The sequence below is a fragment of the Hippoglossus hippoglossus genome, chromosome 22 (assembly GCF_009819705.1).
Source record: "Hippoglossus hippoglossus isolate fHipHip1 chromosome 22, fHipHip1.pri, whole genome shotgun sequence".
In the NCBI taxonomy this organism is placed as follows: Eukaryota; Metazoa; Chordata; class Actinopteri; order Pleuronectiformes; family Pleuronectidae; genus Hippoglossus; species Hippoglossus hippoglossus.
Window position 1 is genome coordinate 11,711,023 of NC_047172.1, and position 72,089 is coordinate 11,783,111.

The window sequence follows — 72,089 nt, forward strand, 5'->3', positions numbered from 1 at the left end:
ACCAAGACTTTAAACTTTACCGCTTTTAGATTTACAGAGACTGGATTGGATGTTTTATTTAAAATTCTTATAGCTTTGTTTGTTGTGCATTTCCTCACAGTCTGTCATTTATTGGATGCATTACCTAGGGGTGCCGACCACTTGGCACCCATAACTAAAATAAATCCACTCTATCAAAGTCCCGCTGTTTAAATCTGCTCCGTGCCGATCATGTATACTTTCTGAGTGTGGGTCTTAAAGACCTAACAGCAGAGAGCACTGATCAAAGTTTGTTAACTAAGAAACTAACATAATTAAAAAGAGATCCTCTCTGATGAAGACAAGTGTGTCCATGTGTATTTTGGCACATGCAGAGTACATGTTTATCCAACAGTGTGAATTTGTTTAAAGAAATAGTTAAACTGCTGTGTCGGGGATATAAATGTCCCTGCAAAGTCATTATCACTTTTATTTGGGTGTGTGCACATTTGCAGGTGAGGTCACTTATATGCATGTACGTGTGTGTGTGTGTGTGTGTGTGTGTGTGTGTGTGTGTGTGTGTGTGTGTGTGTGTGTGTGTGTGTGTGTGTGTAGCAGACAGGCTGGACCTCTTAGCACACGGAGCGCAGTGAAATACGAGCTGCTGAGATGCTATGAGACTGCTAGCCTCTGGTTGAACCTCCAACGAGGCCCACCTCTGCCTCCACCGCCGCCAATTAGATAGCGCCCATAATGCAACCTGAAAGATGCACTGAGCCTGGCAGCTTTATAAACATCCTCCCTGTCTACGGCTCGCACCTCACGGCCTCATCTCTCCGGCTCAACTTTGTGAGTGGGTGTGTGGGTTTAAGTGTGTGCATCGGGCGTGACTGCCTGTGTGAGTTTGAGTGTTTAGGGAGATAGATCCTCCCTCACCGGGATGCACTCCCATCCTGACAGTGAGCGTTATAGTCATTGCTCTCTCTCTCGCTCTCTCTCTCTCTCTCTCTCTCCCCCTCTCTCTCTCTCTCTCTCTCTCTCTCTCTCTGCCTCTCTCTCTCGACTACATTATCTTATCTGATTACTCTCTCAGCCAGGATGTGCAGACATGCTGGAGACTGCAGTGTAATATAACATGCCTCTATATGACTTGTGGTTGCTACATGAGATATGCCACCACACACATCATACCACCGGTAACATCAGACCTGTCTGCTCGGCTCTGGGTTCTGACAGCTTCATTGTTATTAACCATACACAGGCAGCGAGGCACAGACAGCCAGGCATATCAATGCTGCAGAAAAACTCTGTAATTACGCCATAAATCAAAGCAATCTCTGGCCGAGCTTCGACCGATTTATCTGCAGACCCAGATTTAATGTGCACGGGGAGGTTGTCTTGCCCTGTGACTTGTGTACACCTCGCAACCGAATAAGGAACCGGCGATGGCACGTAAAGCACAGTGTTCGCCCCTATGAGTGATGCCTCCTCCTCTCACGTTCGCCATCTTTTCAGCTGAAAGATGGCTTTCCCAGCTCGGGATCATAAAGTGGCAGTGAAACTGTAGCCTGCCATCAGTATACTGCACTATTAAATAATCCACAGTGTAGTCAGTGGCCTGTGGGGACGGGGGGAGGCATGGTATAAACATTAGAGTCGGGTACAGCCCTCCAGTATAAGCCTCTTTTATGCCATGTGAACAGGTGTGATCTCTGCCTCTCTGCTTTCAAACAATAGTTAGAAGTAATAAGAGACATCGAGCTCAGAATTCTGCCACAGGGCGCAACAACACATTCCCCTTGAAGTTTATCCAAATGATGGTTTTTCCTAAACCTGTCTATAGCAACTTGTGAATATCGTCCAATAAATACCGGCTGAATTTTACATAAACCGAGCAGCTTTAAGTCTTGTTGTTCCCGAGTAGCTGGCACACTTGTATATACTCCAAGTCGCGCCGGGTTATTGCGTCAGACGTGCTGCAAAGTAGAGGAGTTAACTTTAAATGGGCCACCGTGTTGCACCAATCCATCATTCTCCGAGCGGCCCGGCTAGTTTGAGGTCAGGAGGAAGGGATCAGGCGTTTAGGAGGGCAGAAAATCGAGGTTACAGGGAAAGAGGAAAGGATGTGAGGGAGGATGGGAGTGAAAGTGATAGAAAGACACGTACCTATTCACGCATATGCAGAAGATGAATGTGAATTACGTGAATTGGTTTCAGATTTTGCAACTTTCGTCTCCTAAACCGGACTTTCCTGTCTTCATCTGTCGTCAGATATTACACAGTGAGACATCCTCAGGCCGAACCAGAAACACGTTCTATTTTGTGATGTGAATTATTTTCCATCTTGTTTACCACCACTTGATACTCACCTCTCCTTATTTCTGTTCCTCCCTTCTCCTCTCCCTCCCTCCAATCATGCCAAAATAAGCAGATCTATTGGTTTTTGGCTCCGTCTCCCTGTTGACAGTCTTGTGGAGCAAGTGCGGAAAGAAAGAAAGAAAGAAAGAAAGAAAGAAAGAAAGAAAGAAAGAAAGATGAGATGGAGTAAAGAGAGACAGAAAAAGGGTTTGGGAACAACTGGAGGGTGAAACAGGGAAAACACGTGAAGAGTCAGTGAGTGTTTTTTGGCCAAATCTATTTGGTGTCAGATTCTCCTGGGAAGCAGCAGCAGCGTGGGCGTCTCAGGGCTGACATGGCTGTAACGGAGAAACCCAACGGACCGGTGACTTTTCAAATTAAAATGTTTCACTGTGCATATTAATCACAATGAGACAGAGGACGATTACGGCCTATAAGGATGTTTCAGTGAGACGCCTTTTGGCAAGAATCCATCAACAACCTCAGTGTGGGAGTGTTGGTGTAGAATTGGTTTTGCTTATTAAGAGCAGTTTGATGGTCAGCGGTCTTACGCAGCTTTGTTTTGCTCTGTTTTCCATCCCTGCTGCAGAGTAGACTGGCTGTCAGAGGCATTTCCTCCCCCGTTATGAATGTGCGCCTGTGTTCAGGTAGGTGCGTCTGTGTGTGAACGCGGAGCGAAAAGCGGTGCACGCATCTGTGAGATAATCCTAACCTCGTAAGAGTATCTCTGCCTTTTGTTGTCGGACTTCCTTCGGGGTAACCCAGAGGTCAGCCTTTGTCAGGTGATTTTGAGATTTGCCAGAAGCATTTGCCTCTAACTCCTGTGAAAGATGACTCGGTTGCTTTTGAACTCGCACCGTTCTTTCTTCTGGAACGTCGGACCATTGTGATGGGCCACGTAACAGCTTAATTTGCCCTGCAGGTTCACTTTCAACCTGACAAGTTTAAAACTATCACAACTGTTGCCGCTAACGTGAAAAACAAACACAATTCAAGCTCAAGCAAAGTTACTTTCTTGCGAAAAAGCAAAAACCAACCAATGTGATAATTACAGTACAAATGCCTCTAAGACACACGAATTTGGAGAAGAAATCCCAACCTAAATATTTCACTTCTGCAAGCGCTTCTATACAGTGTGAGCATATGGAGCAGAATGCGTTGAAAAATGCATACATGCAAATACATAATATATTTTTTGTCTTCGGGCAAAATCGACACTATTTTAAATGAGCTGACTCCTCCGCGGATCCCCTGAAAACATTCAGTAAAAGATTTTTTTTTAAAGGCAACAACAAGTCATTAAAATGAAAGATGACTTTAAATTCGCAGTTTATTCTTCTCCGTGGCTTTGCTTTGCTTTAAGAGCTCTTTAAATTAGGTGGAGAAGTGAGTACCTTCAGGGGGGCTAGTGTGTGTGTGTGTGTTTGTGTGTGTGTGTGTGTGTGTGTGTGTGTGTTCCTTCAAATCAGTGATAATGATGCACCTCCTACACAACTATTCCATTTTTATTTGTAATCTAAGTGTATATTGATGCCACTGTACTTTGCATCATTAGCGCTAATGACTTTGTATGGTTTATAGAAGCAGGTTAAATATAATACAAAATTGATGGAATGCACAAACTTGACAAAACATGCCAGAATATTTTACTGTAGGTGTAAAATATAACCCTGTAATTTGAATTGCTCATATGTTCACATATTTATTGTATTATGAACCATATTGTTAGGTTAATGAAAATACCATTTGTACAGTTATGTTGTGTTTGTGGGTGTTAATGTCCTCATTGACAAAGTATCATAAACTTAAATGTACTGTATAATATATGCTTGATGAATGATGATGATGACAAATCAATTATTTTAAAAAACTGAGCGTAAAAATGTTTGCCTGAGCACCAGGTGACAGTTTATTCTCTCCATACAGTATTTGTAAGAACACAACTTCTTGCAGGAGGTGAGACACCCACCTCAGTCAGATACAAAAACACTCTACTCTACCTCAAACATGATGCTGCATCCAATCGGCAGGATTAATCATCTCCCTGCTACACGGCTACAGTGGGCTGCTCCATCTTGGCCCGGAGGAGACATCAAACGCACTCTCCCTGCCCGCCTGCCTACTGTTGCCCCTGGAGAGACAGAGATGGGTTAGAGAGTGGAGACTGGCCTCTGGTAGTGCAACTCTCTGTGGAGTCCGTATTGATTACACCTGCCACCGGCGGCTAGCTGGAGCTGTGTACTCTGACAGCTGGCAGCACAGGGCGAGATGGATAACTGCTCCAGCCAGGCTCGAGCCAGCTACATCATCACTTGGCTCTGCCGAGGCTGTTTGGAAGGAAGGGAAAGATGTTTTTTTTTGTGTCACTGGTGCAGTTTTAGTTTACTTCTTCACAGTGTGACTTACCTGGGTGGAAGTGTTTTTAAAATAAATGTGAGGTTTCTTGGCTCACTGCTGCCATGGCACACTGCATCATGTGACTCTTAAATACTTGACATTATCTCATCTATTAACTCATCTGATTCCACAAACGTCTTTTTACATGTGGCTCACTCCGATCATTTTATTGGCGGAACTAAATTGGCATGTTGATTCTTAAAGGTAGGTTGACCCAAAAACCCATTATCTACTCACCACTATGCATATGGAGGAGTGGGTGAAGTGTTTGAATCCACAAAACACTTTGGGAGTTTCAGGGGTAAACAGTGTAGTAGCCAAATCCAATACAATTGAAGTAAGACTCAAACACTTCTCCATCAGCATAGTGGTGAGTAGATGAATGAGTGAATCCAATTTTTGGGGGTGAACTGTCCCTTTAAAGGCCCCAAAGGAAGTCCTGTGTACAATTTGGTGCATTTCGGATACACAATACATTCAATATTAACAAATTGTGAATAAACACGTGATCAGCACTCTGTTGCAGCCAGTGAGGGCCGGGTCATGAACCTTCAGTCTGTGGACTGAGTTGAACCGTCTTCATCTCCGACCTCTGATAAGCTACAGTGGTCATCGCCAGCTAGCATCACTTGGCTAAAAAGGCCAAAAACCATCATCAGATCACGTTGATGATGTGATTTATCATATTTCACGATATTGAACTGACACAGACATTCACAGGTGTCCCAGGTGCTGATCTCTGTCATTGAAACAATCATAGAATCACTTCCTCTGTAACAAGTTGACCTAAAAGTAAAATTTATGATTTGTCACTGCGATGCTTTATGTCGAGCTGAACTACTGAGCTGAAATGCATGTGCCCACATGCAATGTATGAAACAGAACACAAGTTAAGTCAATCAAACACATATATGAGCCTCACAGGAACAATAATGAAGAAAATTCAGTTTCACTTTATGAAAAACATTGACTTTACTCTGCAGCCTACACTGTTTATAAAAAGCTCTGCACACAGCATCCAGCACACAAACAATGAAAAGTGACAGTATATTGTGGAGCTGTTTGAGGACACCTCACTAATGATAAGGAATAATTCAGAAGTAGCTCCAGAGCATTAACACAGGCCAAGCAAACAGCCACTAGTACTTTTTAATGGCTGAAAATAACGATATAGAAAACACTAAGGATCAGGTGCTACTTTTACAACGTTTCTCCATATCGTATTCAACACATGGTTGACCACAGGCTTTCTTAGCAAAGTTTTCTTATCAGAGATGGGCAGCATTGGAGGCGCTTCAAAGTGAGTAAGACTGAGACTTACGAAAACATTTCGTCTCTTATATATCGGCCCCCCGAGGACGGCTCGCTAAACTCTGCTGAAAAAGGCTGCAGCACATGACTTGTGGGAAGAGTTGGGGGGTAAAGCCAGTGTGAATCTTCCTCCCCTGTTAGCTCGCAGTCCCCCCTGTAGGCTGCTGGCTATATGGTGTTGATTATGGAGATGAGTGGCTATGAACTCAATATTTTCCAAGGTGCAGTGAGAAGAATGTAAAGCAGGCAGACGTCTCAGCTCTCTCACAGGAGAGCCATAGAGTGAGCAAGCTAAATGGGTGTAGGGGGATTCACGTGGCTTAGTCGGGATAAGGAATTGGGATGGAGTGGTGTGTTTCTCTCATTTCTCCAGCTCTCTGCGCTCCTCTCTCCCTCTCTATCACTATCTGCTTTTACACCCCAAAGGTCTTATTTACAGCCGTTTATTTCTCACACGGCGTCAGAAACCCAAACACACACCTCACAGAGTCCCCGGTCACCTGTTTTTAATAATGCACTCGTGAATTCGCATTGCAACTTAAGCAAGCATTTGGTACATTGAGTTAACAGCGGTGTAATTAAAAAGTAATTTGATATATGACGGTGCGCGGTGCACTTTTACGGAGTTGTCCCCGTGAAGTTGAGCAAACATTTGCTCTGCTTAATGATTCATATTCCTCAGTATTATTCTCACTTTCTTTGTCAGCCTGTGCATTGTAATTTTCTTCTTTTCCCTGCAAGTGCACAGCTTCCCCCCCCCTCACAACCACTGTGCATCTGTCTTTGGTAGTGTTCATCAAAGACCAGCGGCTCCCCCGACACTGCTACAAGAATCCAGGATCAAGTTGCTCTACTTTTATTTATGTGTAGTGCCGGGTGTTTAAATATCTTCTTGCGATCTGAGAGCTTAGTCTGTTTTGACCGAGCCATTATTTCTGTGGTAGGGACCACGGATAAACCAGACCTCTGCGTCTCGTGAGAGATGGAATCAAAGAGTAAGACCAGAGATAGAGAGAGAGGGAGAGCGAGAGGAAAAGAAGGAGAGAGAATAAGTCGGTTTAGGTATTTTGAGAGTCAGTCAGCCACTTGCCTGTCAGGCAAGTAGTTTCTCAGCTGTCTGCTGATGCCTGATGAAGTAGGAGACATGCCTAAGCATTAATGGAACTGAAACAAAAATAAACCGTTTTCAAGTATAAAAACAGATGCACACACACAGCTGCGTAGAAACTTGGCTGTGTTGCCTTTGATTTATTCCTCTGGGGGAAGAAGGACGGCATTTGTGTGTTTGGAAGGGGGGGGGAAACATGGCACACAAGGAACATTCCAAGTTTGCCACAGGAAATCAATTTATTTGAGAGGGCAGCCGGGCTAAAAATAGGGAAGCCCCAAACAATAGCGTTGGAATTAATTGCCCAGATTTTGTGAGAAGGCAAGACGACTCCACAGAGACAAAGTTTGTTCTCCGTCTTGTTTTCATATGTGTGTTATGGAAATATTGGCCTGGTCTAGTTGTCGTGTTATTTTGTTTTTGGCGTATTTCTGCTTGTCTGCAGCTGTCAAAACACAACTGACTCTCAATCATTTTCCTCCCTGATACGACGACTTACCCACTTGTCAACACCACTGCCAGCTGCCTTATTTGACAGGATATGATGATTTATCACAAGTTCTCTACGGTAAATAGACAATAACTGTTTTGTCACACACCACTGAGTTCTAACTGGGTTTTGGGGAGTGTGCGAGGGAGTGCTGTAGGGGCCTTATGGGGGCTGATGTGTTGTTTTTAATGAGATCTCACAGCAGTGTTTAAATATTTAACCGTTCCTGGTGAAGCCTCCCCAACAGCCGCCAGGCAAAAACTGGTGAGGTTTCATGCAATCATCACAGACTATACAGCACCTATACCCTGAAAACATCAGAAAATAAGCACAACCTGAATATATAATGGCGTTCTGAATACACAGCCCGCTGTGTCTAATACCCGCACTTATCGACAGAAATGCTGCCTTTCCCCCCCCTGCAAATAACTATTCAGACACGGTGACAAAGAGGCAGCGTGATGATGAAAAGATGTTGTGAATTATACTGTACATCCGCTTTTTGATGGGATATTTTTCAAAACTTTTTTTTTTCCTCCCAACAAAGTAATACCTCTCCCCATCTCTGCCTCGTTTTCACCTTTTCCACCTCGTTCTGAGCTTTGGAGAAACATTTCACCTCTGATCAGTTCAGCTCCTGCACCCGTCATGTTTTTACATCCTACCACCCGTCATTCACAGACAATGGCGCTGGGGTGTCTGCCACCACCTGCTGTGTTCAGAGGGAAGCGGTAGTGGGGTGTGTGCATGTGGTGTGCAGCTATGAAAGTGTGTGTGTGTGTGTGTGTGTGTGTGTGTTAGTGTGCATGTGTTTGTGGGGCATGTCCTGAAATGATGAGTGTACATGAGAATGGGCTGGTTTGACAAAATGCTTAGTACTGAGAGGAGGCAGAGTATTTAGAACTGTGAGTCATGCATTTGGAATTATGTCTCGGCTAGCTTGTTGTTATTGTCTGCATTTGTTTGATGGTTAGAAGGATTATGCAAAAAACACCAACATTTTGTGGACGGGTGGGGCACGACTTCAGAGAAAGGATCAGGCAGCAACACGAAGAATGTTTTTTTCACTTTCTTCAACATCGCAGATTGGGTGTTTTTAAACACTTTGTTGATTTCTCAGACAATTAATGGATCTTCACATTAAGGAGGTATTCCCTCCCGTGAGTGTCATTCTGGTTTGGGATTTTCAAATAATCTCATAAATCAGTGTTTCCAATTAATTATCTCAACTGTGGCGGCCCGCCATATTATAACTTGCCTCGTGCTTGCTCGCGCTATCATCCATGACGTTTTTACTGTCCTCGCAGACAGTCAGACCTCGTAGTTTCAGCTGCACCCGTAAGTGGCATGCAATGGAATTCTCTCCCTCATGTGAGACATGATCTTTCGCGCTGTCTGTGTACCTGTCATTAAAACAAAATCTGTCGCCATAGTTTGAATTGAACTGAATTCTGTGGAAAGGGTTAGACACTGTAAACATGGAATTTAGTTTTTGTAGTCACATTGTTTTAATCACATTCTCTGTATTTGTTGGCTGGTGAATATTTAGACCTGTGATGGTATTTTAAGCTACTTGGGGAACTCTATGCTCTATTTGGTTGTGGGGGATAGTATTTGGGAAATACACCGTACCTGCCAGCGGCAGGAATCTGGAGGGACTTGAGTCCTGAGATGACAACCCCCTCTACCCCCGCATCCTCCATCCCAATCCCTCACCTCCCCCACCGCTGCCTCTCCCCAACAACTCTTCCCTCTTTCATCCCTCCTAACCCCACATCATAGACAGCCACATCCCCTTCCTCTGTCTCCTCAGCGCACTCAAATCCGCCATCATATCCAGCCGCGCTGCTCCGAGGGCCCCACTGATTGAAAGGAGCTTTATTAGCCGCTGCTAACCTGCCCATCGCAGTGTAAAATGTTGTTTATTTGACAAGCGATGTATATAGACATTGCTGTCGGGTCTTTAGAGTTTGGCAGACACTTGGTGCCAAATCATATGCATGACTCCTCTTGCCATGCTGCTTCATGTGGCTGCCAAGTGAGGTCCACTGGGGTCTCTGCCAAGGGACCCAGACTACCATTCAAACCCCCCCCACCACACACACACACACACACACACACACACACACACACACACACACACACACACACACACATATAAAAACACCTTGTGCTTCCTCGATGCCCACTCTCCCTCCCCCAACCTGTACCAGCCCTATGCCCTCCCATTCCCCTCCCACCCTTACCCCCTCAGTCTCCATACCACACTCATTATTAATGATCTGAGGGACAGCTTTCATTTGATCTATTACTTAGGATGGGACGGCGGCTGCTGTGCTGCTGCATCCCTGCTGGATCTTTAATTATTTCATGGAGGGCTTTTCTCCTCTCCGCTGCTCCGTCTCTGTTGTGCAGATGAAATATTGAAGTTGAGGAGTGTAGTGCAAAGTGGCCCCATACAGGGTGAGGTGTGTGCATGTGTGCACCTCTGCTACTTTGTGTCTGTGTAGTGTACAGTATATGAGTGTGCATTGACGTGTGTGAATGTGTGTGTGTGTAAGGCTGGGGCTCCTCCTGCAGCTCTCAGACGGATCCTACTTTTCCCTTGAATGTGTCTCGGACTTTAATCTTGAAACTTCAGGTCACAGATTGGAAGCAGGTTGCTTTAGTTATTAACTTTTTACTCAGACCGCAGTTCAACTTTGAAACACAGACGTTCTGTGTTTGTGTGTGTGTGTGTGTGTGTGTGAATGTGTGAGTAGTTGTTATCGTTAAAACCGCTGAGTGTATCCTGGCCGTCTGACAGAAACAACTAAAACAATCCCTAATGTCTCCAAAAAAAGAGGAAAAACACGAGAATTATTTTCAGTTCATGTGTAATGTCCTGTGATTATGGGCCATTAATGTCATAACACAGTCGTGTTGAGGGGCGGTAATGACATGAAATCACCCCTCACTTTTTTGTTGCCAAGAATAACAACGAATAACAACATCTGACATGGAAATATGGCTGACACCGCAGGCACACACAACTTTGCATTCAGGTATGATGTATGGCACGGTGCCTAATTGCTTCGCTTCCCTATTCCATAAATTTGGGAATCTCTGGAGACAGAGACTACTGTGTTAATAGCAATCAAAATTCCTCACCGGCCTGCGCTTCATTTATTTTGTGTCACGCCGCACATCCGTGGCGTCACCAGGCAGCTGAGGACCCATGAATCCAGGACGCCGCCCTCACATACTTACCTATGGAATCCATACTCCATAAAGATAATGACACCTTATTTTAGTTTATGTGATTACGTGTGATAGTGGGATTTGCATCCACAGCACCTCTCCACTCAGTAAAACATTGGATTGCTGTAATTGGTAGTAGGAGTAATCCATGCGCTGATGTGGGGGAGCGTTGGAATGACATTGATATACAGTGCTCCATTAATTGCCATATGAATAGGGTCTGCAGTGGTTGGCGCTCTGCTGATGCATCACAGTAAAAGAGATGGGTCACTCTGTCTTCTCCAGCCCGCAGCTTTGCCAAGCTCATAATTACTAAAACCCCCAATTAATCTTCCCATCACATAGGCCAAATATACACTTCCTCCCTATATAAATGAGTTACAGTCTACGCTCTTAGTAAATGTGCGTGTGCTTTTGCTTGTGTGTGCATATATGTGTTTGTGTGTTTACACAAGTAGGCATGTGTACCTGCATGTGTGCACACTTGGGCCCATGAGAACATCAAGTACAAACAGCAATGTATGTGCTATATGGTCTCAATGCACTCTGCAGCTCCACTGTGAGCCACACAGGATGTCAATGCATGTGGGATCAGTGTCAGTATCAAGGAGCTGGACTAAAGGGAATCACTATCACTTCACTCCGTATCATTTTGAATATTGGAAACAATGTGTTCACAGGTTCACTCATTCCGGTGCATGTAGGGTTAAATGACCAACGTATGCGGCTTATGAAAGACTTAAAGAAAGATGACAATCAGATTTAGTGTAATTTCCAGGTTGTGAGCAGGTTTACGCAACAATTACTGGAGGGATTACCACAGAACTGAGTGGAAGATTGGTGTATGTGTCAGGAGAGGACCCATTCCATTTTGGTGCGGATCCAGAAATATTTTTTCACTTTCTTTAACATTGCGAGTTTTTTTTCTTCACAATTTTGTTGATTTCTCAGAGAACCAGTCATGGATCTTGATGAAAAACTAAATCAGACATGTTAGGGGGACTGATATTTACTAGTGTGTAATTTGGTGCAGATCCAAATAAAAATCTGGTTCTAGTGAATTTAAATGTGGTTTCATACAGGGACTGTTGTGTCTTGGTATGCGCTCTACTCTGGTTATTTTTATGTTTTTATTTTTGTTAGTTTACTCCATATTGGATGTTGCTTGTTTGTGAACTTAAATATCTATGTGTTGTATTTTTGTTTCAATCCACTTCCTCAGTGTGAGTTCATGCACACCTCTTCTCGACAATACTTGTGTGTGTGTGTCTGTGTGTGTCTGTGTGAGTCTACATGAATATGTATTTCTGATTGTAGCATGCGTTTCTGGCCCCTGGCCATTCAACCTTTACTCATTCCAAACAGCATCCTCTCCTCCTCGCTCCCGTCCGTCTCACATTCACAACATCTTACTGGCACCCAGTGGGGAGAAGAGGTACCGCGTCCACTTGATGCTTGGCCGACAGCAGGGGAGATGGAGAACTGTTTACAAGTGGCATTTGCCCCTAATTAAAAACAGCACTTGTTGGAGCACTTTGTCTGCGGAAGGACTAGCATCCACAGTGAAGCAAGCTGGGCCGCTGATCCTCCGCTAAGCCTGTGCAATCACACACACACCCACACGTTTGTACTTCTATCTTAGTGAGGACACTCCCTGACAAAATACATTCCCGAGCCCCTTACCCTAACCTTAAACATTCAAACTAAATGCCTTACCCTAACCATAACCTAAACCTAATTCTAACCCTAGCCTTTAAACCAAGTCTTTACCCTCACACAGCCCATTGAAAAAGTGAGGACCGGTCAAAATGTCCTTACTGTCCTAAAATGTCCTCACTCTGTAGGGTCTATGCTTCAAATGGTCCTCACAAAGATATAAGTACAGGGACACACACACACACAAACAAACTCAGTGAATGACACTTTACATTACGCTGCATAATCTGTTTTCAGAACTTGTCTGAGTGCGTTGACAGTTCGGGTGAACTGAGAAATACAGTAGGAGAAACAACACAGATGGCTCCCAGTGCAGCCGCTCCCTCAGACAGATGAAGAATAGTCCTCGTGATAGTGATTGACCAAGTCTGCAGAATCTCTCGCTCTCTCAGCAGCAGACAGTCAACTCCCTGCATTTTGTAATTCTGCTGGCCCAACATCTGGCTGTCCCATGTGGAAAGGCCATTATGTCAGGCCAGAGGATGAATGAAAGTAGCCATCGACCCGTCTGCGTGCAGAGACTAACTGGGCCGGCAGTGCCTCCGAGTTTTGGCCAGCTTAATGGAGCACAACAGCTCAGCAACTAATCACCTGTTCTTTCTCATCAGCTGCTTCCCCCACGAGACAGTAATTGATTGTTAAGTGTGTGATGGATCAGACTAAGACGGAGCTGACCTGACTCAGTGAAACGTGCCGTACAGTTTGTACCCATCTGTGGTTTCATGTTTTCACACTCGCATGGAACTTGACTTCATTGCAGACTGTGAAACATTCAACCACACGTCACATAAACAAGTGTGTTTTCTCTCTCTCGCTTTTTCTGTGGGTATCATGTACTTTCATAACGGACCTCAGTTAGATAAATAGTATGTGGCCGTAAAGCAATCCGTCACTATCAGAACATTTATTCATACATTTTATATTTTTACAAATCGTCGTACTAGAAACTATTTTAGTCGTAAACATGGTGATTTTCATTCAAAACTTTATTTTTATGTAAACAGGTGGACATGTTTTGATGATTAAGATCTATTAACTGAAAATATAATGCAAACATTAATGCACCAATCATTTTAGAATGTAGGACTAGATGGTGAATATCCCAGGTACGTTTGAAGGTTTTCTGCACAATTTAAGTTACCAACTAACAGTAGATGTTAGCAGATGTTAGCAGATGTTAGCAGGTGTTAGCAGGTGTTAGCGGGTGTTAGCGGCCGCCAGCGGATGTTAGGGACATAACCTCATTTGTGCGTCTCATATCAGAATCGTATTTATTTGACAATATCCTACTAAAAAACCTGAGTGATTTTCATTCAAACATCTGGTAATGTTTTGATGAAACACGTTTTCCTTTGCAATTCCTCATTTTTCAGGATTCTTTACTCAGCTTGTATCAGGAACATCGTAGTTCATTAAAACTAGATTTTTTTCCAAAGGAATAAAAATAAGTAATCCCAGTATTAGTGCTAAATGGTCAATTAATAGATAAATGCTGGAAAATGAAGTAGAAATCATTTTAATTAGGATCAATTAATCACTTAAAATTCAAAGAAAAGTGATGTTAATCTCAAATCTGAGAATTTCTTGCTGTGCTTTGTAAATTTAATACGATTCTGAGTTTTGAACTGATGGAAGCACATAAGTAATTTGAAGACATCATGTTGGGTTTATGTGAAATTTTGATGGACATTTTATATCAGTTATTTATTACTTGATCAGTAAATTAATTAAAATCATTTGCCCTTGGCAGTACTTTAAATACCAAATTTAAAAAATGTCAACTTTAACTTTCAGGTATCCAAGAGATCATCATCCAACTATTCCACCTGACTCTGAGCAGCTGCTTGTGATCCAGCTCTCGTTCCTCTTCTGTATTTCTTTGGCCTCTGTTCCTCAGCCTCCTCTTCCTCCTCTTCCTCTCCGCATCATCCAGAGTGAGTAAGACCACCAGGTTGAGCTGGAAAAGCTCAACCCCCCCCCAGGTCCCAAGGTGCACGGTACACCTCCGAACACAGCTGGAAGACTGCACAGTGGATCGCTCGCTGCTGTGGCGATGGTGTACTCCGGGCTGCCGTGCTGTGCCATAATCTGGGGACAGACAGTGGATGGTGGATTGAAGGGTGAATGATTGATGGCTCTGTTATCGGGTGACAAGCTTCGTTGCTAGACTGGGACGAAATGTTAGATATTGAGTTGTAAGTCTAGATCCCTGTGGAGGGAGTTCTGTTGTCCCCTGTATCCTCCTCAACTTCCTACAGGAGAAAAAAAGGTCACGAAACTTAACTCCATACCTGCAACATCTCAGCTGCCTTTACCTGTCAGTGATGGCAGGTGTCTTCATGCCCCACTGGTCTGGTTCTTACGCCGCGATTAGGTTCACCCAGAGCGGGGACGGCCCTGTGGATGAGGGGCGGCCCCTGATGAAAGCGAGCCCACCAGGGGGACAGACACTGGGGAGGGGACACAGTAGAACAGGCCCCTAAATATCCCTCAGAATTGTCTTACCTGTGATGGGAATGTCACCTCCAAGACAAAGCAGCAACACAAAGGCAGATTTTCAGAGCATAAAAGATCAAATTTTAGATTTTTTTTTCTGTTTTAAATCTCATGAGAGCCGACTCATCTTCTTTCTTACCTATTCTCCTGAAGTTTGTAAAGCATATTGGATGAATGAGCTATCAAATCAACCATCTTTCACAGTGATGTAACTTTTCTGAGGTCATGATATGTGATATCCCATTAGACAAAGCTCGCTGGCAGATAATAGCTTTAACAGGGAACGGTCGGCCATCACTTTAGCGAGACGTCTATACATCAAAACTGATCTTGTATTTATTTACGAGGTAATGGCATTAACCTGTGGCGTCCAGGCCTCTCTCTCTCTCTATGACAATGACAGGGAAGTCTGGTTTACTTCTGGCCTCCGCTCTGCTGGGCAGCAGCTCTGGTGCAGCCTTCGCCTCTGGGATGATGTCACCACACTGCAGAACAGACAGAATCAGTTTGCTGCTGTGAGAGGAGGGAGGGAGGGAGAGAGGGAGGAAGTGAGGGAGGGAGAGAGAGAGAGAGAGAGAGTCACAGACTGTGATGCACACGAACACACACTTCTGTGGGCCACCTGGCACTGATACATTAACGGAAGGGCCACTTGGTTTACACTGCTATACCGTCCTCTAGCACATGAGTGCGCCAATTTTCTACATGATGCGAATGTTTATGTAACAGTTTTAATGGATGATGTGCCTCTAGAAAAATGTATAAAACATCGGAGCTAATGATGTTGAGAGCAGATGGGTGATATTCTGGCCCCTCTGAGGGAACATGCTTATCCTCAGATTTCTCCATCAACATTTCTGCAGGTGACCATCTGAGTAGAACACATCCCATCCACCTCCTGATCCAGATCTTCACCAAAATGTAATGGGTTCTTCTCGGACCCATACTGCATTCGTCCACCCAGTTGTGTAGTAATCCATTTGTAGTTTTTGTGTATTTAAAGGACGGATAGACAAACGCAGATTAAAACATAACCTCCTTGGCGGAGGTAAAAATGCTCCTTTAGGAGAGAACCCTTGACGTTTGGCAGAAATAAGGACAAATCACACAGGGAGGTCAAGTGTCTGGAGGACTGACACTACAAAACATTACTTAAGCTTCACATTTTATCACTTCACCATGTTGCACACTACACACAGTCGTTTGCTGGCCGTGCACCAGGCTGAGTTTCATTTTCTCATGTTTGGAGAGTGAAACCTCTGAGCGGCTCAGCCGATTGATCTTATTTCACTCTACTACTAAATGCACACTCTGCAGCTCTCTATTTAACATGCATCACATCCCCAGTACAAACAGAGCAGGTGTGATATGATCGGTTTGAAGACGGTCGTTTCTTCTGTGGTCGCGTCTGCAAAGCTGCTGCTGCTGCACTTCTACAACTCTGCATCTGCTGCCTGCTCTGCATTTATCTGATCGTCTTCCAGACACTGGACAGAAGGACAGTCCAAAATGTAATGGTTCCCTAAGTTTATTTCTAATAACACACACACACACACACACACGCACACGCACGCACACGCACACGCACACACATTATGCTGATTTACAGGTCAGTCTAATTGTACACAATAAAAAGCTATTTACCAAAGTGAGAAATTAAACACGTCTTTCCTGACATGTATCCAGTATAAAAGAGAAAAGTATAGTCACAATGACGTGTTTAAATGCTGTATAAAGAAGAATGAACAGATATAATGAAAGACTTTGACAAATGAAAGGTTTTGTACCCTCAGACTAATCAACAACTGATTGTATCTTATAATAACTTTGCATGGTTTATTGTTTGTGAAGCTCTATATGCTCAAGTTACCTCATTTTGTTTTAGCGAAGTGCCTTGAGTTGCATTTTTTTGTGCCATATAAATAACATATATTATTATATCATTATTTGAAGTACTCCCACAGGTGCAGTGTGTGGCCATTGCATCATGCAGTCACCTCAACAGGTGATAAGCCATGCTTTTAATTTGACATTGGAATTTTAGCTAAACTAAGTAGACTGGCCTCTTCGGTTATTTGTCTATGTTAGAATCTTTTCAATAAACCAAAGCAAAAAATCTGGCTCCAAACATTTTCATGTGAAGTTACACAACACATTTCTCTACCCTGCAACTGAGAAATTATTGGTATTTCATTGAAGTGAATGGATATTGAAACCAAACATTTCCCTTTATCTCACCTTCCTGTAGTTGTATTTACTGTATCCATGCAGATAGTTTGGGGTGTTGTGAACGTGCTCTCTGAGAGTCCTGCATCCATCCCAATTCAATGAAGGCAAATTAAATCAAGTTGAACTAGAATGGCGAGTACACACCTCCGCCAAGGCCCAACAGTCCCCTCATGAAACCACATTAAACTTCAATAGATCCAGATTTTCATTTGATCGGCACTAAATCCCACACACTCTTTAATATCAGTCCCCTGAATATGCCAGATTTTTTTCATTGAGATCCATAAATTACTCTCTGAAATCTGTGAAAATGTTTAAATCTCACAATGTGATAGAAAGTTTAAAAAAAAATCCCAGATCTGCACCAAAGGTTAATGGGTTTTTTCTTGGATCATGCCAATCCCCGCCACCAAACTTCATAGAAATCAGTTTTGTAGTTTTTGCACATTCCTGCGAAATAAATGCAGATAAAACATGAACTCCTTGGTGCTGGTAGACATTCAGTGACATGTAAAATATTCGACAGCAGCATTACCTTGGTGGAAAGTAGTTCTGATGTGTTTAACTGATGACTGTGTATTCTCCACAATAACACAGAGAGACATCTGTAGAGAAATGCTGGAATAATGAAGTGTTTTATACGCCTTCATGTTTTTATTGGCCCTAAAAATTAGAGTTCATCCATCTGCTTTGTATTGTGGGTTGAATGAATTGATCAATGATTTAAAAGCAGAAAATAACTACATGCAAACCGTCTGCACGGTGAGACACCACTAGAGGGAGGTAATAACACACTGTATGATCACTGTACTGTGAAGTAACCATTAGAAGTACACGTTACTGGGATGATAAAATAACTTCAATCCATTACCTACCTTTTTGTTAATTTCAGTTTTTTTATTATTGTGTACATATTTTTTATTGTGTTTTATGTTTCATTTTGACAGTATATGGTTGGATTTATCATAATTCCACTGTCCCACTGCTGTTTATTACGTCGTAATTAAGGAAAATGATTATAATTGCGGTCATGGTCAAGTTAAAGTTAAAAGTTTCTCTTTTCGTCCATGTTTGTAAACTATTCAATGTTGAGTAAACAGTAGAAAAAGGGCGTTTGCCTTGTTCTACCAGCAGGGCGCGCTGTCGAGTTGTGCAGTAGCGGCAGTGTCCTGTGGGCGGCAGCACAGAGCGGCCTCTCACGGACAAATGGCGTCTCTCCAGTGCGGAGCAGCTGATTTCCTCCGGAGCAGAGCGGCGGCGGCGGCGCGGAGGTAAACACACCGACCCCCGGATCCCTGCGCGTCAACAGGCCGCAGCTCTACGCACCGTGCGTGTGGCGGAGTGACGGCCGGACGCTGCGCACTGTTCACGGATCGACCCCCGAACCGATGTCCCGGTGCACGAACAACCGTGTGGGGCCGAGCAGATAGGAGGAGAGAGTCCCGCTGCGGCTCCCTCATCTGCGGGTGTGCTTGTGTTTTTCCACCGATGGTTGTCAGTGTCTCACCGGGGCCTGATCCGAGGCGCTGCAGGCGACAGTAGCAGGTCAAATGTTCCCACCCAGACAGTGGAGGAGCTCATCATGAACATGGGCATCACCCCTTCAGAGAAACCCTCCTGCTCCTCCTCCTCCTCCTCCTCCTGCTGCTCCTGCTGACTGCCTGGCCTCTCTCCGTTAATCCAATTCAGGAGATCATCTTTTCAACCCTCGCTGAGGTTACACCTTCAAGACGGCGTTATCCCAGAAAGCCAGGTACACGTTTCATTCTCTTCCTCTGTTCTTAGTCCCCGCGACACGGCGGGAGCTGTTCTGAGCACCTCGAGTTCTGAAGAGCTGTGTGTGCATGTTTCTTCGCCATTTCCTCGTTATTACAGCGACACATCCTGACTCTAACCTGGCTGTAAACCTGACTCTAACCTGGTTTTAAACCTGACTCTAACCCAGACTATATTCAGGCTCTAACCTGGCTGTAAACCTGACTCTAACCCAGACTATATTCAGGCTCTAACCTGGCTGTAAACCTGACTCGAACCCTGACTATATTCAGGCTCTAACCTGACTCTAACCTGGCTTTGAACCTGACTGTAACCCAGACTATATTCAGGCTCTAACCTGACTCCAATCCAGACTATATTCAGGCTCTAACCTGGCTGTAAACCTGACTCTAACCCAGACTATATTCAGGCTCTAACCTGGCTGTAAACCTGACTCTAACCCAGACTATATTCAGACTCTAAACCGAACTCTAACCCCGAATGTAGCCCTGACTCTAATCCAGACTCTAAACCAAACTCTGAATTGATAGAGCCGTTTCTAACCCGGCTCTATCCTGGCAATATCCTGACTCTAACCCTGACCATGAACCAGACTATAATCCGGATTTTAAACCAAATTCTAAATTGGACTCTAACCAGGCGATATCCTGTCTCTAAACCTGTCTCTAACCTGACTGTCAGCCTCACCCACACTCACTGGCTGCTGTGACTTCTTAAGTCTAACCGTGGAAACACTTAAACTCCTTGTTTGTCTTATTTTGGACTGATAATACGTGTAGTGGATATTTGACAAAGCACCGTCTTCAGCATAAAGGGTCTGCAGTGTGTTTGTTGGCTGCTGACACCTGATCTCGCTGTATTTGCTGTATTTGTCGATTACCCCTCGCAGCCTTGGTTCGTATTTGTCTCCTGCACGGCAGCTGCACAGCGTTGCATCTGAACTCGGAGCAGTACATGCTCAGAGGGGATGGCTCCACTGAGCTCTGAAAGGTCACTGTCTGTGCCCTGCTCGTTCCATTTTAAGCAGCAGGTCCCCCTCAGGGTACAGGCAGATTATAGATATAACTATAGAGCTGGGCTGGTGGAAAGACAGCGGGCCTGTAGTCTGTGACGGGGCCGAGACTCTGAGGTGTGTGTGCGTTGCATTGAAGTCTAAATTGCTAATACGCATCATACCTGCACATGGTGTTCTGATGTTTTCAGGGAGGATCGCATGTTCGCATCTTTCAGACGTACCGACAGTGAGGTGTTTTTTTTTTTCTCTCTGTCTTTCAGATAATGAATCCAAGCTATTGACAGCAACCTCACGTCTGTTAAATGTCAAGTGTCGAAACAGTTTCACTTCCACATGATGTGTCTAAAAGCCTGGTTTGTCTCTGTGCCAGGTTCATGAGATGCATTCAACACGTCGAGAGGCGTACATAGGGGCGCCATCCTGTCATAAACATTGGCTTTTAAGGTCCTCCCCATTGTGTGCTATTGATTCTCTCTCCAGTTTCATGCTTCCAGACATATATGGCAGCAGCTGCACATTGAAGCACCCTCGATCGAAAGCTGTTTACAGACATGTACACGATGATCGTTGGATGCGGACGTTATCAGGAGTTTGCCCTCGACATGTGAAGTACGCAAGTGCGAGCAAGCAGGAGGCCGGAGATGTGGCTTTAAATACCGCTTCAGAATGTGTGAAGGTGTTTTTGTTTAAAGCACCTGAAGAGCAGCGTCGGCCCTCGTCACCAAAAGCTCTCGAGTCTTCTTGTCTTTCCAAGTTGACATCTTCGTCGGCATCTTCTTCTTTTCCATTCTGAGATATTTGTATTCTTCCAGTTTAAAAAAACTTCAACAACACACCCACTCGTGAGCTTTACTTGCACATTTTACTTTGGGGCTGGCAGGAAACTAATTCGGGGAAACAGATTCAGGAATTTGCCTTCTCACTCACAGCCCCTCTGGAATATTTCAGGGAAATTTCCATTCAAATGTTGTGTGATTTCACATGGAATTTCACAGGCGATGTAGTGATTCACTTTTTCCATTTTTCTCAGAAAGAGTCTGCTGCCATATGGGACTAAATGTGTCAAGCTGCTGCCCCTCTCCCCTTTTTACAGATTTGCTGAAAACAAGAGAAAGACCTCGCGTACAAAACAGGAACGCATTCCTCTGAGTGACCGGCGGCAGTCGGCCGGCTCCCAGAGGAACGTGGAGATGTTGTTTACTTAGGAGTGAGAAGGAATGAGGTTATGATGCCCAGATCTCTCCGTGCCATTCCAGTCTACAGGGAGTGAACACATGGTCAGAAACACAGAAACATGTACATGCGTGTTACATATGAAGCTTTTTTTTTTTCTAGCGGGCTTTGATTTCCGATTTGAGTTAAAGACTTGATGTCAAAGTGGATTTGTTTAACATTGACTCAGCTATGGGTCGGCTCTTCTGCAAAACAAAGCACCTTGCAGATTTGTAGTTTTAGGACTTGATGATTGCCTGTTACCTCTATATGGATTATACTGTGGCCTTGTCTGCTCTAAATGCTCTAGAGCCCGACTGATGTATGGATTAGGCCTATATGAGCTTTTAACAGATGGCATTGGTGTTATATGAAAACTATATAAAAACTTTTAATTTACAGAACTAACAATGCAGAGAAGATGTTAGTTTATGTTTATATTTTATGTTCCAAAAATGACATTTTATTCTAGAAGGTCATGTTTTAGTCAAAATGTTTTGTTTGTTTTTCTGTTATTAGGCTGGATTACTTAAAAAATACTGCACGGATTTCCACAAAACTTGAAAGAAAGAACTGATTACATTTGGGTGCGGATATGGATCAGGGGTGGCTCCAGGAATTCCTTTTCACTTTTTTTAACATCGTGAGACATAGGGCGTTTTTCAACATTTTCGTTGATTCCTCAGAGAATAATGAGCTTGATGAAAAACAATCTGACCTATTTCGGGTATTGATATTTTCTCAGTGCATTTGGTGCCGACCAAAATATAAATCCAGATCTAGAGAATGTATGTGTGGTTTCATACGGGGACTGTTGGGCCTTGGCAGAGGTGTGTGCTAAACTGTAAAATATCAATTTACCTTTCTTTGTCAAATTTAATTTGTCACATCTTCAGGTCAGGCTCTTACCCTCTGGTCCTTCAGCCTCAGGGTGTTAGTTTACATTCTGGTCTAATCACAAAAAGTGTGTCTGTGACAATTACCTTGTTTTTCCAGACCTGAGTGAGTCTGAGGCAAATGTCCAGATCCTGATGTGGATCCTCTGTCTGTGCAGGAGGTGCAAGAACCCCGGTCAGCTCAAAACCACACAGTAGCACCTAATGTTAAGAAGATTAGCCCGAGACAGAGATGAGCTAGAAATGTGACACCCATTCAGTTTAAATACACTTACCCAGTAATTAGGACTCAATTACCGTCGGTTTCTCGTTACCTGTAACGCCTTGTTTGGGTGGCTTCACTTCAGGAGGGTCTTGAAGGAAAAAGACGACACTAAATTTAAAATCTCCAGCGTTAAGTAAGAGCAGTTTCTAAAGGCACTTGGCAGAGAACGTTACCACAGCGCGCTCGTGTTGAGTCGCTCCTTTATTCTGGTGACATTGACATGTCTAGGGAAGAAGTCATTTTGCTGTAATCTGATTTCGGGGGTTTTCGTCTGCCTGTGTGCAGTCAGGTTGCCAAGGATTATGCAACAGCTTAAATGCCATTTCGTGTGTGTGTGTGTGTGTGTGTGTGTGTGTGTGTGTGTGTGTGTGTGTGTGTGTGTGTGTGTGTGTGTGTGTGTGTGTGTGTGTGTGTGTGTGTGTGTGTGTGTGTGTGTGTGTGTGTGTGTGTGTGTGTGTGTGTGTGTTCAGGGTGGCCCCTTTATCCAGGTTGTTCTGTGTGTGAGTTTGGAAGTGTGTGTGAGGGTTGAAGGGAGGACAGTGGACTCACTACCCTGAAATAGCTCCTGAAAGTGATCATTGCTCAGATATTGCTCGTTATGGCGTGATGAGACAGGGATTGTTACCAGAGCATTATGGGATGCTCGTGCGTTCTGCGCTCCTTTCCAGATGGCTGCTTTGGCATTTTCCTCTTCATCCTTTCGGACAGGTAGGGCTCGTGAAGTGGGCCGTTGTTACGCAATAAGTGAGCCACGGATTCTGCTGACCCACCTGACGCTCTCCAAGATTTAAGCGTTTCAGGAATGTGCAAAGTGCAGCAAGTCGTCGGGGTCGAGTGAATCCCACACAAACAAAGCAATGAGGCCAAATCACTTCAGTTCAAGAAAAAAAAAAACCCCTCCAAATGAACACCCTTTTTTTTCTTCGGTTTGCCCTATGAGCTCACTATTATGTGTTCATCTTCTTCAGACACGGAAAACAAAGAGTCATTGTTGAGCTGCTTTCAAGCATCATCCAGCCGTACTCTGGCTCGTTTTTTTTAGAACAGCTGTAACTGTAATTCTGTTGTTTTTGTTTGGTGGTATGTTTGACAGATTCCTGCAAAGAATGGCCCCAATGCAGAAGATGTTACATCATCGTGTGGTGATTTCCAACACAGCTAGAATGTAGTTTTACAGGACAAAGAAAATTCAGCTTTCTAAAATGTGTCAATTTTAGATATTTGTGTGTATCCCACGGATTCACACTCCGTGGGTTTCCTTCTAAAGTTCCTAATTTGTACAAAATAAAGTCAGGGAGAACTATTTTGCAGAGGAGAGACATTCGTTTTTTTCCACCCACGGTCGCCCCAGTGGACTGCAGCCCAACAACAAATCGTGTTCCATGTTCATTAAACAGGCGCAACTCGCGCCTCAGCTCGACTGGGAATAAGCCAAACCCTTGTGCTCTTACTATGTCTGCCTCCACCGCTGACGCTCTCCACCTACACATGACAACAGCAGAATACGACACGTTCAGTTGCGTAATCTGCCGGGAGTTACCCTCTGAAATGCTGGAAATCTCTAACTGAAGTAACGGTAGATGAGTCAGGAGGTAGGCTGGGATCTGGGGAGTGCCGGTGGTGAGCCAAAAAAAAAGCTCCAGCAACCTGGCATGGAGTGAAGCACGAGCTAATGCCTGCGGGGGAAGAAGGCACAGATGAACGGCATGGTGGCTACATCAAGTCCCCATGTTCAGGAGAGATTCGGTCTTGTGACGTTGCAGCCTGCTGTCTTTGTTTGGGCATATGCTTGTATGTAATGATCGTGCTCGCACTTGGTCTCTGACTAATATTTGAAACGCAGTAACAATCTAAGTCCTGGAGACTCTCCTAACTCCTCAGTGAACCTGCAGCCTGCGGTTTTATCAAAACCAAGATTTCAGTCACGGTTGATTTGGAGACACACAACCATGACAATGCACAATGGAAGAAAGTACAATAAAACAATAAAATATTACGAGAAATTCAATATACGAATTTGAAAATGTTCTTGCATGAGGCCCCTTCACATAAAGAGTAACTGCTTAAATAAAAAACCGTCACGTGTTTGGTAAGTTGAAATGTTTTAATTTGAACCAATAGCAATAGGATGCTCTGTTTGCATGAGTGGTAACTTAATATAACCCTCATACTGTAAAGTAAACAGTAAACAGTGGCTGTTCTCAGTCGCTCTCTTGGGAGTCCCTGGTAATCTCAATCTAAATCCAGTGTCAGACTGTCACTACCAATAAAACCTACATTATTAAAGTAGGATAATATCTGAATGGAAATACATGGAGAAGTCATCTCAGTGTCAAAAGGCTGACCTTAGATATCATCACACGTGGGGTTTGATGATATTAAAATCTTTAAATTGTGTGAAAGTTTTTCGGTTTGGTCTGAAGTTTTCCAGCACAACTTTTAACAGAAAACATTGTCAGTGCAAAGTGATTCATCAGTTTATCTTGAGTCACTTCCTGCTATGTCAGGAAAAGGGAACAGGGCCTGAGAAAAGGGAACAAGGTTTTATCATTAATTCTAATAACAATTGTTTCTTATTGTGTGATAATCCATCATGGGCCAACCCTGACAGTGAGTGGTTTACTTATAGCAGCTCTACCTAGTCTCTTACAGTGCCTTGCATAAGTATTCACCCTCCTTGGACTTTTCTACATTTTGTCATGGTATAACCACAGATTCAAATTTATTTCATTGGGATTTTATGTAATTGACCAACACAAAATAGTCCATCATTTGGAAGTGGGGGGAAATATTACATGGATTTCAAAATGATTTACAAATAAAACTCTGAAAAGTGTTGAGTGCATATGTATTCACCCCCTTTATTGTGAAACCCCTAACAAAGATCTGGTGCGATCAATTGCCTTCACAAGTCACATTTGCAAGTCACAGAATTAGTAAATAGGGTCCACCTGTCTGCAATTTAATCCCAGTATAAATACATCTGTTCTGTGAAGGCCTCAGAGTTTGTTAGAGATCATTACTGAACAAACAGCATCATGAAGACCAAGGAGCTCACCAAACAGGTCAGGAATAAAGTTGTGGAGAAGTATGAAGCAGGGTTAGGTTATAAAGAAATATCCCAAGCTTTGAACATCTCACGGAGCACCATAAAATCCATCATCAGAAAATGGAAAGAATATGGCACAACCGCAAACCTACCAAGACAAGGCCGTCCACCCAAACTGACAAGCCGGACAAGGAGAAAATTAATCAGAGAAGCAACCAAGAGGCCCATGGTAACTCTGGAGGAGCTGCAAAGATCCACTGCTGAGGAGGGAGAATCTGTCCACAGGACAACTATTAGTCGTGTACTTCACACAAAGCCGTTGTTGAAAGTGAACCATAAGAAATCCCGTTTGGAGTTTGCCACAAGCCATGTGGTAGACACAGCATGTGGAAGAAGGTGCTCTGGTCAGATGAGACCAAAATTTAACTTTTTGGCCTCAATGCAAAACGCTATGTGTGGCGGAAACCCAACACTGCCCATCACCCTGAGCACACCATCCCAACAGTGAAACATGGTGGTGTAGCATCATGCTGTGGGGATGCTTCTCTTCAACAGGTACAGGGAAACTGGTCAGAATTGAGGGAAAGATGGATGGAGCCAAATACAGGGCAATCCTTGAAGAGAATCTGATGCAGTCTGCAAAAGACTTCAGACTGGGGCGGAGGTTCATCTTCCACCAGGACAATGACCCTAAACATGCAGCCAGAGCTACAATGGAATGGTTTAGATCAAAGCATGTTAATGTCTTAAAATGGCCCAGTCAAAGCCCAGACCTAAATCCAATAGAGAATCTATGGCAAGACTTGAAAATTGCTGTTCACAGACGGTCTCCATCCAATCTGACTGAGCTTCAGCTTTTTGCCAAGAAGAATGGACAAACATTTCCATCTCTAGACGTGCAAAGCTGGTAGAGACATACCCCAAAAGACTTGCAGCTGTAATTGCAGCGAAGTTGGGTTCTACCAAGTATTGACTCAGGGGGGGTGAATACTTGTGCATCCAACAGATGTCAACTTTTTTATTGTCATTATTGTTTGTGTTACAATAAAAGGTATTTTGCACCTTCAAAGTACTATGCATGTTGCGTTGATCAAATGGGAAAAAGTCTATTTAAGTCTATTTGAATTCCAGTTTGTAACAGTACAAAATGGGAAAAAGTCCAAGGGGGTGAATACTTATGCAAGGCACTGTATGTATTTGTGGCCCTGTGCCTGCAGCAGCCATGTCTGGAGCTTTCACGTTTCTGAGATCACCTCAAAGGGAATTTCCTTGTATTTGGCACAAGCGTTCACTTGGCTTCAAGGATGATCTCATTATGTTTTGTTGTTTACAGGTCAAGGTCACTGAGATCTCACGCCCAGCTTGTTCTCGTGAATGCATCGCTAACACCTGGAGGAGATTTTATTACATCTGGCACAAACATCCACTTGGGCTCCAGAGTGAACTGATTAGAATTTGCTGGTCAAAGATCGCCGTGACCTCGCAAAACACATATTTGGACATAAGTCAAGAACTCACAAATGTCTAAGATTAAATTACCCTTTTATATCCAAATTTTAAAAGGTCAAATGGCACCACGGCGAATCGTGAAAATAAATATGTACCCTTTTTATTTTCCCTCATCGTTCTCCTCTCTCAGTCTCGTCTGCTCCGAGCGTCTGTTTTCTGACCCTCGGGTCAAAGCTCAAGCTGTTCCACTCAGTGCTCCCCCTAGAGGCCCTGGAGAATTCCGTTCTGTCGAGTGGACGTGCATTTCTTGCTGCACGTTTCATATTTTTTTTAAATTGTCGTATGCGTTTGTGAATTGGCATCATTTTCTGAAGTTGCAGCACATTCCTCCTACAGGAAATATTTTGGGCCATTAAAGTGCGTTTGTCCTCGTCAGCCGCCATAGTTTACATCCTCAGTGCATCAGCAACAAACAACAGGACGTCAGCGCGTTTCCTCGGGTCACTTTTTGGCTTCCTCCCTCCCATTCCGCTTTAAAGGGACTAGGAGACTAGTGTTTCTCCTACAAGACAGTGGCTCACCCAGAGCGAGGGAGATAAGGGCTGCAGGGCAGAGCATGAAGTGAGAGACACAATGTGCCAAAAGTGCATGTGGTGTGAGCAATCCATTCTGTGGGAGATGATTTGTTGACATGTCTGCCATGGAGAGATTGCAAGGAACGAGGGGGGGGGGGGCAAAAGTGGGTGCATGAGATACTGGCACACGGGATTCTCCAGTCTGTGCCCTTTTGTTTTGACTGAATTGCCCGAACTCTGAGATTACGGAAATTGCTTGTGAATTGTTTATCCCACCGCCGGTGAGAGCGCCATCGTAACCCACAGATTAAGGCTCTGAGTGGCCCTCTGTTGCAGTGGCTCTCTCTCTCTCTCTCTCTCTCTCTCTCTCTCTCTCTCTCTCTCTCTCTGACCATGAGAACGTTTATTGTCCAGATGGGTGACTGCAGTCCTCACACTCATGAGTGCAGCACCAATAGTGTTCTCGTGAGAGATGATTAGAGAAGGAATGGATAATGCATGACTCCATTTACACTAAGTGTCTGTCAATCACTGTTAAAATGAAGTGCATCGGCACATACCTAAAACTTACTGCAGATGTGGCCGTGAGCTGCAAAGTTTCTTTTGCCTCAGTGTGTGTGCGTGTGTCTACTGATACAGTCTGATAAGATCAAACAGTCTGTACAAAAAATAGGAAGATATGTTAATCTCACATTAAAAAGTGTCATGTCATGTAAAAGAATAAAAGAAATGACATGTGTTAACAACCTGTTAAAAGAAGCTTCCACCGTCTGAGTGACATTCGAGTTCGGGATGGAAATTCACAAGGAAATCTTATGATGCTTAATAAAAACAGCCTTGCAGTGACACCACAATAAAACAATCCAAATGAAGTTAAACAACATTAACCAACAAAACTGGGTTAACTTTGAAACAACATTACTTTGAATTAGTTTTGTTGGAATTTGTTCTGGATGTAAACACAAAGAGAGCTTGCGGTTTAAGGGGATCAAGTGACGGCAACGACAAACCGAAGGTAAATTCCTGTCATGACACAAACAAGAGAGCGGTTGAGTCCAGACATGTGCGCAGGCAGATGAGTAGCATTGTGACATTATAAAAAATATTCCTCTCCTACAGCGTAAATACAGGTCACATTCAAGATTGTCAGCGCGTCCAATCGAGAGAGTTTAATCTGATTATTCACTTTAATCTGGTTATAGAGTGCATGTAAACATGGAGTCTGAAACTGTGGAGCAGTGAGTGACAACAGATTGCCAACCACGTGGACCCTTTGCCCGGGCTCTCTGCATCTGCCAATGGAAACGGGCTCAGCGTGGCGCGCCTGTCGTCTTCGCTCAGCTTCACCGAGAGCGAGTCCATTGTCGCCGCTCGGAGACTCGTTTTTAGCACTTGTGGAATTGGCAAGACGCCGTATGTGACGTCTTTTGCTGCTGTCTCAAATAAGGACGTTGTTGTTCTTGTTAGGTTCTTTATTACCTCAGACAACCTGTTTTTCTGTTTGCAGGATTACGCAAAAAAAAATTACCCAACCAATTTTTTGTTTTTAACTTGGGGGAAGGGCGAGGTCTGGGCCAGGGGTGAGAAGACTTTTGGAGCAGATTCGATTTAAGGGGGTGGATCCAGGATTTTTTTCCTTAGCATTGTGAGACAGGGCGTGATACGCTTTCCAAGTTCGAGTTGTTTGTTGTTAGTTGTGTTGTGGGAGCCTTTGTTGTCACTTGCTCGGTACAGTCTAGTCATGTTGATGAGATAAGATGAGAATTTCTTGCTTCAGACTGACTCGTTTGCTCTGTTGTTCATGTTGCTCACCAGTGTGTCATTAAGTGGGCGGGGGGGGGGGGGGTTGCGTTGCGTTCTCTCTTGTGAAATCCGAACAGCAGGGTGTGTTATTCGCTGTCTCATCTCTTCCAGGTGCTGAGAAGTTATTTGGGTTGTGGAACTAATTTAGGTTAAAAAATGAAAAGACTCAGGTGGCTCTACACCATATTGAAAAACAGCTTTGGAAAAATACAAAGTTCAATACAACAGGTGTCAAATATCTCCTCAGTGTAAACTTTAAATGAGCAAATGCAGAACATTAGAAAAAAAGGTTTTAAATCAGATGAACATTTACACCACTGCCAACGCCTCTACTCATTCTCCTATGGGTCTAATTCTGAGGCTTCTTTTAAACCCCGCTGCCGAAACAGATAACGCTGCGTCAGGGTGTGAGTTTTACATACCATGGCAGAGTTTTAGAATGGCGGCCTTCTGAAGACGTGTGACACAACAGCACGGCGTCTGTCCCGCCATGCCGGCTCTCCCTTTCTACAGAGACGTCGATAGGACTCTGTGACCCCGCTCATAGCTGTCGTGGGTGATGTGATCACAAGTGGACAGCTCTACATCGACAGCAATCCGGTTTGGTTTTGAAATCCGCCACTTCTGTCCCGTTTAACATCCGTGTAGGTTCCAGTGCTAATTTTTCTAGTGAGTTTGGTTTTGATTAGTTATTTGACGATATATAAAAACTGGGTGAAACCTGATGATTGACTCACGATTGGTTCGATTGCACGTATCGGGAGGACCTCGCTCCCACGGCTCCATCCCCCCCCCCGCTGCGCAACACCTGCCTCCAAATGCGCAACTTGGCAGTGTTCGTAGTTTGGCCTCATTTCTGGACAGTGGGAGGGAAGTGGAGATGTGTCGTCCATCTTTATATTCAGTGTATGGCTCACGCCTTGGTGTTAGAATGCATCTCCACAAACAGCAGAATGGGTTTGTTTTTCTATTTTACCTTATTATCATCCAACCCTGTCAGATTTCTCTTTCACTTTTTAATAAAGAAACAATTTCCCCCACAAACAGACAGAGAGATTTGTCAGATTAAAGGAAACAAATGTAGCATTACTCAGAAAAAACAATAGTATTGCGCCGTGTCATGTTCCGTCGTGTTCCCTCTGGTTATTACCATCAACCAACACTCAGTCCAGTATATACAAACCAGCCCGAGCAAACAAATCAGTCTTTGCAGTAGCAGCGCACTCTGATACTCTGAGGATCTTCAGCATTGCAGCAGAAAAATGGCAAAGGACCAAGTGGACATGAGACTACGGTGTTTTTGCCCCATATAACCAGACATAACCACTGTCACTGCCGGTCTGACCCGAACCCGCTAGACACACTTGCTAGACATCGTCACACACGCACACACACACACACGGCTTCTCCACGCCACTCACAATGCCAAAATACATCAGGGGTGATTGTGTAAGTCCTCAGGGCGGGATGGAAAAAACTAGGCCTATCACTCTTGGCTCTGCCCTCTTCCAGCTCCCCCTCCATGTCAAGGACAGACGGCGACTGTCCCCAACCGCTGTCCCTCCCTCCATGAAGCCATGCCACCTTTCACATTCAGCCATGGAGCTGTCCAAAAATAAAAGAAAAACCTCCCTTGTGTGTGTGTATGTGCTTTGGGGTGTAAATGTGGGTCAGTAGATAAATGATAGAGAATTAACTTTAGCTTTATCCTCCATACATGAGGCTCGGTTTGTCCAGTGTGACTGAAATGTTGTGTCATGATTGTGTGATCTATAGAAACCCATGGCCCATATATAGGATGACCTACATTCTGCCCTGGCAAACACACTCGATATATGATTTATCAATGTCATCTTTCATCGGTACACGTTAACAGTATCTCACAACAATCTTATTATAACACCACACGAACACAATTCATACAGCTTTATATCAGGGATATGAGTGAGGTGTATTTTGATGCACCTAGCCGCACTGTTTCTGGACATGTGCAGCTTCCTGTTCTCCGTGTACTGGCTGAAGAAGTTTTGGTTTGTTCCACTGCAACGACAGTAAACGTATCTCAAAATAACTTGCATGGTAATCATCCAAATATTTACCATTAACTGGCAATGACACACCCCAGTGATAATGTTTGTCCCTGCCTCCATATGCTGCCTCAAACTTTTCAGAATACACCCTCAAATAAAACATTCACTGATTTGAGATGATAAATCGGGGGAATTTAATCATTTACTTGCTACAGCTGCCTCTCCGCAGACGTATTTTCTTATTTCTCATTAGTTATTTTCTATTATGCAAGCGCTGTTTACACTCACATCTGTGCGTGTGTATAACAATGTGTGCGATTGCATAACAGTGGAGGTTAAGTCAAGGGCAGCTCACTTGTCTGTAATTTGCTGCGGCCAATCACTCGTCAGAGATCCCAGGATTATCCACAATATGAATATGCAAATGACCAAAAAATATTGCTCCTTCTCCACCAAACTAGGTGAAGGGACGGGGCCTGGACCTGGGACATGACATTTTGATATGGATGCAGATTATAATTCTTAAAGCCCCAACACAGGGCATCCTTTAAAATAATGTGCTTATCTTGAGTTTCCCCTTTTCAGGACTATGTTTTGTGACAATTCTGCATGTTACCAAACCACTTCATGTTTTTCTTTTATATTTCTACCATTAGAACTAGACAGTCATGTGTGGGACTGTTTTGCCATGGTGCAGGCATGAGCTCTATGAGTCCCAGTCTAGTTCTTTTCATCATTGACCCAGCTGTCGCCTTGAAATGGTGGTTGCATCATCTCTCACTGGGTGACTCATCCAGAAGATGTGGATTTCTATCCAGACAAGGACAGAGTTTGTCTCTCAAATACAGTTTTGACCATCAGTCACGTGCTGTACACTTTCACATGGGACTTCTTCTGTTTCCACATATATATATATATATATATGTATATATATATATATGTATATATATATATATGTATATATATATATATATATATGTATATATATATATATGTATATATATATATATATATGTATATATATATGTATATATATATATATATATTATATAGTTAGAGAGGTGAAGGTTGTAGTTACGGTACCTCTTGTTGGAAGCTGCTTGCAAGAGTGAGCATGCTCCTCTCCGCTCGCTGTAAGATGGAGAGAATTTAATAATAGTTTTGAACAGATGTCTGTGTCTGCAGTTGGTTTAATTTGTTCCCTTCAGTGGTCATGTTACCAACCATGCTCTGATGGTATTCTTTCATGTTGTCACCTGGGAGTGAACACAGCGGCCTTTAGAACAAAATGCGAGACGCATAGAAACAAGAGAATACATCAGCTAAAAATACGTAAACTGTCGTTGAAGAATGGACTAGAAATTCCTCCCTTTCTCTATTTGGATTGTCCTGCAACATCAGTCCATTGATATATCATTTGACTGAAGTTTTTAAAGACAAAAAAAATCTGATTTGTTTTTAAAGATCATTGGCAGATGATCATTTACGCACTGAAAAAAGAAAATTATTGAACCAGCCCATAAATTACCTCAATGGGTAACGCTTGAAGGAATTCAGTTTCTTCAAATTAAAATGAAACAAGTTATTATTTATGGTCAAGTTATATTAGCACAATTGATAACTTCTCTTTTTAACTCTTTTTTTTCTTTTTTCAAAGTGGGTAAACAATTCTCTTTTTAAGCTTTTAAGCCTCTTTCAGGTTCTCTCAGTCTACAGTATGTTTTCAATTACCATGTGCGTGTGTTTGTGTGTCTATTCTATAATGTTTGTTTGCTCTGCCTTCTGTTGGGACCTTTCACATTAAGGTGACAAGACGTATTTGCAGGCAGTTAAGGTGAGCCAAGGGAAACTGGCACATTGCCATCGTATCCTCGTCTCCACTATTTTTTCTCTCCCCCCTTTGTCTCTGCGGTGGGGGGACACTGACAGGATATGACATAAGTGAAACTTAAAGGCCCTCCTAATTGGCCATGACGAGCAGGACCGGGCTCTTGAGGGAGGGGAGGCAGGAAGGAACGGGGGAGGGAGGAGCAGACGGCAGGATCGCTAAGTGGTCATTACGGACCCCGAGGTCGCTCTGGTCCTGTGCAGACGGGCCGATTCTAGGTTTCTGTTTTTCTGTACTTAGCCACAAATTAGCTCTGCTGTAAATGTGCTGTGATTCCAGGCGAGTCAGCATACACGGACTTTGAGGTGAAAGAAATTGCATTTGATGTGAACATAACACACGTGTCAGTGGATTTCAGTTACATCAGCAAGTCCTGTGAGACAATGAGGGAATTCAATTGAAGCAGCGTGCCAGACAGAAGCGATGAGAAGAGTAAACCTGAAACGAGATTAGGTTTCGCTGATGAGACCGGTCAGAGCTAAGTTTGTTTGCGTCAGCTAGTATCAGATCATGCTTTTCACCACATTCATTTCCCTGCAGCAAATAATGACAGAGAGACTTCAGGTGGACTTTATCATTTTGGTCTCGACCCTCGTTCCTGCTCTGCTTTCGTGTCTAGAGACGTTTTCGGACATCAGCTCTGGAAGTTTGCCTTTAAGGTAAGAAGAACGCAGTATAGGAGATTCTCTGGATCAACAGGGAAATGTCTGGAACATTCAGGTGAGGGGCGGCACCTGGTTAGAGCAAGCAGGAGGCAGGACATGAGGACAAATTCTGCAGCAGAAATCTCGCATTTTTGTTTACAGCACATCGACACCCGCATCAGCTCTCGTCACAAAAAGCTCTTGAATCTTTTCAGTCTTTCCAAGTTGACATCTTCCTCTGCGTCTCCTGTCTCCTCTTTTTCATCCTGAGATATTTATAATCCAATCTGGGTTTTTCTTGTTAGAAACATCATCAACACGCTTACTTGCTAGCTGTGAATTCTCCGCACATTCCCTTGCTTGCTTTACCTGCTGTATTCTCACGTGGGCTCACCCTGCCATCTTTCTAGGGGGCTGGCAGGAAGAGTTTCGGGAAATGGTCAGGAATAACTGACTCCCAAATTTCCCCTCTGGACATTTTCTGGAAAATATCCGACTTCAACGCTAACTCAGTTCAAGTAGTTTAAATGAGCCCCATGCAGCCTTGTTGCACTCTTTTCGACTCGCCTAATTGGCCGACAGCTGATTTTAATAATTGAGCCGAAGGACAGCCCCGAGCATGTGTTGGAAGGACGTGCATACGTGCTGCAAGAGGAAAAAATAAACAAGTGAGCTGCTCTCACTCCCACAGTAGCCAACAGTTGTTAGCAGCTTTGTTTCACATCAGCCATAGGTGAGGCACAGTATATAAATAGACGCTTATGCAATGCTGTGATGGGCCGTTATATAATTACACGCAGTTATAACAGATGAAAAAAATCTCACATTCTTTCAGTGTTCTCTCGCTTCCATTGGAGCCAGCGGAATGACTGGTGCATTGAGACTTCACTGAGTTTAGCCCATGAATGTGAAACCTGCAGTGCTGTTGCTATGAGCGGCCCCGTGTTGTAGCATATGGAAATGTGCTCTCACCTTTCCTCTCTGCCCGAGTCAGTTCGGGTGAGAGATTACATTTTACTTTGTTCTTTAAAACATTAAACAGCTGCACCAGTCGTGCTGGTCTCATGTGAACATTGACCAGAATAACAGTGAAAACACTCAGGGTGCTGCTGTATTGTACTGTAATAATACTGTTCAAACACTTCACTGTTGTATTATAATCAGTATTATTACCGCTATAATAATATTAATCATCATTGGTAAAATAGTAATTCTCTAGGTTTTTACAAGTACCATTTTAGTTGCAGTCTCATTTGTATTGTATCTTACATTCAATTAAATTTTTTATTATTATTTTCAATATTAATAAATCTATTAGTTTAAAAAAATTTAAATAGTGATAAATGCCATTAAAAATATCTCGGAGTCCAACTGTGCATACATGCGTATATTTCGATATATTAGTATGCATTGTGCATAGTGACGAGGTAACACATAATTGTTTGACCTTAGATTTATAAAATCTTTTTGCTGTTTATCAAGCAATTTTCTGCCCATGAAGAAGAGTTCAAAACCACAACCTTAACTGAAATATATATATATATATATAATTATATAATTTAAGCTTTATTCTCATCAGACTACTTGTTTTGCCCTCCAACAGTTCAAAACTACAATATTCAATTTATAATATATTAAAAAGCACAAAAAGAAAAGCTGGAACCAGTCAATGTTTTTTTTTTTTGCTTGATTATTGATTCGTCTTCTATTTAGTGCCGTTAACCATTAACCAGAGTTTCTCTGCCCCCTCTCAGGCTCAGGGGTAAAAGTGATCGTGCAGTTTACCAATTGAAATAAAGTCTTTCCCTTCTGAAAACACTGAAGACCTTTTAGCCTTTTAGCCCTTTTTTATATTTAATGTTGTACTTTCACTTCTCTCCATGTATTTTTACTTTACAGCACTTTGGTCAACACTGTTTGTTTTAAATGTGCTTTATAGATTAATTTCACCATCTATTCATTAAGACATCAGAAACGATCATTACAGTGACCGGTACAAATGTTACAGTGACAGTGCAATGACCTGCCCTTTACTCATCGATGACATGTGCCCACAGGTTTTTGCCCTGGCTCTTCTCGGTGCCTCTCTTTTTATGGCATCTACAAATGTTGAAATCAGGATGTCTGAAGGCCACATGGTCCAGTTTCCCACAGTGTAATGTCACAAGACATGGTGATATACTGTGTGGTGATATACAAGTGTGTGTCTGGTCTTGTGATATGGTCGTGGTGCCAGATAACGGATGACATCACTGGAGTGAGATCATTTGCTGATCTGATTTAGTTGTGTGCTGCTTTTTAAGATTAGAGCTGACGGGAGGTTTAGTGTGTGTGTGTGTGTGTGTGTGTGTGTGTGTGTGTGTGTGTGTGTGTGTGTGTGTGTGTGTGTGTGTGTGTGTGTGTGTGTGTGTGTGTGTGTGTGTGTGTGTGTGTGTGTGTGTGTGTGTGTGTGTGTGTGTGTGTGTCTCTTTGTCTGTCTTGGTATAACCCTCCATCTCTTACCTCCACCAAGGACGTTTTGTTTTCACCACTTTCAAAGGTAGAAAATCATGGATCTGAAAGAAAACAAAATCTGTTATATTGAGGTAACTGATATCGATGAGTGTGTGGAATTTGGTGCAGCTTGATTGAATTTGAGGTGACAGTTGGGTCTTGGTGGAGGTTTGTGCTTTACTCAGAGTGCCATTGAGGATTGAAGATTTCCATTTCATTTCATAGACCTCTCAGGTTCTCCTCTGTCGCTCCTCAGTTAACATTCTGACCTCTTGTTACGCAATGGCTTGTTAGAGCGTGTGTGTGTGTGTGTGTGTGTGTGTGTGTGTGTCTGACTCTCTCTTGGAGGATATGAGTCTTTTACGGATGCTGCTGTACTCCGTTAAGCTGGAAGTGGAGCTCTTGCAGCCTGATGACGGACACATGCTGACCACTGCTCAGGATGGAGGTTTGACTCCTGACTCACTTCTGACTCCTGTTTAATGGATTTATTTCCTCACTGACTTGACCTTTTCACGCACACACTCCTCTGTAAGCCTGCGTTTGAGCCTACGTGCACAGTCCCACTGCCTGGACTTGTGCAGCGTGTGTGTGTGTTTCTCGGGGATAATGGGCCCATCTAGTTAATAATGCAGCAGCAGCATCGCACTGCACCACCTTTTCTCATGAAAACTCATTTTGCCTTTGTTGCCCTCTGCCTTCCTTCCTCTCTCTCACGTCTCTCACGTCTCTCACGTCTCTCTCTCTCTCTCTCTCTCTCTCTCTCTCTCTCTCTCTCTCTCATCCTCAGGCCATCCTTACAAAACTATTTCATTTGTCCTCATCAACCCGGCCTGTCACTGCGTTCACAGCCAATATAAAGTCTGGGAGGAGAGAAACTGATTCAAATGTAAAAGCACACAGTGTTATAGAGAGTCTTGTTCTGTACACTGAATTGCTTCTTACCGTCAGCTGTTTTTTTTTTTCTGTAGCCACAGGGCTAATGGTGTTGAGTAGCTCAGACCAAGAGACCTCTGAAGAAACGGACTCATTTCCATCCTCCGCCACAAACGTGTTGATTCAGCTCTCCACATCGTTTATTTTTACCCGTCCTGTGACATGTTCGATTGTACTGTACATCTTGGAGGGGTCTTGGAGGTGCAACCTCTTGGTCTGTGCCGGGGCGGTTGGTCCACGTCTGCGGAATAATGCTGTCGAGGTTTGTGAGACTGCTCCTGTTGCCACATTAAATCATTTTGAAGTGTTTCTGACAGATGCGTTACCTGCGATTTCGCCCTTTTCAAACTCCTTGTTAAATGATGCTTTGCACATTGATAAACTGTCAGACCAACATTTAAGCTTCCGTGACTTCCCACTCACTCCTCCTGCCGTCATGTTAGTAAGTCTTTGGCTCAATCCTAAATCATGCAATCTGCCATTTCAATTTTTCAATATTACACCAGTACCTTCGTAGCCAGGGGCAGATCTAGGGGCTGGGCCAGGGGGCACTAGCCCCAGCAGAAATATGAAGTATATCCCCCTGTCGTGATGGTAGTCCTTTTTTGCACTTTTTTTCAATAAACTACCCACTTACTTACACTACTAAGTAAATATGACAACTGGGAAATCATTTTTATTTTCTAAGCTTTTTTGAAGAACAGCTAACAGTAAACTTTGAATGACTTAAGTGTGCACCGCTCTTTATCAGGAACAGTGCACGGACGTTGGACATATAATTGGCCCCTCTTCGTTAATTGTGGCCCCTTCATGGCCCCTGACTTAGAAAAACCCATGATCCAGCAACATGACACCACAGGCCTCTGACACATGACTTTGTGCTGCCATGTCTTTAGCCTGTGCGTTCACAAAACAGCAGTGTGTGTCAGAGCATCTGCAGAATCCAATTACATTTCGATTTCCAATGGAGCTTCTTTCCAATAATAGACTTCTTCATAGGATACTCTCGTGCATCCTCATCCTTCCTCCTCTTGCATCACTGAGCAGCTTTAAGAGAATTGAGATGTTGATGCTGACGGCTGCCCAATCTCTTTTGTGTTTTCTGTAGGTTATGTATGGGGACAACGAAACAACGAGATACGAAATAAAAGAAATTGCTTGACACGCGTGTCCCTCCTCCATCCCATATTTTCCTCCTTAAAAGACTGAGTGTTTTTAGGAGTGGCGATGTGATGTGATAACATATCTCTGCTAAACCAGAAGACACACAGACTCTCTGTTTTCCTCTCCACTCCCCTCTTTGGGTGGCACATGTAGTCAGCACAAGAGTCCACACAGCGATCACGTGAACTGTTCAACCCCTCTCCTCCCACTCGCTGTGCTCTTCTTCAATGTCTGCAAACAAGCAGCTGCGCATTGAGGCAGACCCGGTGTGTGTGTGTGTATATGTATGTATGTGTGTGTGTGTGTGTGTGTGACCAGAGAAAGCAAACTGGGATCTCTGCCGTGATGCGCCCTCTTCCTCCCTCCACCTCCGAAATCCTCCTCCTGCCGGTTGCTAAGCAGCACAGGGAGAGTTTGACAGCGTGACGTGGCGTGTGCGCGGGACCACTTCCTGTAAACAGCCGAGTGGGAGCTCTTTGCTATCAGACACAGAAGGGAAGGAGAGAGAGCGAGATGAGACTGCCTAAAATAACCTCCCCTGACTTGCACAAAGGAGACGCGATGACGCGCGGTGGAGGAGAAAAAAAAAAGTGTTAGAAATCTCACAGGGAGCCGAGGTAGCGGATGGCTACAGGAGTTTTCTGAGCCTCTGAACTATCACTGCCAGAAAGCATGGGGCCTGGAATAAAAATGAACACAGCTGACAGGGGCCATTTAGGCGGAGAGCTGGTGTCATTCCGCATTCAGCTGGCCGGTTTGTGGGCGCACACACCCACTGGACACGACTCACAATGCATTTTCAGTGTGGGCTCATACCGTCATGCTGATTGTGTCACAACAAATACAGCTCTCCTTGGACTCTGGATTCCCTGTGGAGACAGACACAAACAAAACTGAGATTTCCCTCTTTTTTTTTCTTGTGTGTTTCAGCTCGGTGGCGGTGAAGATGACCACGGCACGGTACCGTCCCACCTGGGAGCTGGCCGTGGACCCCCTGGTCTCATGTAAGCTGTGCCTTGGAGAGTTCCCTCTGGAGCAGATGACCATCATCACACAGTGCCAATGTGTCTTCTGTACACTGGTGAGCGGGAGACGGCACAAGCAGCAACAGGATGATGATGATTGCATCAAAAAAACAGACACAATAACAAAAAGAATTATAAATAAGGTTTAGAGATGTGTTTTATTGAGTAATATATTCACAATGCACTTGAAAGGATACACGTCTCCAAAAAAAACAGGTATATGCAAGGCAAGCACTTCCAGAAGAGTTGGCTCGTCATCAGAGACAAAAGCACAAAATCCAGTTTAACCAGATAAAACCCACACAGGATTTTCACTGTGTGGATCTATCACAAATCTCACATCCCTCCTGTGTGACACTGAACCAGTGTGTCAAGACACAGGAACAGAAACAGCTGTCAGATCTTAAATCAAGTCCGGCAAAGATGAGACAATGTCATTAAAAATAGAAGCCACTTCTCAGAACCCAGTCTGGGTCGTGGAGGTTTCCAAAGTTCAGTTAGAGTTTACTCTAGAGGTCGACCACAGTGTAAATACACACAGGGGCAGATATCTCACTCACAGAATCAACATTTCCATCTGTGATATTCATTTAAAAAAGTACACTGAAGTAATTTAACAGTTTACTGGACCAACAAATAAACATAGAATCAAAGCCCATTATTTGCTTTTGCAGAATCAGAATGGTGTTTATTCCCGAGTATTTCCCTTTTGGTGCATTTTCATTTCTTAAATTCAAATTCTCATTATCTCACCCAGGTTTTCAGCTTTGTACAGGGGTTGGTGATGTTAATGTAAATCTGTAGTTAGAATCATCTCACTGGTTTTCCTGAGAGAGCCTGTATTCCAGGTTTCATGGGTCATGTGTTACTTTGATATAGAGCTGCATAATTGATTTTTTTTGACATGGAAAATGTGTTATAATAATTTATTTAAGCTGTGTTGTGTGCCAAATACAAATTTAATATTTATTCTTGATCTCTGTTTTGATTTACACCAGCTAAATGCTCACTTTTCTGTCCGTTTGTTGTTGTGGTTCTGGACAAGTCGTGTCCAGTGGGTTTATCTTCAGCTTTTTAGAAACAAAGTCCTGAAACTGACCTAAAACTGTGAAGCTGTGAAACCAAAACAATGAGCTGAAAGAAGCTGAAACTCTTTAAACCGGCTGGACTTTGTTATTGCTGGTGAACTCTCTCACTTTACACATTCGATCCATCGTTAATAAAACTATTGATCCGTGCAGGGGTAGTTTTTAAGCTCTATCACACACACCGATGACGATCGAAAGCGACTCTTTGGTCAGGGATTGTTGACCGACTGTGTCTGTGTTTGTTCTTTTCTTTTTTTTTTTCATTTAACTGGCTGACTGGATATTGAACTGGGTCTGTTCTTTCTTGTTCTCCCTCAGTGCCTGAAGCAGTATGTGGAGCTCCTGATTAAAGAAGGCCTTGAAACTGCAATTAGCTGTCCAGACTCTGCCTGTCCCAAAAGAGGACACTTGCAGGAAAATGAGGTATTGATCAAGATAAATTGTTTCTTACCTTGATGGATGTAAGATTAGTTTGTGATTTAGCTTTTGAATAATGTCGTAGCTCTGGATTGAGAATAGACTCTATATCAGTGCAGCAACGTATATAGTCGTTTCACACTATAATATACTGTTGTGCATGCAAGGAAGTTACACAACAAGCTGGTATTTGCATGTGCTGCACAATACATGCACATTTTTCTAATGCAGAACTGGAAATGCATTTAAAACATAGACTGTAAATAAGGATGGATGACATAACAGCTCCCTAAATGGCCGACAGCAGTAAAAGTCATAAAGCCTGCATCCTGCATGTTAGTAGACGGGACATGGACCAAACAAAAAAAATCTAAGTACATGGCAAATAAATGTTTCTCACAGATGGTGTCGAGTTTGGTTTGGTGCTTGTATCGGCAGGACCTCGATACTTTGGCTCCACCCCACAGTCATTACTGCGTCCCTCTCAGAGCCCATTGGCTATCATCTGATGACGAATTAGACTCTGGGGACAACGCCCAATATTTTTGGGCTTCAGCTAATGTCCAGGCGAAGACTTCCGCTTCCGTTTGCAGTGCACTGTTCTGTTTTCAGTCTGACTCGTTTCTTTTATCACACGAGTCGAATGTTTCGCGACACAAATCACAAACTGTGATACTTTTCATAGGTGTTTTAGATCCAGACGACATTTTGGCTAATCTCTATTAACAGCCATCTGCATATGAATGCAGATCCATTCAAAAGCGAAAGGCGATGCATTTCTGTCAATGTGCTCCTCCTTTTAAGCTCTTTGCAAAACTTGCTCAAACGTGATTGGTCAAACTAGAAACGGAGAGCAGAAGGCTTCCAGCCCCAAAATCTCTCTCCCTTACAGACTCTGAACATTCACATGCTGAATCTGTTTATAGAGATCACTACTCTACAGAATCTGGCACCAGATTACATCAAAAGCACAAGATGGCAGCTCCTGTAATTGGGATATTTTTTAGCTTCCTTTTTGTACAACCGGAGGAAGAGGAGACGCTTTATGGCTGAAACTAACCCATTTGCAGTTAGTTAAACACCTAAATTCTCGCTCAGAGCTCCTGTGTGACTCAAGATGATTGCTACCAAATTTGTTCCCGTAGCCCAGTGCGTTTATTTCATCTTAATGAGCGTTCCTGCAGGCATGTCTTCCCAGCATCGGGTCAATCCGAGGGCAGAACACTCTTCATCCTCCAGGAAGTTTGGTTGACGGAGTCACTCACGCAGTCTTTGATCTGCAGAGGCTCGGCACGGTTCAGCACACCACGGCCTCGTGGTTCTGATCAATCCGTGTCGCCAAACCCAAGATACACCTGCCCGTCAGGCAAAGCATGCACCTCCTTCGCGCTCTGACTGCCGTGCCATCACCTTATAATTGACTGCTCCTTAACAAAGCCCCAATATTTGTTCATCAGTAAACGAGTAAACCTTGGTTGAGCCTGTGTATGCACCTTGAATACATTCTGACGATTTAGTTCTCTCTCTACCTGAGAAGGGGATTAATGGCCTTATTGGTAAGCAAGGGGGCAATTTTATGATCGTGTAGAAATTAGAATTTGACATTGTCCTGGAAATAACTGAATGTATAGTTGTTGCCACGGCTTCTGTCTATAAATATGCTCAATAACCTGCCTCTGCCACCTCTCCCCCTCCCACCTCTCTCCCGCCTGTAGATTGAGTGCATGGTGGCCACGGAGATGATGCAGAGATACAAGAAGCTTCAGTTCGAGAGGGGTGAGTCAGTGCAGGAGCAGCCGCAGTGCATCAGTAATCGCTCCTCTGTCTCTCTGTGTGTGTGTGTGTGTGTGTGTGTGTGTGTGTGTGTGTGTGTGTGTGTGTGTGTGTGTGTGTGTGTGTGTGTGTGTGTGTGTGTGTGTGTGTGTGTGTGTGTGTGTGTGTGTGTGTGTGTGTGTGTGGACAATGACTGTCAGCCTCAGAGACACGTGGATCCTCCTGTCCTCCAGTGATACTGTATTTTACCGTGACACACAAAAGAATGACGACAATCCCTACTCGCACGTGCAGCTGAACTGTTTCTCGCTCTGCTTGGAATCAATCATTCTCCCCCTGTGGACGTTTCTGCTATTGAATCACACCACGGGGCATCTACAGATAGAGAAGATTTCCGGAAACACTTGTTTGCTCCGAAAGTTTTAGTCATACGTTTGTCAAGTTGTCTGTTTTCTTTCATTACTGCTGTCGCTCGGAGTAAAAAAATTTGGACTTCCGACAAATTCTGTGTTCGTTCATGAACCGCAAATAATCACGCAGGCAGGCGAGGGGTGTTCATGTGACAGGTACTCAGGCCTAATTGTCTGATGTGTACTGCAATGTTCAACCCTTTCATCCTCATCAAAGTGTAACACCAACTCCCATCAAATATACATGAAGGGGGAAGCCTCCCAGACTTGGCTAAAAGAGATTTTAATTGGATTGGTTTGTCTCCAGATTTGCAAACTGTCTGACTGACTCTGATGGAGGCAGATCTCTTTGCATACAGATATTTAATTAAGTCCTTTTTATCTCTCGCCTCAGTGTGTGGCTGCGTGTTCAGCGTCTGCAGTTCACACTGAAGAATAAACGTTAACCTTCCTTGGACACCAGGGCTGGAAATATAACGGCAGGTCTGCGTTCGCTCCACGCTGTCAATCCAGACATGCTTATCAGTAATGCTCGAGTTCCATCGCTACCGAGAGCAGGCAGTAACCAAGCAGCGCTCACACTGTGATGTTAGTCACCCTGCAGCTTCTCCACCTACACATGAGGTGCAAACTGTACACAGACCACGCTGATCACACTTGCAGGATTAAACACACGCAAAGACAAACGTACATAGGAACACAGGGGTCCTGTTAATGACCCCAAATCCTCCGAAATCCTCGGAAAGAGCTGTTGATGCTCCCTGAATAAGGGCAGTCAGCTGTCTCATCAATGTCCCCGTCCATTCAGGCAGAGTGGCTGCTGTAACCGTTCCATATTTGTCAGGCTGAGCTAAGAGTGCGTGTGGAATGTGTGCTCCGAGTTCTTGGCAGAGAGGCGCGGGGAAGGAAGGAGAGGATACAAGGACAAGTGCATCACGTTGTAAAGTTAGAGGGGAACCGGCCAAAAACACAAAAAGCTATTTCCCCGACATGAGCAGATACAAATATGAGCCTTGAAATGTGCACATTTATAAAGAATTTATGTGTAGCAATCCTTTTCCAAAATTTGCAAGTCAATTGTACCTTCCTCAGAGGGTCTGCTCTCCCAAATCACAAAAAGCTGAATATAGAAGTGTCTAGACATGCAGATAGTTCTGCACTGACTAGATAATAACCTCCAAAGTAAGATTTTTTTTAAGTAAATCTTCATGACGCTGGTATCTTTCTTTTTTTTCCGGTGCCACCAGAGGTGCTGCTGGACCCGTGCCGGACGTGGTGCCCCTCCTCGACCTGCCAGGCCGTGTGCCAACTAAAGGAATCGGACTCTCCAGCGCTGCCTCAGCTGGTCCAGTGCGCCGTCTGTGCACTCGAGTTCTGCTCAGCCTGCAAAGCCAACTGGCACCCGGGTCAGGCCTGCCAGGAGAGCAACCTGCCAATTACCTCTTTCCTACCAGGAGAAAACAGGTACTGCTTCCTGTCCGCTTATTTAGCAAGTATGACTTTAGTGGAAATTCTTGTTCTCTGAGATTTCATCCCTCATCTACATAATAATGTAGAGCACATACCTCTGCCAAAGCCCAACAGCCTCCTTATGAAACTACATTTAAATTCACTAGATCCAGATTTTTTTTTTTTAGATCTGCAACATATACAGCATAAATATCAGTCCTCTAAACAACATCAAGATCCATGAATTATTCTCTGAGAAATCAATGAAAATGTTAATGAAAGTAAAAAATTCCTTGATCTGGTCCCTGGATCTACACCTACATTAATTGGATTGGTCTTGATCCACCCCTCAAACAAAAATTTCTTGGAAATCGGTTGTGTCCTTTTTGAGTAATCGTGCTAAATAACAAACACAAACATAACCTCCTTGGTTTAGAAGAAATTATATGCACATGTAAATCTCATAATAATGCAAATAAAATTACACTTAAAACTGCTCATACATGTCATTGTATGTATAAATTAATTGCATGGGATTATTAGCCCTCTAAAAACAGGTGCAATTTTAAGTTGCAACAACATTTAATAAGTAATTGGATTGAATGACTTAACGTGCTATACCATATCATTTCTGAGTTAATATAATAATGTTATATTCTAATAACTCTTCAAACAGCACCAGGCCTCGTTTGCCGACGCTGTCCCTGGAAATCATATTCATGTTCTCAGACCCGGTTTAATGCGCAGCACAACTGACAGAGTTCAGAGCAACTTGTCAATACAGAGCAGGATCCATTCATATAGACTGACAGCTGCTCCGGCTGCTCTGTTGAGCGTCAGCCAGGACTCCAGCATTAATTAATAGTCCGACATAAAGCAATCTGCTGAACACTTGCAGTAAAGCGGTCTGAGGTGGGCATTTTAGGAATACATTATCTGCTCTGCGGGGGTGGAGGACGGACTCCCCCGCAGTCATATGCTGCTGACCTGTTCCTTTGCGATATCCTCTTAGTTTGGAAATGGCATTAGCTCGCCGGAGCTTCCGTCTATCGGCACAGGTTCAGGGCTGAGCTGAAGGGACGGAGGATTAGCAGGAGCACTGTTGGATGTAGAGAGCCTCTGTGTCTGAACTACACCTGTTCACGACGAGGACGTGTCAGGAAGCTGCATCCTGATTCATCTTTGAACCTCAGGCCTTTTATGACTGAAGAGAATCTCATCCGACTCTCCTCTGTACAGCAAGCTAACGTGAACATTGCCGCATCATCAGACTCTACTTCTGTCAGGTTCTTATTCAGATCTCTTGTCTTTAAATACAGACATTAAAGTATTTAAAATCACCCACTGTAGACCGTATGACTGACGAGCTTTTTTCTGAGGATGCTACCGGAAGAGGGGGAAAAAAGAGGAGCTATTTAAATGCAGAATCTGGTGCTCTGCCTCCCTTTAAGCCTTTTCGGAGCAGCCCTGCAGCTGCCAGATGTCAGATGAATGGATGTGTACAGAATGTGCTGTAATGCACTCGGAGGCGTTACAGTTGTGTCAGTTCATGGAGGATTGGCCTGGAAATGAAAGGACGATGCTCAGAATGACATTTTTACCTGCTCGCCTCCAGAAATTCAGCAATCAGTCCTTCACAGAAACGGGAGAAGTTGACACAGACGAACTGACACAAACAGGAGGGAACAATAAAGCTGATCTCAGACATGCCGCATGTTCTCCAGAAACTATCCAGAGGGGCTGAGAACAAACATATGAGTGAGAGTCTTTAGATGTTCTCTGGAGTTCTTGCTGCAGGTCCCCTAGTTAGGGCTGCACGACATGGTGAAAAAGTCATATTGCTGATTATTGTGGACCATATTGTGATTTGCAACAAAACTAACAAATGGTATTTTGAGTATGAGTGCTTGGTTATCAAAGAAAAATGCACAGAGCACTGATCATTTTATATTTCTTGAACATGCAAACTTATAAACATCTAAAACAAAAAACTTAGTGAAACTTATGAGAGATGCAGGACACCCCCCACATTTTTCAATTCATTAAATCACACCTTATTGCAGGAAAACATGGTGATTGCATAGATGCCAATGTGACAATACAGCAAGAATTGTCAGCGAGCGAGTGGGCGTGTTAATGACGTTTCTAACAAGTGACGGATGAAAAAACTCAAAAAAAATAAACAAAAAGATTACAAATATCTCAGGATGAAAAAGAGGAGCCACACACAGAAGAAGATGTTAACACCAGTATCAACGGGCTGTAGACAAAAAGCATCAGAATCTATGCATCATGTTCCGCCTCCTGAATGCTCGTCCACAATCTGAAAAAGGCTTAAATCTCTGGGTGGGAGTTTAAAGCCATTTAGTGACTAAGGCTTTTTTTTTTTTTATCAGCTCCTAAACTAAAGCCGTCCACCATCATTCACAATCCTGTTAAGCCAGAGATTGTAAATATTGATTACTGCATTAAAGCAATCTCATCCCCAGCGCTGCTCAAAGTGTGAATGTTGAATGGTTTGGGATTTTATATCAGGTCTAAACATATCGGGCTCGTGTCTCTCTCCTCTTCTTCCTCCTCCTCCTCCTCCTCCTCCTCCTCCTCCTCCTCAGCTCTTTCTATAAGAACGAAGAGGACGACGCACCAATCAAGCGCTGTCCAAAATGTAAAGTTTACATCGAGAGGGACGAGGGCTGCGCACAGATGATGTGCAAGAACTGCAAACACGCCTTCTGCTGGTACTGTCTGGAGTCACTGGACGTGAGTGGGTCTTTACTTGATGTCTCTATTCCTCCGTCTGCACAGTTAAATATTGGAACACTGTGTTTGCACACACACACTGATGCTGTAGAATCATTTGTCTCACCAGTTTTTCTATTATCATTATTAACCTTGGTTTTGATAAGGAAGGAATAGGATTTTTTTTTTTCTTGAAATTCATTGAGAGGCTGAAAATGACTGTGTACACAGCAGCCGTAGCCTGGACGTGGATAAGGGTGACTTATGAGCCTCGTGCCTTATGTAATCTTAATTGTGTGTGTGTGCAGACGACCGGCCCGCAGGTCATTTAAAAAGCAATTTTCTCTGAACAGCTGTCCATGTCTTTCAAACCACTAATGGTCAGTCTTTATCTGTATTCTGTGTGTGTGTGTGTGTGTGGGTGGGGGACAGGACGACTTCCTCCTGATCCACTATGACAAAGGGCCCTGTCGGAACAAACTGGGCCACTCCAGGGCGTCTGTTATCTGGCACAGAACACAGGTGAGAGAAACCATCTTCCTTCCTCTGCACCTCATCCTCTTTGCAATCGCTCAGGTCCCCCCACCCCCCCACCCCCCGCGCCCGTGTCCACGCGGCAGCATGTGGCTGTACACATGCTCTCTGCGTTTTACCTCCCTCTCTCTCTCCCTCTCTCTCTCCGCCTGACTCACACACTCACATTCAGCAGTGGGCTACTATTATCTTGACAGCACAATGGGGGAAAAGGACAGCTTGATCCGCACGCGGCGACAAACGTCTGCTGGTCAGTGTCGCGCGGTTTCCAGCGAAGCCTATTATGAACATTTTTCACTTTAAGAATAAAACAGCTTTACATAACCAAGGATACTTTTTTACCTTTAGGTAATCAAATGAAATGACAGATTACATATAGAAAGGATCGGGGATGACGTGTAATTTCCCACATGTGAAATCGCAGATTACAATGGAAGGATTAGCCGTGACATGTCATTTCCCACATGATAGCGTGTTTTTTTAATTCTGAGGCCGACGCTGTTGTTGTTGTTGTTGTTGTTGTTGTTGTTGTTGTTGGGTTCCCAAAATTTCTTTTCAGCGTGTCCCCAGGCAAATAATCCATTCACGTCCCTTTGTCCAACATACTTGTTATTTTGTCAACATTAGCATACACACTGGCATCTGTTGCCCAGTGGGGCAGACTGAGTCATATGATTACAGATCAGCTGGTGGAAGCAGCTCCAGCTTCGCCGCTCTGTGCGTCTTTGTCTCCGTCTTGCTCTCCTCGCTTCACCCTCCTCGCTCCTTCACATCTAAAAAGCCTCCCTCATAAATACAACATGTGCCGGAGCGAAGCTATCCCGCGATAAACATCTCCTCTACATGAGAGCTGTAGCACCAGTCGGAGGGAAGGTCAATATGGAAGCACCATCAGCGTCTGTTAAAAAGAGGAAATTAGGCTTCTCACTACTGTACAGCCTGTAATCTAAATGCAAAACAAACAGCGATGCAGCTGTGAGGTTTTTACATAATGAGCAGAGACCTGTCTGCAAGTAAACAAATTAAAAACGTCTGTTTGTCCTGGAAACAGGAGTGAGAGCATCGTGCTATTATAAGTCACTTACGCATGTGACTGCATGTTATGTATTCCCATCGCGTGGCTTTGAATTTGTTTGTGTCTGGCGCCCCCATGTGGCAAATCACCTGCCTTGCCCTGCTACTAAGAGCACATAGATGTTGTTGTCAAGTCGTTTACTCTCAGAAGTCCCTTTCCACCGAGTGACATGAAACATTCCTGTGTTTAACTTCATTTAACTGTGCAACACTCATTTTCCATCAGTGTAATTCAGTGTTTCACGTTACACTGTATATATTCTGTTTACACTACATACATTATTTCAGTTTTCTATCGTTTCTATTGTATCTTTACTTATTTATTACCTTTCCTGATGTTTCTATTTCTTACACCTCTTTGGCTTTTCCCCATAGTGGGACAACAAAAACATTATCTCACATGTTTTGAAGCGACTTAACATGCAAGAATCTCAAGAAATAGAATCATTATAAATCACCCAATTATTTAAAAATGTCCCAACAGCAGGTAAATAAATAATAAATACAAATGAGAATAACATGCCAAGATCATATATATTTGATTCATCTATCAAGCATGGTGGTTTGGAGTATTTGACCAAGCACTAAATCCTGAAAAGTCTGAGTTATTCAAATTTATGTCCCCCTGTATTGCACCATTTAATAATCCCTTTGGGTTTTTCAACTTGTTGCAGATCTTACATCTATGTTTCTACCTATTAGTATCATTTAAATCTGCAGTCATTCATAGAAAACCCTAATTCATTATTATGCTTTCTTTATTTACTTGGAGAAAGCCTTTAATTGCCAGATAAACAAAAAAAAAACAAAGCTTTCTGAAACAATTTGAAGCCACAGTGCTGAAAAGAATGCGTGTTGTTCATCGTCCCCTGCTGGACAACTGTTGGTAATGCAGATTGATTAAAAAAATAAAGCCAGACCTGAGGAAACGGTGACATCACAAAAAAAAAATAATAATTTTGATACATTATCTTTTGAAAGTGCATTTACTTTTAAATTCCAAACATTATGTCTGCCCTCTGTCTAATATGCTGTTGAAGGAGCGCTGTGATATCTGGCACTAAGACGTTTGCGGCGATCCTTTTAAATAAATGTGTTTGTCTCATGTAGTTTGTTCCCTTCTCTCCGTGCAGGTCGTGGGGATCTTCGCCGGCTTCGGCCTCCTCCTGCTGGTTGCCTCCCCCTTCCTCCTGCTCGCCACTCCCATCGTGCTCTGCTGCAAGTGCAAGTGCAGCAAAGGCGACGACGACCCTCTGCCGACCTAAGCACGCCACAAGAGCCGGAGTGGAGAGCCATTCCAAGGATGGGCCATCTTTTTTTTTTCTTTTTTTCTTTCTCCTTTTCACCACTTTACATTCTTTTCCTCCCGCCAGCTTCGAGCGCTTCATTTTTTGGGCTGAGCCTGCACCAGCCCCAGCCGGGGGCCGCTTTCGGGATCCATCGCTCTGCATGAAGAGGCATTGGTAGAAAAGCCACGCCGCTCCTTGGCCTGTAGAGACGAGCAGGGGTCAAAGGTCAGAGGAGGTCCGATCTGATAAAGGACGACGGTGTGAGAAGGTGGTGGGTTTTGGGGGATGTGAAGAAAGACTGAGCCGCTTCAAGGGGCCTCACTGGGGGGTTACTGTGGTGTGCTATTTTTGTGGGCGAGTACAAAGGGGGGGGGGGGAAATCAATGTAAAGAATAAATGCTTTTCTCTTGTATGGACAGTTTCATGCAGGAGCAGAAAAAGACATTCGCTCTGTTTTCGTCGGTTTGTCGTACGCAACAAAAGCTTTTTTTAAATCCACCGCCACCGCCGCCACCACTACACCCGATGTAGCTCTGCAGATTCAGTCAGTAGCATCAGAGTCGCACCACGCATGTTTGGTGTCCACTCGATTTGCACAACGGAACATGATCCATTCGTCATGCTCGCGACTGAGGTGGAGACGGGAGACTGTTGTCACTCAACTCAATGTACAGCACGTCCTCTTGATGATGTCAATGTTTTATAACCTGTCGCTTTTAATAGACCTGTGCTCAGAGTAGTGTCTGTGTTGTACTTTTTGAGTGTTTTACAAACTGTTAGGTACACGTGTTAAAGGGGATTTCCACTCACGTCTATAAACATGCGCTTCTTTTCTCTGGCTAAGTGACGACACGTAGTTTTGTTGAATATCCGCTTTCGCACAAATTGTTCTTTTACCGTGTCTCCTGATTCATTCTCCAGATGTTGGAGGTCATCTTTGTAAACTAGAGATTACATTTCCAGATTTTCATGATCCCGAATCCAGACATTTTCCAAAACTGAGTGGGGATCCCCTTTACGTTTCTGCATTAAGTTTATCAGAGGTCAGATTTTGTATCCACACGTTGTGGAACCATTTTAATAAGTCACTAAAAAGAGATGTCACTCCTGTAATTCTCAGTCTCCAGGTGGTAGAGTAGCCAAATAGAAATAAATAGCCTTAAATTAAGAAGAGCCAAAATCTGGCATTTCCCCCCTGTGCTTTAAAAAAAAAAAAGAAGTCAAAATCCAAATGTTCCCAGGGAAAGCATGTTTAAAGGCATTTTTAAAGCATACGAGACAGCGAAGCCCTTTATATCCAGATGATTCTATGATGTCACCCATATGCCACACTGTTTATAGCCATACTGTAAAAGACATAAAAAGAAAACCGTCACCTGATGTCGTGTGTGTGTTTGTGTGTGTGACAAAGGACCTGTATTTCTTAAGTGATCCACATCCATTCAACCATTTGATACTCGACGCCCGATTCGACATCCCTTTCTCTGCGACTTAAACAAACACCGACCGGCCCATGTTGCAAACTTGCATACGTTAGTGGTCCGAGTGTCGACGTTTCGCCCTCCAGCAGCTTGTTCCTCGCAGGGATCGTCTGAAAAGCCTAAATATAAACGAAAAAGAATGTTCCACTTCTGGGCACGTGATTATGAAGCTGCTCTATACTATATCACTTTATCTATGCAAGTTTGTACATTACCATTCTCGGAAGGCTATGGATGGGTCACAATCAGCTGTGCGTCAGTGGTGACGTTGTGTAGTGAGAGCTGCACAATGTCACGGTGCACGTGCATATCATGACGTTTATTTAATCAGGGAAATGCTTATTTGGCCATTTTTTATATTTGTTTGTTTTTCTGGGGAATCTTCTTTCGAGAAAAAGTTTATTTTCAAGTTAGGTCAGTAAAATGGAAATATAACGAAATATTTCAGTTTTGAAAGAGATTTTATTTGTTTTGTTTTGCTACCGTGCAAAGTTATATGCTTTTAATCCCTTCTTACGTAATCCACCAGTGTCCATGTAGCATTTCATGAGTGTGGCTACACTTACCAAAAAAAAAAAGACGGTCAATAGTTAACAGCCGTAGCTAATCATTGACGACTCACTTCTGTTTTCATAAGCTCAGTTCTGATATTCCACATATTATTCCGTGTTGATAGTAGCCTTAAATATTTTGCGTACCATAACCGTAGCCTGTTGCTTTCACTGACCTCACCTATCGATATCAAAGCCAAACCTAAGTTTGTACCTTTAGTTCCTTAAATGCTTACAAAGTGAAATTCCAGATTTCCTTTTTGTTGTTTTCATGACAATCGTGCCAAGCAGGTTTCCTGGACGGGATAAAGGAAACAGAAGTGTCTACTGTATGTGCATTTTGATCGTGTATTTGTAACGTATTAACAGTTTTTACAGAGTGCAGAATATTTTAATGCTTTTATTCTGTAAGCGCTTCACTCTATATATGGGTTTCATTGTTTTCCTTTGTGTGTGTGTGCGTGCGCGTGTGTGTGAGTGAGTGAGTGTGTGCGTGCGTGTGGTGCCTGCCGTGTTTTAATGGAGGAGTCTCGCAGCTGAAGTCAACTCAACAGAAAAGTCAACACACATGAGAGCGAGAGAGCATCTGCACCTTTTTAAAAAAATCTATCAGGGCTCTGATATCACCAGGATCATTTCAAACACAGTCATTTATACACAAGGAAAACAGCATCGAAGTCTCGAGCAGGCACAAAACTAACAAATTGTCAAAATGAAACCACGGCCGCCTCCATTTTCTTTCTACGCGACATTCTTCACTGTATCGGCTGTATTATGCAACAAAACAGAAAAGGGCCAAACAGCAAATGTCAGTCACGTTGCAGAATAACGTTTGATGTAAAGATTTAAAGTCACGTAACATCGGCTCGGTTGTAGAACGGGACGGTTCCACTGAGTTACAGGTTTCTGTCGTTCGACCCGTGAAGGGGATGCAAGTGTTTATTTTACAAAAAAGCTTCAGATCTACTTTGCAGTTATTCTAAGATCCAGTTTGTTTATGAGCAGCAATTGAATATTTTATAACCTGTTGTGTCAAGAGATGGCGCTGCATGAGTTTTCTCTGACTTCTACATGTTGAATATTAATATATTGTAGCCGCAAAAAAGATCTTTGGAAATGGTAGCGTGTTCACCCTCTTGACCAGAGTTTTTTTTTTTTTGTTTTTAAATGAACAACTTCATGTGTCTGTTCCTTTCTTTTTTTGTTGTTTCTTTTTTTTTTATATATGCCTCTGTTAAATCATAGTGGTTGTATTTGCATTATCCTTTTTTTAAAGAGCTTCTTCAGTCTGGTCAGTTCAATTTCAATCAGTCACTTCAGTGAGTGGATAATATGCTGTGTGTATGCAGGGCTTGTGTTTCTAGAGGTGGTAAACGATGTCTCTCGTTCAGTCAGTGGACGTTAATTGACCCGGGTGATGAACAACATTGTAAATTTGGCATATCTGAATCAGCTCTATACAAGTTTAGACTCGACATCTCCGTATATCTACAGTTCCACTAACACTGTGACACCAGGTATTAAAGGTTGTTGTTTTTTGTGATTCTGCTCTCGTCGTTCATTTGTAATCGTGTGTTGGGAATATTTCAAACTCACCATGAGGGAGTCTTATGTGAAATGCCTCCCTCTGGTGTTGAAAGTGAGACCTGCAGCACAGGAATAGAAATCATTTCTAAATCGGTCTGCAAAAGTTACACCATGAAAACTAAGAACTAAGAACAAATAAAAGCCAGAAGTAAAACCTATATAAATTATTATTCAGAGTTATCTACATTTTCTTTTGAGGGTTTGGTTTTTGTGTGTTTGTTAGTTATTTAGCAGGATTACACAAAAACTACTAAACGGCTTTCCATGAAATTTTCTATATGTGTGGATCCTTCAGGAGGTAGATGCATTCATTTATTTTCACGTTTCCCGTTCTTTAAAATGGTGAGGTAGGACGTTTTTTCAATGTTTCTGTTGATATCTCAGAGAATAATTCATGGATCTTGATGAAAAACAAAATCAGGCGTGTGTGATGGACTGTTATTTATGAGTGTGGGTAATTTAGAGCAGATCCAAATAAAAATCTGGATCAAGTGAGTTTAAATGTGGTTTCAAAAGGGGAACGTTTGGCCTCGGCGGAGGTACAGTATGTGCTCCACTGAATGCCATTCTAATTCCTACCATTACAAGGAGATACTCAACAATAATAATTTGAGAGATGAGCAATACACTTGCATCAAAGATGAAAAATGAATAACACATGAGCGTGTAATTTGTTTTTCTTCTTGTATTTGTTCTCATCTCCATAATTAATAACTTACAGCCTAACTTTTTGAAAGCTGCACATTTATCATTTTCTGCTCCCAACCACAATCATTTGTAGGAAACGCTCACATCCTCTCGTCTGGTCTGTGTTTTACTCGCGTCTTTTCCTTCATATCGGAGGCAGCTCTGTCTGTTCATCAGACATGTGTCAGCCTTTTGTTAAGGTCTGCCAAAGAACAGGTTGTTCTCTCCCTCTCTCTGCCTTTGTGTCTATTTCCTGCCAGATGCTGGATTGGGAGCATTAACAAGACAACCCTGAAAATGAAAGTGCAAACGCTCGGTGATATATCATCCCTCACCAGCTGTTCTCTGTTTGGAAGTCTCTCCACCAATCACTGGGCAAGACCACAGGAAGTTGCCATCTGCGGGCACCATGGTGACAGGGTTTGTGGATGGGCGTTGGAGCTGATGTGTTATCTGGAGCAAATGAAGTATGATCCTGGGGAGGGGGGGCGGAAATGGAGAGATGGACGGAGAGACAGGGAGGAGTGTAGCGCCTGGAAGACAAAGAGCCGAGGCTCAGGGAAACAGGAGATGAAGAGCCAAGCTGCATCGCTGGGAGAGGGATGGATGAAAAGAGACGAGACAAGGCCTTCGCACCTGCTCTGCACAGAACACAAGGTTCTGCTATCACACGTGTGCTGGCTGCGGGCCGATCAGGCCGGTCTGCTCTGGCTTCACCTTCCAACACCCCGCTGCCAAGGTGTCCTCCTGCTCCCCATCGGCACCCTCTCCTCTGCTTAGTGCTTACAAACCACACAACCCACAACTTACTCTCGAACCCCTTCAGCCTGTCTGCTAGAACAGGCCTGAAGAATCTCACGCTACACTAAAGTCAAAAATACCTTTGATGAACAAATAGAACTTGTTGACTGATCCTCTAAAGTAAGATTCAGTAAGAGAAGTGGCTGGGGAGTCCAGTTGATGCACGGCAGTTTACTCGCCTAGTGACAGGTTGCAGTCTCTGGACTTTGTATGTTGCTGTATGAGGCTGGAAGACATGAATATCCTGTATTTCACAAGAAAAGTCTGACAAATCAACAGCATCGTCTGTTGTAAATTAATATTTACAAGTATTACTGTGTTCATTTCCCAACCCAGTGATCAGCTCATGACTCCTTGATTAAATTTTGCGTCTTATAGGTGTCTCAAGCCTCAGTTTAGAAACCACTGGTGTAGTCCATATTAAAAAAACATTTTTAAATGCATATTCAGTAACAGAAAAAAAAAGAACAGAACAAATTTTACCTCCTGAAAGTCAATCCGCACTCTGCACAGGAAAGATGCCTTTAAAAGAACACACATGGGGTTAAATATACCTCTGTTGTCTATGGTTACCAACTAAAGAAATGACATCAGCATGTCGGAGTTAGTATCTATAACACTACTACTACTACTGGCATAGCTGAATTATCCCTAAATTAGAAGCGATAAATCCATATTTCCCAGTTCAAGGCTACTATCGACTATTCTGCCTTGTGATCTGAAAATATTATTTAAGAAGTCATTAGATAAACACCTCTGTTTCATTTTGCTGATAATATTTTGTGTGTAGGGTCTAAATTTCTTAATGTTGCATGAACAGAAGTGTTGAGGGACATTTAACGTTCTTATGATGGATTCACGTTTGTATCTACACAGCATCACAACGCAGTTGTTATCTCAACAATATAAAGATCCACTTGCCTGTAAATGGTAAATGTGTTTGCCAGAAGAGGGAACTAGAGTTCTGTAAAAAAAAAAAATACCACAGCCTGTTTGTCAACAGTGATACACACCTCGATTTCAAATACGTTGAAAACTGGAAAGTGACACCTCGATTCCCGGAATCTTCTTTTGCACATTTTGAAGAGTTCAAGCTTTTTGCACCATTATCAAACATCCAATAAATGTCAAATCAGCAGGGGTCAAACAGCAGTGATTCAGTCTGTGGTTCAGCATCTTTATTTTTTTGCGCTCACGTGTTCCTGAGCGCAGGAATCATAGACTCCAGTCCACCGCACAGCATTATAAATACAACTCTGTGTTTTCTGTCCTGGTGAGCGTCGCTTCCTATTCTAGAGGCTCTTCCCTCAGTCCTGACATGTCACGCTGACAGGCGTGTGCCCCTGCTGAGGGAAGAGTGGACTAAACACATGTTGACATTAAAAGCTAAGAGCTCCCTGCCAGCTCTCGGTGGGGGCTGAGGATTAATAATAAGCTTGTGCGTTTGCTCATACTTGCACACGCAGCACAAAAGGAGTCTGACTGCGACCAGGGGCCATTGTACATCCACCGGTGACTGACATATGCTGACAGGGTCCCGCCTCTGATCTATTTTATCCCAGCATGCAGTTGTACTGGTCTTTGTCCCTTAAGCCTGTGACACCTATTAGCGCTCATTAGCTTCCTGCGGTTGGGGAAGACAGGGCTGTGGTTTGTCAAAGCAACAACAAAGGATGAACTACGTGTGTTGATGTTGTTCTGACAATCAGTCACTTAGATTGGGACTTGATAAAAGCTAATTTCGAACAAATAAGTGTTGTCGATGATGCACAGAACACCATCGATATCTGGGATGCTTCAAGATTAAAGGAATAGTTTGACATTTTGGAAGATGCCTCCACATCAGATAAGAGGATTCATACCACTCTCATCAGTGTGTGTTGCTGCAGTGGCTGGAGAACGCTGGATCGCTGAGTCTGGCTCTGTTCAAAAGTAAAACATCAAAAAATGTTGATCAGCAGTTGTAAATCTCACTCGTCAAATTGTTACATCTTGTTCATTTAATCTTGATTGTCTTCCTGGAGTCTTTGAGAGTCAGTGAGGTTGCCAGGCAACCAGCACAGACTCCTTGAACTCACTGCTCCCAACCATAAAAAGTAGATTGTGTCGGAAATCGCTTCCTCACTGCTCCCAGTGAAACAGACACTCGATAGTTTACTCAATGGTCACTTGAGATCTACATCCATCCATCCATCCATCCATCCATCCATACTGCGTATCCTTTGAGGCTCGCAAGGGGGCCGTGGCTGATCCAGTTTATATTTCTGATATATAATAATCATCAGTTTGTGTGATTACTGTGAAATGTCAATTGACTCACAATGCCAACATGCGGGGGCATCGCATTGTGGGATTGCAAACAAAGACATGATCACATGATCACTGCTTTTGTTGCTCCAGTGTGGACAAGGGTGGAGGGTTTATAAAATATACAAAGAGAGTGGTTTCAGACACAGCCATATTTATCTCCGCCAAGTACAGTTACGTTTTGTCCTCTGTACGTTGGTTTGTTTATTTGTTGGTTTGTCAGTGGTATTACGGAAAATAATTCCAAAAACTTGGTAGAAAAATGGGAGATTGGCAAAAAAAGAACACATTAAATTTTGTCGTGGATTGTGGAATTTTTTAATCACTTGTGTGAAACAGGAAGCTTTTTGACATTTTTACAGATTTCCCAAGGAATAATTCAAGGATTTAGATGAATAAAAATCTGGCATATTTAGGAAACTGATATCTTTGAGTCATTGCATTTTGGTGCAGATTGATTGGCTGTGTGGAGGCTGTTGGGCCTTGGTGGAGGTTCGCACTTTACTGAGTGTCATTGTAGTTATTTTTTTCTTTTTAAACCTTTGAACAGTTTAGCTGTTTCCTCCTGCCCCCACAGTCCAAACTCTATGCTAAACTAAGATAAGCTAAATTAAGCCTAACTAACTGGATGCTGGATTCAGCGTCACTATCCTCCAAACATGTTCTATTCTTTCAACAAAAAACATCATGTTGTGAATGTGCACTGGATTTTCCAATCAGCAGTGTTGACACCGTTCAGGCTGTATCCAGTTTGTCAGAGTGTTAAATACAACACTGTCATGCCTTGTTGATTTACACACGAGGGTTCTGCAGAAGAAGAACCCGTCAGTGACAGACTCTTCATGTGTCATCACATCCCTCCTCTCCCTTTACCTTGACTCCACACCTTAATAAAACTCATCTACCTCCTTCTTCCACCCCCTCCCTCTGTGTTTGCTCTCCTGCTCCACATGCCTCTCCCTCCCTTCTCTCCATTTCTGTCTGGGAGAAGTTTGCCTGGGGTCAATCACCTGAGCCTCCTCACCTGGCCCCTGACAGGCCTGTTGGGATGGGGGGGGCCTGCCTGCTGAGGATAATGGTTGTTGAGGGCCGCGGGGAAAGTAGCAAATTCTGTTTGCTGTCATGATGACATATCTGGGAACAGCGCAGACCTCAGGGATTTGGTTCACAATGAGCACATAGTCAAATACAAACAGGATTTAGCCACTATTGCCAGGTGTAAAGAGAACGGAGGCAGAACCACTCAAATAAATGTTTTTCCAATTCAGATTCAAGAGAGAAACGTTTTCTTTTCACGCTGCCCACAAATTGACTTTTATCAAATGCTTGAGGCTACAGTGGAGAAAATCAAAAAAAAAATCTATTTTCCTCTGTGGAGTTAACATGAAGTTTGTGAAATGGAGCTGGAACACTTTCCGGCTCGCTGCTCTTTATGTAACGTCAGTCATGTCTTTCAGTCGCTGACGGTTGATCGGTTTTTGATCAGTGGAACTGGAACCGTCAGCGATCAGACATGATGTACTGTACCGAGCTCCTACGACCACCACAGCTTCCAGTCACGCACCTGTTCCCTCACACACGCACACACACACACACACACACACACACACACACACACACACACACACACACACACACACACACACACACACACACACACACACACACACACACACACACGCACGCCCCTGCCCGTGGTTTCAACTTGACTCTTTCTCATTAAAGACTCAGTGAAATTTGACAGGTTTTGACAGCAGAGGTTTCCACATAGATCTTGCCACAGTGACAGATATCCGACAGCTTGACGATAACCGCTGCCTTATTGCAGAAACACAGGTGTCCCTCGTGGCTGACGACAATAGGAAGCTCTGAGTGATGGATGGATGGGAGTGATGAGACGTTACATAGCTGGATGCATGCTGGGACAAAAACTATGTCAGGGTCGTGAACTCGCGTGAGATCAATGTGTACAAATATACTGGCTTCACTCTGGTTTGAATGTTGAATGTTATTCTATTCTTGATGCACGTTTATTAATGAGTGTACATCAAACTCAACCATTCCTCCGAATCCCCCCCTCCCTACTTCACCAGCAACTCCTTGCCCCCCGCCCCTCTCCTCCTCCACCTCCTCCTCCTTTGCCACCTTCTCCATTTTCCGCCTGCGAATCAGCTCCTTAGCGCTGCTTTTAATATTGCTTGAGTGTGCAGTCTTTTTAACGCGCTCTGGCGTGCGCTCCTCTCGCGTGCCCTCTGTCAACAGTAAACTTTCTGAAAAGCGAGCTTAACAGGCCGTGAAAGGGTGGCACAGATGGCTACATCCTAGGTGGTAATTATCAACCACTTCCTCCCAACAAAAAAAAAAAGAAAAAAGAAAGAAAGAAACAAGCGAAGGTGTTGCCGTCAGGTCAACTGATGCCACCGCCACGTTCGCAGGCTCTCTGGCAGGGAGCTCAAACCGACATACAGCGAAAAGGGGCCTTCTGGAGCCCAAGACAGCACGCTGACAGTGTCACAGGTCAAGCGCAGCCATAAGAGGATGATTTTTGGCTTCAGTGCACATCAGCCAGAAGGAGATCTATATTAAAAGGCCATCCTAGTTGGCTAGAAAATCCCCCGTTTGTCTAATGCACTATACTGCATGAGCAGGTTTAGCTTGGTGTCACATCTTGTTTAACTGAGGTTCTCGGGAAGTACTTGAATTGCACTCTAATGGGTAGGCTCTGATGTTGTGTAATGTACAGTAGACAGGCAATAAGAGCCAATTAGTCTGAAAGTGTTGCAGTCGGCACTAGGTGTTGGTAATGGCTGCGTTTATGTGCACTCCAAACAAGCAAGAGGGCTGTTTTTTAAGAGCTCCGCCATTTATTTTGCTGTAGATCTATTAAAATTGAAGGTGACAGCTAATTTGAATCCTCTTTAATTTGGGGTAAATTGAATACACTACAAGGTGATAGGCTAGGCCCCCCCCACCTCCGTACAAGCCGCCCCGCCGCATGCAAAAATATGTAAATGTTGCCCATATTAGAATCTTTGTCTGGTTGTCATTCTCACATGGGGCACATCAAAGCCATATGACCTGATTTTGCACCTGCTGTTTAATTAAATTTACAAGACAGACACAGTCTCCACTCCCGGTGATATACAAATCTGGCTTTATTACCCCGGCTCTGTAATTTACAAGGCAATTTACTGCTGGGCGGTAATGGTGCCTGCCAAAGTGCTCCCTCTGAAAAGATACACAAACACGCACAACAACAAGTTATCCCATTTCCCCTCTTCCTGAAGATGGGACCAAGAATGCCAAGACCAAATGTAACCACCGGATGAGCGGTGTGCTGTTGAGGCCCACGAGGCGTCGGCGGTATATCTGAGTCACTCACCTGAAAGTTCCACTTACTGCAAAGTCCAGTACCAAATACAACCAAACTTACTAAAGCAAAGCTCCATTTAATCCACATTTAATTTGTGTTTGTATTAAATCTCAGTGAGACCAAAGGATGAGTTCACCACATTACAACATTACTTATAAAAAAGGACATGACTTTTTATTTCTATGTCATGCAGTTGACTCATTACTTTTTGGGATTACAAGACGCCCCTAATTTGTAAGAACATACATCTTCATCCATTATTACAGATACATAACATACAGGGAAAATAAAATGCTTGATGACAGAGACATACACAACAAAGGGAGAAAACTCTTAAGATTTCTTACAGTGAAGAGAACGATTCATTCTTGGTGTCAGATGGTCATTACACACTCAGGATTTGGGGGCGTAGCAGTAAAAAACTCTTCCCCTATGAAAACTTGACTTGAGGCCAGGTTATGCTCAGGGAGAACTGGTTCGTACTACACTTTTTCTAAACACGTTTTTTAAGAAAGGTGTTTCTATCTGTTTCAAGTGACCACTCTCACAGGTAGGGAGGACATGTTGTACCATCAAAGGCAGTGGTGAGAGGGATAACGATGAATATTTCAGTCTCTCCTGAAAGGTATTTAGAATGTTCGTGATGACATGCTCCGTAATGTCAAAATGCAGCTAGAGGATTTTAAGTAGCTTAAAGTAACCAATGTTTGTCATATAAAAAAAAGTTTGTCTAAATTCTCCTAATGACCTCATAATGGCTTAAACGTATCTTTACATTTCCCTTCCTCGTTTCGTGAATGGGATCTATGAAATATAATATGGCCCCGCCCCTACTCATCGTCTTCCCATCCTCTCACCTGAGGAGCCTCTTCCAGCTACTAAGCCCCACCCACGAGCTGACAGGATTGGTTTCTTAGGTTTGTGACATCACAAACCCTGGCTGTTTGAATCAGTTGTTTCAGACTGGCATTTGTTCACTGCAGCGTTAAGGTGAAAATGCTCAGCCAAGGTGTTGACTACTCATTTGGCTCCAAAGATGTATTTTATTATATGAGAGCTGAATGTGGATGTTCCCTCAAACATTTTTATTTGCCTCCCATGTCACTAACATTTCAGGCACATGCAGGCCCTTCTTCAGAGACTTATAGTTAACATGTAGAAAAGCTTTTAAACCCTGCCTGCTTCCTCTCCTCCACCCAAACTGGCCATGTCGCTGGAAGTTACAGATTCCAACGCAGCCCTGAAATCTGATGTTTGAAAGGTGTGAGGCTTTCTGAAGCTGTTCAACCAGTTGACAAGCACCTCTAATGAAGCATGCCGACATCTTCTACAGGTAGAAGGGCTGGGAGTGAGGCTATATACAGTTAATAACTGTTATAAAGTCAGCACAGCAGTAAACCAGATGCAAGAGCCGCTGTAAGAGTGAGTGTTTGCAAATGAGCACTACATAGCTAAATCAAAATGTCTGCTTTAGCTCTATCTTGCTGGCCAAACCACATAGAACAGATTTATTTAGTGAATACAGATTGTGTACAAAGCTGATATTTGGCATTTCTGACCTCATCCCTCACAGCAACCGAGCTCAGCACAGCACAAAATCACATTAGATACCGAGTCTGACAACAGCTGTTACATATACTATATGTGGACTAGTCACCAGCTGCCATGTGGCCATTATGCTGTTAGGCACCTCTGCCCATGAAGGGATTACACTATCTGCTGAGCATCTTCTCTGTGACGCCATTTCCCAACGAACACCACAAGCCTCTGCACGCCACACGCTACCTGGTGGATGCACACGAATACAAGTGAACCCAGCGATCTACCTGATACTCAGCAGCAGATTAAGAAAACGTCAGCTATGCAGCAGATGATTATTTGCTTAGCATATAAAACAAAAAGTCATGACATGTAGTAAACAAACCCTTATTGTTAAGAGGCAAACACAAGCAGCACAAGAGATGTGGAGATTGTGAATTTAATAAAAAGCAATAAAATCAGTTGAGGAGTTGCAGCATAAACCATAGAACAGCAGCTAAGTAGTTGTATGAGTATGATTGGTAAAATGGTCTTAACATAAAACATTACACACACACACACACACACACACACAGACATTTTAACTTTAACCACATAGCAACATCTGCAGGAGAACTGTCAATACCTTCTGCTATTGACATTTACAAAATTAACCATCAATCATTATTCGTGCTAACAATCTTCTCTCGACTTGTTTCTATAAATACTGGTCATTTATCTGTAGTTCCTGCCAATAGAATGTGTGATGTCAATTTAATTCAATTCTATAAACTTTATTGGCATGGCATGTACATGTGTCGCCAAAGCACAAAAACAATATTAAAGACAAAGTATCAACGTAGAACACACACCTCCGCCAAGGCTCAAAAGTCCCCTTATCAAACCACATTTAAATTCACTAGATCTGCACCAACATTTTGTGGGTTTCTTCCTGTCCCATACCACATCCTTCCACCAAGTTTCGTGGTAATCCGTGCTGCAGTTTTTGCATAAACCTGCTAACTATCAATGAAACAAGCGCAGATGAAAACATACCCTGCTTTGCCTGGGGTAATAATTTATCCCATCGTTTATACATCAGCCCAGTTGCTGTCATAGTGTCCGTGCCACAAGTTTATCCACAAACATCCCTCTCATCATCAATTTGTTGCATTGTTTAATTTACTGATTCATTTTCACTTTAAGGTCTTGTGTGTAGAATTTGAACATTTCTAACTTTGGTGACATCTAGTGGCAGTGTTGAAAAAAGTCACTGCATGCCTTTTCAACGCAAAAATGGGTTATGGATTAGCACACAAAGAAACAATCAATGCCAATAATTAGTTTTTGCGAACAGGAAAAAAAAGCTGTTTTTATGCACTTGACTCCTCTAGTATGAAAGATTTAACTACATAAAGGAGACGTTTTGCAATGCATCATGGATGAGTGCGTGTCAACATAACATTAAAGTGTCAGTTTGGCTTTCTATGTTACGGTTACATAGGGTTTGGGGTTTGAAATGCTGCAGCATAGTATATCAAGGCGTGTGCACGAAAGCACGCATTTGTGTGTGTGTGTGTGTGTGTGTGTGTGTGTGTGTGTGTGTGTGTGTGTGCGCGCAGATTTGTGATTGCATGTGAATGTGAGACATGCCCCTGGTTGCAGTAGAGTGTGCATCTCAGGCAATCCATAATAGATGATGAAATTTGGCAAGCCGTCCAGCCTTATGGTCCTTTCCTCCTCCTGCAGCTGCTTGTTTTCCCAGAACTCATCTGTGCTGCTGACCAAGAGTTGTGTGTGTATGTATGTGTATCTGAGAGAGAGAGAGAGAGAGAGAGTGAAACTGTGTCCGTATGTCACTGTCTTTGCCCACAAGCGCTCCACGAGCATCTTTCCATTTCTCAATATGTCAGACTTGAATATGAAAACGGGCAACTTTTTCATCACTCAACCACCATGTGCACATATGGCCACAAAGCTGAGGGTGAATGTCAGAGTGGAGTGGAAAGGCCAAAGAGCAGCGACGAAGCAACAAAGCACCGCAGACTTTAAATCCGAGTCACACTGCGGCCACAGAGGCACATCACAGTTTGACACTTATTATGTGTGAATGTAATTTCAGTACAAAAAAATAATTTGAGTCTTGAAATACTTTATCAAAATGTACATTCCGTGGTAAAAAAAAACCCATCAACAATCATATGGGGAAATGTTTTGCCTCTGGGGAATAAAATACAGCGAGTTTCATGACACCAATAGTAACTTGCATTTACTTATTCATGATTAAAGTTCATATTCACTCAATTAAAATGTTCCTAATGATGTTTCAAGTGAACAAAGAAGATCAGAACCACTCTGATCCCTCTATGGTGAAATACCACCAGCAGTCAGCTAGCTTATCTTAGCTTAGCACAAAGACTGTAAACAGCAGGAAGCTTCCTCGCTTCTCTGCTCAGATTCAGATGTAACCAAATTCACCTACCGGCAAATCTAAAGGTCACTTATTAACACATTACACTGCATTTGTTTAATCAGTGAAAAGACGAGGCAAAAGAGACCTGGGGGGGCCAAACATCAAACCAAACCAAAAAGGGCTGGGCTGGTGGCACGGGGGCCTTATTACGAGGGTTCACACCATGATGTCGTTGCATTCTCCTGTACAGGGACAATCCTAGAATTTTCTCACACAATTCTTGTTGCTGTGGACTAACAGAATCAACCGTTTTCGGGGGGGGGCCCTCTCAGCTCAGGGCCAAAGAAAATGGCCTGGTTTGCCAACCCTGTTGCACAACCCTGTTCCAAGACCCCTGCACTTGCCCTGGGGATGAACATTTTTACGTGGAAAAGATGAACAAAACATAAACTTTGTCTATTTTAATAGACAAAGATGTACTAAAGCACAATTTTCATAAGTGATATTAATGATCCGGCCCATGGATGCAGAGGGTTGGCCATCCTGTGTCCGCTCCAAAACTTTGAACAAGAGTTGTTGAGGTTGGTCACTGATTTATTATTACGGATTATCAAGCATTATGGCTGCTATGGTGGCTCCAGGCCTCCCTGGATAAATTGTTTCAAAGTCATTGACCCACAAAGTTTCTCTTTTTCTAGCACACTTGCATCCACACAAACAAACAGTGGTGAGTAGTGTGCCATGATTGATGGGATAGGTTGGGCAGGTAAGGTGGGATGCCTGCGCACAGGCTGTACAGCAGCTGTTTTCTCCGAGCAAGAGGAGAGGAGAGCAGAGAGAGAGAGAGCGAGAGAGGTCGAACAGGAGGGAGGGCAGAAGGAGAGAAAAGAGAAAAAGAGAAAAAGCAAGTCTACCTTCCTCCTGCCCTTCAGGCAGACCAGGTGCCTGTAGCTCCACGCTGAGTCGTACCACAGAACCTGGCACGACTGCTCTCGGCCAGGTCCTCCTCATCGTTCTCTCCTTCCCCAAGGATGGCTGCAATTAATACACACAGAGAGTGCACAGTGTAGAGAAAACATGCTGAAAATGACAACGCCCCAAGCCACAGCACATGGAAAGGAAAAGAGAGACAGAGGGAGGGTGAGAGAGAGAGAGAAATGAGGGAAACAAAGAGAGAAAGAGAGAGAGAGAGCCAGAGAAGCACACCGGAGAGCTTGTTTTATAAAGGTGCAGGTGCAGGATTTGAGTGACTGCCAGGTTGCGCTCTCCTTTTGGTTCCACATTAACGTTGTCAGCTTTTTACCGCCCCTCTCCTCACCTGCACCGCTCCATCCCTCACCATGTTCTGCTGCTCGCTCATTTTCAAGTGCTCCCCTCTCACCCAGACTCTACAGGAACCACAGCGGTGGAGGAAAGTTTGGCAGAAACTGTCGACCTTGCAGCCGCGCTCGTTCCCGATTTTTAGAAATACGTTTGAAGTTCCAACAAGTCAAATCAAAGCTATCACACCCCGACACAACACAACACAGAGATGTCGCTCATTTCTGGTGAGTCAGCTGAAGGGGGTGCTGTGACATTATGAATAATTAGGCCCCGCTGTATTCAGCTGTAACTACAGAGATACAACACATAGTCAGGACTTGTGTCATGTGGAGCTGAATCAGATGTCATGTCTCACTGGAGACGGCTCCATCATCGCAGCAGGAATCTTTCTCATCCCGACAAAAAGATGTTGTGCCGACGCTGAATGAGAAAATGCTTTGTTGACATTGCTGTAAATCATGCAATTGATATTAATATAACTAACTGCGGTTTGGGTCATTGATTTGGTCCATCAACACGGGGAAGAGTTTTTAAATGAAATCAAAGCAGCAGATAAGTTCAAAACCTGTAGGATAATACATATTACATAATACAACCTATAGTGTCTTTCCATAGGCCGTCCGTGCATGCTTGACAAATGGTAACACAGATTTTCTACCATCAATAAACTATGGGTAACCTAACCTCTGATCATCAGGGGTAATTTTTGGAAATGGAAAATCCCTAGCACTCTTTTGGAGTCTGGTGAGCGTTCATGTTCAATATTCACTATACAGCTCAGTTTTTGGTCTCCATCAACTCCAAATGTTTTGCTGTTGAGCTCCTGAATGTTCCTCAATGTTCCCCAAGCTAATCACATTATCTGCTTGGTTCTTTTCAGGTAAGAGTGTAATAGATCTTGATGTGGAAGATCAGAGAAAACCACAACAGTCACGAAAAACCTGTGCGGAACTGAGGGAAACTGGAGAAGGCAAAGATAATTATCTGTAAGTCCGGCACTATGAGCAACTCTAGTCACATATGTCATCATTTGTTAATATGAAAATTCTAATTTGGTAACTTTGACTTTCATTTTAGAATGTCGCATCCATTTATAGACCATCTCAATGCAAATGCAGAGTGGTTAAACTAAAAATACAAGGCGGTTTATAAAAAAATGATATGCACAGCACCTGTTTGCACCCTCACTGAAGAACAGCTGGCAGTACAGAGAGACCTAACCACACACCCTTTGAAAATATCCCTGCACTGGCCAAGTCACACTGAACAGACCTGTACGTGTGTGTGTGTGTGTGTGTGTGTGTGTGTGTGTGTGTGTGTGTGTGTGTGTGTGTTACATCTCCAATCCCCAGATCTACACTTCTGCACAAGCTTCTATTAGAACTTCAATACTTATCTGTTTAATTAAGCTTTCATGTCATCATTTTATCACATCATTTATTTATTTTTGTCCCTACAGATGTTTGGATGTTTGCCTTCACACTGAGAGCTATTTATAATCAGTGAGACAGATGTCTCTCATGACAAAGGCAAACCTCTAAACTTGCTGAAAGGCACCCGCGTAGTCTACATATGTTCACACACGCAAACTATTTTCACGAGTATTTTTTATTTTTCTGAACTTGCTTCGTGTGCTATTGATTGATCAGTTTAATTTTGAGGCATGGAAAGTGGAAAATGAACCGATTAAATCACATTATACACATTTTACTCAAGGTTGTCTGTTCAGTGTTGTGTTGAGATGAATATTTTCAATCCCTTTATTTTATTTTATTAAAACCTGGTTAATAATACGTAACATAAAATATATTGTATAACATGAATTACATTTCTACTTAAACCTGCCTCCACATTGAGGTGGAATTAGTTTTTTTTTGTCACTTATCTATTCAGATGTTTCAAACTGATGAAAAGTATTCTAGTCCTCCATGCTTGACATAAGCCGAGCTCAGAAAGGAAAAAGTTTCACAAATGGCCAAATGTCACTAATTAGTTTGAACCCTGCATTTTTGATGAAGCCAGTTGGTGTGGTGGGGTGGTGGTGTTGGCAGGGGGCAGCGGGAGGAGGGGGAATTGATGGGCTGTGCCTCAAAATGTAAATTAAACAAAAGGCGGGAGTTCACATGACAGCTTTGGAGGGGCAGGGCTGGAGCCTTCTGATTTTTCTGTGTGAGAAGGAGAACAAGTGGCGCACAGTGCACCAAACATTGGCACATGGCAAACAGCTCGGAGGCAGCAGAAGCAAAATAACTTCTGTTCCAGGGAACAACAAAGGAGGAACAAACAGCGTGGCCCACAACTTTTTGGTCCTTATTATTCTGTGATTTCGTAATCAAGAGGATGGGATCTGATCTACAAACCATGGACAGCTGGTTCATTTCCACCGCCGGGCCTTGTGGGAGATGTAGTTTCTTCTCTCAGCGACATATGCAAATCCCAACTGTCCCTCCCCTCTCTCTCCATAATTGCCGACTTTTCAGCAACAGAAGGAGGCCCATTTGTGTGTGTATATATGTGCGAGGGAGAGTGTGTCTGCGTGTGCAGCCTCTGCTCTTGTCAGGGTCCAGCCTTATTTCACGGGATAAATAAAAGATGCAGAGTTCTTCTAAAGGAGCCCGGGCAGAAGGTAGACACAGACAGGCGAGGGATTCTTCACAGAATCTGGGCCGTGCACGGCGCTGCATCGATTCTCCATTCGGGTTTCATAAGGTTCAAAACACGTTGCATTGTGGGCCGCAGATTGTGTTGTCTGGGCGTCCCTCAAGTGACATGTAAAAAGCCGGGCCCCCATCTGCCTGACAGATTTGCGCGGGCAGCCCCTGAAAGCTTTGGCGAAGAGAGACAGGTGGGGACGGACACACAGACAGACTGACGGACGAGTGCCACTCAGCACCCCTCAGCTGTCACCAGACAGGAGGAAGTGGAGCTAACTTTACTGGAGACAAGCTGTGGCAGGCGACAAACAAAACTTTGCCAAACTACGCAACAATCTGAACCTGCGAGGAGCTTCTCGGAGAGACTGTGCAGCGCTACACCTGTCTATAAGCTCCTGGTAGCTCCACAGGGCAGGGAACAGACCTGCTGATGATACACCCAGACAGCCTGCACCAGGGTAAATTATGGTAATGGCATGCAGTCATCTGCCTGGTGCCATTTGACTCGACAAAAACACTTAAACACTCCATCTATTTCTCTAAGTGGGAAGCGGAGAGGCCATCTTGGATGGGTGGGCCTGTGGGTTTTTTGACAGGAACAGAGCAGAAGAAACGCAGTGATGCTGCAGTGACATCCCGCAGTCTGTTCGACACAGAGGCAGGCGGACATGCCTCCTCAAAACCTGCCAGCATTGATGGATGTGTTGCCATATATTAAATATATGACAGGAAAAGAATATATACTTAGAGCGTGACTAAACCTGTCAATGGAGGCTCCATAAATGTACCATCACTGCACATGTTTATCAATTCATTTCCATATTTGCTGGATGAACTATTAAGATAAGATAAGATAAGATTTACCCTTTATTTATCCTCAGTAGAGTAAATTCCCAAATGACTCAGCAGCACAAGAAAGTAGCAGTAAAAGGGGAAAATATTGTAAGACTAAAAATATTAATAAAAATAGAAATATTATATTCAAAAGTAGATATAATACTATGTATATACACACAAGGGTTGTGTTCATGGTCAATTTGTCCATTCTTTGTAATATATTGATATATTGATGTAATACTCAGTTCAGCAGAGAGGGGATGAGAGGGGTTCTCCATGATGGCTTTTAGTTTTCCACTCATGCTCTTCTCAGTCACTGCATCACAGTCCAGATCCATCCCCACCACAGAGCTGGCCTTCCTCACCAGCTTGTTCAGTTTGTTGGGGCCACCTCTCCATGCACACCACAGCAAAGAAGATGACACTGGCCACAACGGACTGGTAAAACATCCGTAAAAACCTGGTGCACACGTTAAAAGATCTGAGCCTCCTCAGAAAGACCGTCCTGCTCTGTCCCTTCCTGTAGAGGGCCTTTAGAAACAGTTGACAACCATAGTACAAGAAGACAACAGAAATCATTGAATAGTGTTTTTCTGAAATACACATATTTGTGTCTTACTGAAGGAAACACATTGAGTTGTAATATGTTTGTTTAAACCTATTCCTAAACATAAATGTAAAAATGTGGTGGTTTCATGGGGAGGTTCTACTGGCTGAGACACACATTCATCAGTGAGCCTTACTGGTTCTGGTGGGTGTTTTCTTCCAGTAGTCATGCGAATGCCTGAGGACACTGAAACACTGAGTCCAGGTCGAGTCTCAAGTCCCCGGTGTTCAAGTACGAATCAGAGTCCAAGTCACCACATAAATTGGGTTTATTCCCCAATACCTGACACTGAGTCTGAGTCATCAAGACTGTAGATGATGTAAGTTGAAGCAAGGTCAAGCAACATGTTTCAGGGCGTCCGTTTTGGCACCTTAGCACTAACTGTTACTGACGTTATGCATGTGAATCCACATGAAACTAGCATGAAATTGAACAATGTAACAGGATTTATATCAATAACACAACTGAGGCAGACATTAGAGTGGTATCTCCTCATCTCTTGGAAGGAAAGGTACAAACATGCACACTGAGAAGAATTCTTCCCTGAGCAGATACCATTAGACATGCTTTTAGTCTGATCACATTATGGTCGTAAGGGCCACGATGTAATGACTGTTCAATCAAATCAATGCGCCCATTCAAACGGGGAATCAATAGCAATATGTTGTCATTACGAAAACGTATCTTCTCGCTGAGCAGCTGCTCTCCCTCTGGGAGCTTTCTCTCCTCTCTCTCTGTTTGTCCCTCCATCTCTTCCTCGTCCTCTGCTGAAACACTAGACAAGGCTATCTGAATGTCAGACACAGAGTCGATACAAAACATGTCAGCGGAAGGTCTCGTCTCCGTGAGTGTGCTGTCAGGTTCTTTATAAAGGATCTGATTCAGGGGAATGATGAACAGATATATATCTAAATTCCTGGGCCCAACACTATTTTACAATGGTTCAGAGTGAGAATCACATTTTTCTTAGCCAAGTTAACGTAGAGCTAAGCAACAGAATATTAAATACATTTCCAGTGAACTTTTAAATTCACAAGAGAACGACACAAGTACAACAACATTGATCAAATGTCAAAACGCTGATTGAAGTTAAGTTAAGATTGTTATATCATTTCTGAAGTTCCAATTACGACAGAAGGAAAGAACTTTCTTACATCCGCAGAGGAGGTTACGTTCTCCTTAACTTTTGGTCTGGATCCAGACAAAAGGGCGGATCCAGAAATTGTTGCACTTTTTTTTTTACATCTACATTTGAACTGATTTCCCAGAGAATAATTCATGAATATTGATGAAAATAATCTGACATATTTAGGTAACTGATATATAAATGTGTGAGATTAAGGTTGGACCTAAGTGGACGTATGTGCTCTACTGAGAAAAAAAACATTTACCAAGCTGGTGGGTTGGGTTTGTGGTGCTGGCTCCTTGAGAAACCCTTATCCATTATTACATGACTCATATTAACACTTGCATAGATAATTTCTATTCTGTTCATCTCTGAGGTGCCACCGTATACCTGCTCCACCCTGGTGTTCATGTCTACATCACTATACCAAGAGGAGAAGTTGAAGAACTGGATATTGTCTGATGTGAAATTGCTCCTCAATGTTCAAAAAAGCTTTATTATAAATGTTCTTTTCCGAAAATATATCCG

At 43.3% G+C, this 72,089-nt stretch overlaps 2 protein-coding genes across 2 annotated transcripts; one reads left to right on the plus strand and one right to left on the minus strand.

Moving 5' to 3' along the window:
• Nucleotides 1–12,348: 12,348 nt before the first annotated feature.
• cmpk2 (cytidine monophosphate (UMP-CMP) kinase 2, mitochondrial) lies at nt 12,349–16,019 on the minus strand. Its single transcript, XM_034577065.1, is given in 10 exon segments — nt 12,349–12,469; nt 14,405–14,544; nt 14,546–14,588; nt 14,590–14,639; nt 14,642–14,666; nt 14,894–14,955; nt 14,957–15,042; nt 15,045–15,083; nt 15,436–15,559; nt 15,822–16,019. Coding segments are annotated over 10 exon segments (888 nt in total).
• A 2,344-nt stretch (nt 16,020–18,363) lies between these two features.
• On the plus strand, nt 18,364–53,871 carry rnf144aa (ring finger protein 144aa). The gene is made up of 8 exons (XM_034575903.1): nt 18,364–19,056; nt 39,429–39,579; nt 40,930–41,034; nt 42,744–42,804; nt 44,459–44,675; nt 47,273–47,420; nt 47,832–47,921; nt 50,141–53,871. Exons 2-8 carry the CDS (start codon nt 39,445–39,447, stop codon nt 50,270–50,272), a joined length of 888 nt encoding a protein of 295 aa, XP_034431794.1. The 5' UTR covers nt 18,364–19,056; nt 39,429–39,444; the 3' UTR covers nt 50,273–53,871.
• Nucleotides 53,872–72,089: the final 18,218 nt, after the last annotated feature.

Coding starts and splice junctions, on each gene's coding strand:
- rnf144aa (XM_034575903.1), top strand. CDS start 39,445: ATGACCACGGCACGGTACCGTCCCACCTGGGAGCTGGCCGTGGACCCC. Junction 47,421..47,831: donor ACTGTCTGGAGTCACTGGAC/GTGAGTGGGTCT, acceptor GGTGGGGGACAG/GACGACTTCCTCCTGATCCA. Junction 47,922..50,140: donor TTATCTGGCACAGAACACAG/GTGAGAGAAACC, acceptor CTCTCCGTGCAG/GTCGTGGGGATCTTCGCCGG.